This window comes from Microcaecilia unicolor, chromosome 14 (genome assembly GCF_901765095.1).
Source record: "Microcaecilia unicolor chromosome 14, aMicUni1.1, whole genome shotgun sequence".
Taxonomy (NCBI): Eukaryota; Metazoa; Chordata; class Amphibia; order Gymnophiona; family Siphonopidae; genus Microcaecilia; species Microcaecilia unicolor.
This window is the reverse complement of record NC_044044.1, coordinates 25,363,859-25,435,947: the sequence shown is the minus strand read 5'-3', so window position 1 is coordinate 25,435,947 and position 72,089 is coordinate 25,363,859. Positions and strand designations below refer to the sequence as shown.

Below are 72,089 nucleotides of genomic sequence, written 5' to 3'. Positions count from 1 at the left end.
ATGCAGTGCTTTAACCAGTTTCCGCTATTTCCATCTAAAGTTTATGGACTTGAGTTTTTTAGAGGGTAAGTCTGTGTAGTTATCGGTAGAATTAATAATAAATGTTCTGAAAGGGTTTTTTATGGCTGATGATAGATTGAGGTCTAGTGGAAATAGTGTTACATGAGCTCTAACAGAGTATCAACAGAGCGTTCTGCAGACTGGTCCGCTAGGGTGCAGTATTACTGCGGACTTATGAGGCCTTTTCCTTTTCTTTTTCATGAAACTGTTTAATACAGATGTTAGGTATCAGTCACTTTATCCACACTGCATATATACTCATATGAGATACTTTTTTTTTTTTGCAGAGTTTACGATCTAATCAAGATACAAATACACAATAAGTAATACACTTCAGGAAATAAGGGGGTTTACTAGTTGTAATGATATTGTACATAAGTACATAAGTGTTGCCATACTGGGACAGACTGAAGGTCCATCAAGCCCAGCATCCTGTTTCCAACAGTGGCCAATCCAAGTCACAAGTACCTGGCAAGATCCCCAAAAAGTACAAAACATTTTATACTGCTTATCCCAGAAATAGTGGATTATCCCCAAATCCATTTAATAACGGTCTATGGACTTTTCCTTTAGGAAGCCGTCCAAACCTTTTTTAAACTCTGCTAAGGTAACTGCCTGTACCACTGAATTTTGAATACACCGTATGTAGGAGGGTTAGATGGTTCAGCAGGAGAACTGTGAGTAGAATGTTACAGTAGTTTAGGTGAGTGGTGTCATGTTTTTAGTTTCATCACCTCTGTTCCCACCACCCTTTAATTAAAATAGTATTTTCCAGCCTCTCTTCCTCCAAAATCATATGATGATGATGGGTAGAAAAAAAAACAATGGCAAAAAGCCAGAAGGATGCTTGGATGCATAGAGAGGAATGACCAGCAGGATATTGGTACATTTTTTTTTAGAATAACTATTATTATTATTTAGAAAGGCTATAACCCTTAATACTCAGCCTCAACAGTTATTAAAAATCGGTGTCCAAACGTGTGATTCTATGTAGTTAAAAATAAATACATCTTTATTCAACAAAAGTGGAGATAACAGTGACATCAGTCAGTGAATGAAGCTTATAACATCTGGAATGTAGAGAACACTGCCCAGATTTGTTTTTAATTTTTTAAAATGAGTGTTCGCTTTATCATTTAAGTTCATGTCCATTACCACCCCAGAGTTAAATGTTTAAAAGTGTAGTGTAGCAAGGACTGACATTTTTTTAGGAGGAGGTAATTATTTTAAAACTTTTTTATATTCTGCCTATCAGCAAGGTCCTAAGGTTAAGGATAGAGGTCACTAGGATGTATGAATGTTGACACTGCCTTCAGTTCTCCTTTAATTGGCCTATGACCCTGCCCAGGCCCACCTGTGGCTACACTCCTGGATTTGGGGATATCAATATATATAAATGGCGAGTGTCGTACTCACTCGCAATGCGCAGTAGAGACCCTCTCTGCCCCGCCCCCACGTCAATACGTGATGAGGGCGGAACAGAGAGGGTCTCTACTTCGCATTTGCGAGGGACACCGCCGTCGCTAACGCTCCCCCCACCCGGAGTCGCTGCCGCCACCCACCTTCCACCCGGTCGGGCCCTCGCTCCGGTATTGAAACAGCGAGGGCACGCAGCACACAGCTCTGCTGATGAGCTGCCGTCGGCCTTCCTTCTTCTTCTCTGCCTGTGTCCCGCCCTCAACAACGTTATGTCACACGAGGGCGGGACACAGACAGAGAAGAAGGAAGGCCACGGCAGCTCAGCAGTAGAGCTGTGTGCTGCATGCCCTCGCTGTTTTAATAGCGGAGCGAGAGCCCGACCGGGTGGAAGGTGGTTGGTGATGGCTCCGGGGGGGGGGGGGGGACACGAACTCGGAGGGGGAGCGGCAGCGGTGAACTCAGCGGCGGGGTGGGGGGGCCTTTCAACCCCCCCTCCTATACTAGCCCGTTTTTATGGGCTGAACGGCTAGTAATAAAATAAAGTCTAAAGCCCCGTTACGGATGCTTTGCATGGACTGAAGAACTTACAATTTTCATGATTGCTTTTCCTAAAGACCTTTTCACTTCTTTGTTTCTCAGGCTGTAGATGAGAGGGTTGAACATTGGGGTCACAATGCTGTACAGCAGAGAGACCACCATATCCCGTTCTAGGTCATAACTGGAGCTTGGTCGTACGTACATAAATATAGTAGTCCCATAGAACAGAGTTACTACAGTAAGGTGGGACACACAGGTAGAGAAAGCTTTGTGTCTCCCTTCTGCTGAGTTCATTTTCAGGATGGTGGTAATGATATAGAAATAAGAGAGGAGAATAGAAAGGAAGGGACCTAAGCCAACAAAAACTCCCCCTACAGTGAAGATAAGTACCTCATTAATGTAGGTGTCCACACAAGAAAGCTGTAGCAATGGAGGTATATCACAAAAGAAATGATGGATGTCATTGGATCTACAGAAGGGAAGTCGAGCTATAAGGATTGTGTGAACCAAGGAATTCAGAAACCCACTAAGCCATGAACATATTGCCATCAGACTGCAGAGTCTCTTACTCATGATCACTGAGTACCTCAGAGGATTACAAATAGCAACATAGCGATCATAAGCCATGGCTGTCAAGAGGAAGGCTTCGATGCCCTCCATGGATATAAAGAAATACAACTGTGTGATGCACCCCAGGAAAGAAATGGCTTTTCTTGTAGACAGGAGGTTTCTCAAAACTTTCGGGATAGTGACAGAGGGGTAACATATATCTAAGAAAGAGAGATTCCAGACGAAGAAATACATGGGAGTGTGGAAACGAATATCAAACCAAGTTACTAGTATGATGGTGGTGTTTCCCATCAAGGTCACTGTGTATGTTAGCAGCAACATCACAAAAACAAAACTTTGTACGTTCTGAAGATTTGAATATCCCAAGAAGACAAATTCTAATGGTGAGGTAAGGTTGTTACCTTCTGTTCGATCCATAAGATCATTCTGCAGGGCAAAAACAAATGAAACAAAGTTACGGGGGCTATGTAAAATATAAAATATATTTCATAAAACAGCATATAAGAGTAAGCCTTTGGGGAAAGTGCCACAGTTAGGGACAGATTCTATATATGGCACCTAAAACATCCGTGCAGTAACGATTTTTGGCTAAGCATATTCTAGAAGAGGTGTCTAGATTTAGGCGCGGTATATAGAATACTCTTAGGTAGAAACCCAAGCACCCAAATTACTTGCATCCGTTTACGCCAACGAAAACATGGCCTAAATCCCTGCACTTAGGTTTACAAGAACTGGGGCATATTCTATAACTGTGTAATGGACATTTTGGAATGCCCACAAAATGTCCACTTCCCCACCCATAGCCCCCACCCTCTTTTTGAACTGTACGCATTAGAATTTAGGCACAGTTTATTACAGAATACCCTTAGGTTAATATGTCAAAAAGCAGAACTAATCCCCTTGTTTACTAGCTGCCACACAGCAATGCCGACGCAGCCCATTCAAAGTGAATGGTCTGTGTTAGCAGCCACTAGCACGGCTTAGTAAAGGGGGGTAAATGAGGAATTTCAATTTTACTATGAACCAATTTCGAAAATAGCACTCAGGAAGAGTTAACAGTACGCAAGAGGAAAGCATGAAAATTGAAGGGAATAATACAAGAATGATGATAGCTTACAGGGTATATGGTTGGGTTTTTTTCTGGTTTTAAAAGTAGAAATAATGTTAAGAACTAAGACTACATTCACATCTGGTAATTAATTTTGTTGATGGTATGATCTAGACGTCAGTAGAAGACCGAATGACATTTCACCAGTTGTGATTTCCAGGTAAGAATAAAGGACGGACCCCTCCTGTGTATAATAGCTGTCAGTGAACACAGGCTTACCTATCGCTATACGGGAAGTACCATCGGGCTACCGCAGCAGCCTGGCGGTACTTCCCACCCCTAGTGTACCGTCATTTATTTATTTTTTTAGCACTGGAGTATACCCGGCTGTAATCGGGCAGTGCCACTTCAATGAGGGGTGGTAAGGGCTCGCCCTCGAAATGACCACACAAGTACTGCTTTACTTGCCGCCCGGCCATTTTCAGTAGGAAAGCAAGACTTCCCTTTTACCAGCTGCAGTAAAAGGGGGCTTCAACGCACGTGGAAAACATGCACTGACACCAGTGTTGGCCCCCTTTTGTTGCAGCTTGGTAAAAGGGGCCCATGCTGACCCAGAGAAGGCCACCAGAAATGAAGGACGAAAAGCACAGCATCCCAAAATGGTTCTAGCCACACTCAATACTCCCATTAAAGTCCAGAGACACATCCAACTTCATTTTGCAAATGAATGCCTAGAAGGTTCAGTCGTAGATGGCTGAACATTCCAGTAAACGACCATTCTTGGAGTAAAAATCTAGAACTCTATAAATTGTAACATTATACCTTCTGTTAGAGTGGTTATCCACCAGTTCTGTGGTTCTGGAGGAGAAATTATGAGTGAACTGTTCACAATTCTATCAAACGCTTTTTTGTGTGTCAACGTTAGTTTAACCTATATGCTCTCAACTGGTCACCTCTCCATTTTATGAATGCCTGATGGACTTCTTAAATACAGCTAATAAAACATGAATTTGCCCCTGAAGAGGATAAAATAAAAAGAAAAACCTCTTTGGTACATCTTTTGATTATCAAGCAGCCAAGAACTGGAAAAGTTGACCAATCTGTATCCGCCGTATTATAAATGATTGCTTATTTAGAAGAACTCTGAAGACCTTACTGTATCAAAAGAGTATCTTAGGTAACTAACGATGTAGGAATATAGGAATGATTCTTTAGATACATTTTTAATTAGTGATTTTTCAGTATTTGTGATTCATGGTAATTGTGACCATTTTTTATTGTTTTGTAGGTCGCAGTGAACCACTCACAGAGGTATTTACAGCATATTAGACCTAGAGTATTCTATGTTATGACAATTATTACTATTAAGCAGCAGACCTGTATACAAGGTTACTCTTTAGCTCGAGTTCACCCAAGACTAGTTCAAAGACATCTACCCTTTTCACAAAATTCCAGATTCTTCTTTAATACAGGATCAAGGTAACGTTCGAAGTCTCAATTTCGATTGGAATCTGAAGAACATCAACAAGTCGACTGCTGTATCCTCTCCTCCTTGACTCTATAATGATCTGCTCTATGAGTGAAATGGTTTGGCTAAGGAGTCTTTATCTGCTTCTTTTGATACCTTTGTGACTGTAGCCTCCAGGGTCTGTAAACAAAAGGGACATTTATTTGGGGAATTGAACTGTAGTTCATATGTGTAAAGTCAATAATGATTAGTATTTATAGAGAGAAATTGATGCACCCAGCATTATACAGCTGATACAGAGAGTTAAATATCCCCGAGGAGTTACGATCTGTGGTTACGTGTGATGATCTTGTGAATAATGGAATCAAAATCTTTAGGTTACCTTCCTAATTCTGTACGTTCTACTTTCAGTGTGTTCACTAACCCCTTTATTGGAGATGTCTTATTTAGATAAATATTTTGCCATTGTCTCACTTCAGAGAAGTCCCCATTGTTTTCTTTTGCTCTTTGTTCTTTCCAGATCTTACTACCAGGATCTTAGCTTTCAAACACTGGGTGGATGCCGGCAAACTTCAGCTATCCAGGGTCAAGTCAGAGGTGCCATGACAACTCATTGCTGAAAACTGCTGGCATTTTAAAAGGCTGCCACCATTTACATGGAGGTTCATTGGGGCCGATATTCAGACCACGGGAGGGAGCCCGGCTAACTCCTTCGGTTGGTGGTCAGCCCGGGCTGTTTCCGGTGACCAGCATTGAATATCTGGTTTATTTTTACCTGGAGTTAAACAGCTATGTCCATATTCAAAGATAGCCGGGCAACTTTAAACCTGGCTAAAGATATACCGGCTACTTCAGTGGCCCAATGTGGACACTTACAATAGCTGTATATGAGTTGAATGTTCGGTGATATCATGGGATATAGCTGGTTATTTCCTAGATGCTAACCAACATTAATGTAAATTCACTCGTACTATTTTAGAAGCTGGGATCAGCGTGTAAATTTTACATGCATATCATAAAGGGGGGCATGGCCACGGGAGGGGTGTGGGGCATTCCTGGAATTTGGACGCAGTGTAACAGAATAAGGGAGATCCGTGTCTACTTTAGGTGGGAGAATTTACACCCGGTGTCAGTTGGTATAAATGCTTGCACCCAAAATTGGGAGTAGATCCTGGCACCAAATGGCATCCAACTCTAAGTGCCGTTCATAGAATAGCGCTTAGCGCTAATTTTTATCCGTGCCCAAATTTGGGCACTATTTATAGAATTGAGTTCTAACTGCCCCATATTCAAAGTGATTTGAGTGGACGGGGGGGGGGGGGGGGGCTCCTGCCCACCCAACCACAAACATTCAGCAGCACTGTTGCTCAACATTGGCTCTGACTGGCCACATTTAAAGTTAGCAGATCAGGGGCGGAGTTGGGGAGGGACCTGCAGTTATGCGATTGCCGGTAATATTCAATGCCAGCACCTATATAGTTAACAGTGAAAATTTAGAACAGCTTCAAATCAGTCCTAAATTCACCAGGTTAGCCATTTGGGCCCAAGCTAAATATCAGCCAGGATCTGCATAAGTTTCTATATGGTCCAGGACGTCTGATTTCTCCATGGAAATACCCCCCCCCCTCACCCACCTGAAACAGTCTCCTCCTTTTGATTCCCCTCCCCCTGATCACCTTCTCCTGGCAGAGATCAAAACCCCTCTCCCATCCCTGTTACTTGCTCCTTCTTCTACCATAGCAAAATGGCTGCCATGACCTCTAGCAGCACCCTTGCGATGGTTGTTGCTGCAGTCACTAGGAATAGGGGTGATTGGGTTTTGATCCTGCCAGGGGGGGTTTGGACAGGTTCCTGAGGGAAAAGTCCATTGAACATTATTACATTTTTTTTGGGGGGGGGGGGGTGCCGGGTTCTTGAAGCCTGGATTGGCCACTGTCGGAGACAGGATGCTGGGCTTGATGGACCCTTGGTCTTTTCCCAGTATGGCAGTGCTTATGCTTATGCTTACCATCCCCACTGGACCACCAGGTATACCCTGGGAGATGACAAGGGGGATCAATCAAAGCCAAGGAAGGGGGATTGGGGGAAATTGGAAGGAGGTACTACTACTAATCATTTCTACAGTGCTACTAGACATACACATTATATGCAGGTACTTTCTCTGCCTCTAGAGGGCTCACAATCTAAGTTTTGGCACCTGGGGCAAAGGAGGGTTAAGTGACTTGCCCAAGGTCACAAGGAGCTGCAGTGGGAATTGAACCCAGCTCCTTAGAATCCTCCCTCCCAAAATTTGTATTCGTGAACTGAAAAATCAGCATCATATATGCGAGGAAAATGTCTTCCCGGCAAATAACCTTTTCAATGCTTTTTTCACTTCATTATTTTTCAGTGTATAGATAACAGGATTCAACATGGGATTTATGAAAGTATACACAAGAGAAAGCAAGCGATCTCTGTCTAGTGAATAGCTTGATGTTGGACGCATGTAGGTAAAGATAGCACTGGCATAGAAAAAAACAACCACCGTCAGGTGGGAGCTGCATGTGGAGAATGCCTTTTGTCTCCCTTTGCTTGAACTAATTCTAAAAATGGCTTTTATGATATTAAAATAAGATATGATAATGCAAACACAGGGGGTGCAGCCAATGAGCATGCTTGTGACTAGCAGCATGATTTGATTGACAGAGGTGTCAGCACAGGAGAGAGTTAGCAGGGGAGGGACATCACAAAAGAAGTAGTTGAGTTTATTGGAAGAGCAGAAGGGTAGTTTGAAGGTGAAGAATGCATGTATTGCTGCATTCAGAAAACTAGGGATCCAAATGCCTGTTGCTAGATTCCAACAAACCAGTTTATTCATGATAATTGTGTAGCGTAGAGGGTTGCAAATAGCTACATAACGATCATAGGCCATCACAGTAAGAAGAAGACTTTCTGTACCCAAGAACCAAAGGTAGAAGTACAGCTGTATTACACAGCCCGTGTACGAGATGGCTTTCCTTTCTTGCATGAGATGTTCCAGTATTTGAGGCAAGGTGGTTGACGTATAACAAATGTCTATGAAGGACAATTTCCCCAAGAATAAATACATTGGCTTATGAAGATGAAAATCCAGTCTGGTTATTGTAATGATCACAGTATTTCCCAGTAAAGTCATTATGTAGATTACGAGTAAGATGCCAAAGAGCCAAGTCTGTAATGCAAGAAGACTGGAGAATCCCATAATAATGAATTCTGAAGGTGTGGTGTGGTTTTTGGTTTCCATTTATCCTTTGCGTCTTCACCTATGGGATGTGAGGAAGGCAAATCACTTCATAAATACGATAAAACATATTGCTGAGAAATATCTGCTTCTTGAAATATTGTGTTGGGTTACGTGACACACATCATATAGACTTCTTAAATGGTAGATGTTGAAGTAGATTTGAATACAGAAAATAAATTCAGAAATCAAATGCTTGGTCATCTCTTTATAAATTATCATCACTGAAGGCAGGTAATTTCAAGAGCATTTGTTCGAAAAAATATATTACAAGACAAGCATAGATTAAAGTGTTGGATTCCTACACAAGGTTTTGGCTAGAGACCAAATTACCAGCAACCTAAGGGACCCTTGTGTGGGGGTCTTTCCCATGTGCTAAGGCCACTTTTGCTGTGGCTGGAAAATGACAGATATTCCATTTTCCGAACTAATGGCCATACATTGAGGTTAATCACAAAAAGAATATTTTGCTTTAACAGGTAGAAAACAAGAGAATGCTATACCATGAAAATGAAAGACTTCGCCCGAGAAAAAAAAAACGAAACCTCAAATCCAACCACAGGTTGTATTGAGGCTATAATTTTCACTGGTTTTTCGGAGCAGTAGGGTTTTTTTCCCAGTGATTATAGAAACCGGTGATTATATTAGACTCCTTTTAGGTTTGTATTCAAATGCGTTAGGGCTTCCTGTGGAGATTTGAGGTTTCTTTTTCTTTTTTCTATTTAAGCTGTTCGCTTTCATGGTATAGCACTCTTTCGTTTGCTGCTTGTTAAGCAAAATATTGCTTTTCTGATTAATACTAGATTTTTGCTTTCCCATTTTTCTGTGCTTTCCATATATACTAACGTTGCCAATAGCATGGCCATTAACAAAAATTTGCATGCGAGCCCTTACCGCTAGCTATTTTGGAGGCAGTAAGGGATTATGCACTAATCCTGTGCTAATCTGTTAGCGAGTGATAAAAGGCTACGGAGTCCTTTTACCAAGCTGTGGGGAAAAGGGCCCTGCAAAAAAGTGAGGGCTGTTTTTCCCAAGCGCCAGAGTCCTTTTTACCGCAGTGGGTAAAAAGCTCCCAGACACACATCGCCATGTGGTAAGAGAACTCTTACTGCATGACCATTGGGCTCATTTTCGAAAGAGAAGGACGTCCATCTTTCGACATAAATCAGAAGACGGACGTCCTTCTCACAGAGACGTCCAAATCGGTATAATGGAAACCCGATTTTGGACGTCTCCAACTGCAGTCCATCGCAAGGACGTCCAAATTTCAAGGGGGCTTGTTGGAGGCGTAGCGAAGGTGGGACTTGGGCATGCCTAACACTTGGACGTCTTTGACCCATAATTGAAAAAAGCAAGGACGTCCCTGACGGACACTTGGACGTTTTCACCCGCATCTGTTTTTATTACGACTAAGGCATAAAAAGGTGCCGGAAATGACCAGATGACCACCAGAGAGAATTGGGGATAACCTCCCTTTTCTCCCCCAGTGGTCACTAACCCCCTCCAACCTTTAAAAATATGTCGTGCAAGCCTCAGATGTAAAAATCAGGTCCATGACAGCACATGAAGGTCCCAGGAGCAGTTTTAGTGGGTACTGCAGTGCACTTCAGACAGGCAGACCGAGGCCCATACCCCCTTTACCTGTTACATTTGTGGAGGAAACAGCGAGCTCTCCAAAACCCACCATAAACCCACTGTACCCATAAATAGGTGCCCCCTTCACCCGTAAGGGTTATGGTAGTGATGTAAAGTTGTGGGCAGTTGGTTTTGGGGGGCTCCGCTCACAAGGTAAGGGAGCTATGTTCCTGGGAGTATTTTATGAAGTCCACTGCAGTGCCCCCTAGGGTGCCCGGTTGGTGTCCTGGCATGTCAGAGGGACCAGTGCACTACAAATGCTGGCTCCTCCCATGTCCAAATGGCTTGCATTAGGATGTTTTTGTAAAAGGAGCCCTAACTAACTAAATAGCATACCTTTAATCGCACAATTAATTGTACAATTAATCGTGATTAAAACTTTTAGTTGAAATGCAGCCCTAAACAAATGTTTTATTTATTTATTTGTTACATTTATTTCACACATTTTCCCACCTATTTGTAGGCACAATGTGGCTTACATAGTACCGGAGAGGCCTTTGCAGACTCCGGTGTAAACAAATACAAAGTGATGTTGTGGTAAGATAAAGTTCATGTGGCACAGCCACACTAGGGAATTGTACAGCGGAAGAGTTGTGTTATGTCCATTACGTTCTTTAGTTTTGTTGTGTTGCAAAGATCAGGCATTTATGTTGGATCTGTAGGGTATGCCTTTTTAAACAGGTTAGTTTTTAGTGTTTTCCGGAAGTTTAGGTGGTCGTTCGTAGTTTTCAAGGCTTTTGGTAATGCATTCCACAGTTGTGTGCTTATGTAGGAAAAACTGGACGCGTAAGTTGATTTGTAGTTGAGTCCTTTGCATTTTGTGTAGTGCAGATTTAGGTACGTTCGTGTTGATTCGGATGTGTTTCTAGTTGGTAGGTCGATCAAGTCTGTAATGTATCCCGGAGCTTCACCGTAGATAATGTTGTGAACCAGAGTGCAGATTTTAAAGCAATGCGTCCTTTTAACAAGCTGCAGTAAAAAGGGCCCTGCAATACCAGTGGGGGGGGGGCATTTTTCCCATGTGCCAGGGGACCTTTTTTCTCACAATGGGTAAAAAGCCCCTAAAAAATGGCCATGCAGTGAGATTACTCTTACCACATGTCAGTAAGGGAAGGGCTCCCACGGTAACCCAGCAGTAACTGGGTAGCATGTAGCACTGCCTGATTACCGCCTTCTTTTATTGATACTACAAAATAAATAAATGAAACATCACTTACCTTAATTGCTAAGAATTTGGAGCCTACCTCCCTATGGTATAACAAGGTAAACAAAAGAGATGACACCTGCCCAATAAAATATCAGTCTATCAAGACATATTTCTCATTTCCTGGTCCGCACAGAACTGAAATTGTTCCTGTCCAAAATTATTTATATTTCTTTCAGAGGGACCTGAGGGAAACACCCAGAAATCCTAAATTGCAGTTGTTATTCATGCCGTATCCATAATTGGTTATTCCCAAGTACAGACTCCACCCAGAGACACTTGTGTTAAAAGACTAAAGCAAATACCATCTCTAAACCTAAGCAAATTAAAATATATATCTCATGATATCTCATTATGTTTATAGAGAACTAGAAGACATGAAGCTGCAAGGAGGGGAATGCAAAAACAACATCTGGACACAGCTTTTACATTACATTACAAATATTATTAGTCCGCTAACGACTCTCGGTACTATGTAAGCCACACTGAGCCTACAAACAGGTGGGAAAATGTGGGATACAAATGTAATACAACAATAGTCATTAAGCGAATTTATTCTAACAGAATGTAGGATATCAAAAAATGAATGGAAGGGGGGGAAAGACCTCAGACAGTTGACAATCAGCCAAATTGCTGAAATTACTCGTAGAGAATCACCAAACTTCAATCATCGGTCATAACCCATCCGCCTCCCTTGGTGTGGAAAAATATTTTTTAAGGAAATCTTTTAACGAAAATGCTACATCCACTGTGTCAATCAAAACTTTCAAGTCATCAAATGCACAAAAACTTAGCTTGAAGCAGCGTCGGTAATGGGCCTCCCCGCCCAATGGACCCGTTTTGCCGGTGGGGCTTCTTCAGGGGAAAGGACGCCCAATTGAGGATCACTGCTCAAAGAGCAAATAGTGATGTCTGACGGCCTGGCTCACAGCTCAAAATTTTGAGTAATTTCAGCAATTTGGCTGATTGTCATCTGTCTGAGGTCTTTCCCCCCCTTCCATTCATTTTTTGAATGTAGGATACTACATTCTGTTAGAATAAATTCGCTTATTGACTATTGTTGTATTCCATTAACCAAAGCGGAGATTTCCCCTTTTGTGCTTGTTATCTGGATACAAATGTAACAAATAAAATAAATAAATATTCCATAAACACCTTATACGTTCTATGCAGATTGCATTTAAAGAAACCAGTCACTGGGAATAACAAATCAATGAGGTCCTTTTACAAAGCCTCAGTAAAAAGTGGCCTGCGATAGTGTGGGCCATTTTTTTACTGCGGCTGGGAAAAATGATATATTTTAATGGGCCGGGAAATGGGTTTGCGCTAATATTAAAACTAGCATGTGCCTGTTTACGGCATGAGCCCTTACCCCCTCCCAGATTGGGTGGCAGAGCCGGTGGGGGGAGGCGGGGCTGGTAGTTGGGAGGCGGGGCTAGTGCTAGGCAAGACTTCTACGGTCTATGCCCTGAAAATGGAAGATACAAATCAAGGTAAGGTATACACAAAAAGTAGCACATATGAGTTTATCTTGTTGGGCAGACTGGACGGACCATGCAGGTCTTTTTCTGCCATCATCTACTATGTTACTATGTACCTTGTGGTAAGGGTTCACGTGCTACCCATGCGGTAACCATGCAGCACACGTCAACATGGGCGCACAGTCAAAATCAACAAAGGGAACACAGAGATCGACTTCTGATTGAGCTAAGTTTGTTTAATTACTGTTCAGCCAAGATAAAAGATTACATATAGGTTTTTTTGGCCGATGATGAGGAAGTCCAGTCCCCTGATTGACTTTTCTATGTGTCAAGGGGTTTCTCGAGGCTTTTTCCTCTTGAAGTCATTAAAAGTCTCTAAGAGTACTTGCTTGAAGTAATTTCTTTGAGGACCTAAATAATAAATTTTTTACTTTCATCTGACTGATCTAGGTATCTCAACCCTATACTCATATCACCCCTCTCCTCAAATCACTTCACTGGCTTCCGATCAGTTATCGCATACAATTCAAGCTCCTCCTCCTTACCTACAAATGCACTCAGTCTGCGGCTCCTCACTACCTCTCCACCCTCATCTCCCCCTATGTTCCCGCCCGTAACCTCCGCTCACAGGACAAAGCCCTTCTCTCAGTACCCTTCTCCACCACTGCCAACTCCAGACTCCGCCCATTCTGCCTTGCCTCACCCCATGCCTGGAACAATCTTCCTTTACCCATACGCCATGCCCCCTCCCTACCCATCTTCAAATCTCTGCTTAAAACTCACCTCTTCAATGCTGCCTTCGGCGCCTAACCACTCGAGATATATAAAATACCCCAATCTATCCACCCTATCAGACTAACTGTTCACTCGTCCTCTAGATTGTTCACTTGTCTTTAGATTGTTTTCTTGTCTTTTAGATTGTAAGCTCTTTGAGCAGGGACTGTCCTTCTATGTTTAAATTGTACAGCGCTGCGTAACCCTAGTAGCGCTTTAGAAATGCTAGTTAGTAGTAGTAGTAGTAGTATTTTCATTGTTTAGTTCAGCAAGTATTTTTTCACAGAAAGGGTGGTGGATACATGGAAGGCCCTCCCACAGGAGGTGGTAGAGATGAAAACGGTAATGGAATTCAAACATGCGTGGGATAAACACAAAGGAATCCTGTTTAGAAGGAATGGATCCATGGAATCTTAGCGAAGATTGGGTGGCAACACCGGTAATTGGGAAGCAAAACCAGTGCTGGGCAGACTTCTATGGTCTACGCCCTGATCATGACTAAATAGATATGGAGGGGTTGGAGTGTAAATTTGAAGGGGCTTCGACGTTAGCTTTAGAACTTTTAGTACAGGAACGTTACGGTCTGTGCCCTGACAAAGGCAAGGACAAATCAAGCTCGGGTATAAAGTATCACATACCATGTAAAATGAGTTTACCTTGTTGGGCAGACTGGATAGACCGTTCAGGTCTTTATCTGCCGTCATTTACTATGTTACCACGTTACTAAAGCTGTGCATGCGATTTAATTGGTTAGCAAGCCAATCCGTGCTGATAATCGGCCACTAACAAGCAATTATTAGTACTAAGTGGCATTAATTAGAATTTATGTGCACAACTTGCTAAGCATATTTTATAAAGTGGTCAGCGTAAATTCTACTGCATGGATCTCGAATGAGCGCATGGCCATGGGAAGGGCATTGGCGGCTCATGGTTGTTCCTAAAAGCTACACACACACTGTTATAGAATACGCCTGATTTACGCCTAAGTTAGGCGTAGGCATTTACACCAGTAAATGGTCATGCCTAAATTTTAGTCAATCGGACAGGCCCTACAGGTGTTCAATAAACCACACCTAACTTTAGGCAAGGTTTGTAGAATAGGGCCAAGTGCGAGTTTCTTGGTGTCTTATTTTTAGACGTCAATTATTGACTTTTCCCCTATGTGGATAACTTTTGGGCCCAGTCTCACTCTTTTTACAGATAGTATTGGGGTATTTAGTAATTTAAATGACCCAAAACTATCCATGTATGATTTTAAAATATATGGATAGTGATGTTATTTATTTATTTACTTGCAGCATTTGTATCCCACATTTTCCCACACACAAGCAGGCTCAATGTGGCTTACAAGACAATAAGAAATAGGGTCATGTAAGGAAGAGGTACATGTGTAAAATAAGGTACAAAATAAGAAGGATTGAATTGTCCTTTGAGGCAATATAATGTAGGGTCTATTGTCTAGCACCAGTAGGGTAGGTCTTACAAAACAGAAAGGTCTTTAAAGATCGCCAAAAGTCTTGATGATCATACAGCGTTTTCACATAGTTCGGTAATGCATTCTACATCTGCGTTCCCAAGTACGAGAACTTAGACGTGTAGGCAGTTTTGTATTTAAGACCAATGCAACTGGGATAATGAAGATTCATATAATTATGAGACGATCTGATTCTATTCCTCGCCGGAAGATCAAGTAAATCAATCATATAACCCGGGGCTTCACCATAGATTATTTTGTGGCCCAGAGTACAAAGTTATGCATTCATTGCCTATTTTGAATATCAGGCTCATTGTCTTTTTCAAACTTACTATGGTTTACAAGTGCTTAGATAGTATTGGGGGGGGGGGGGGATCTATAATCAGTGCCCAAAATTAGGTGCTCGGACGATCCACACTAAGGGATCCTGCGTCACCAGTGGCAGCCATTTTTGCCTCACACCTGGACCCCTTTTACCACAGTGGGTAAAAAGCCAGAAAAAAAGAAATGCCCATGTAGTAACTTTGCAGTTAGAAACGATGCAAAAACAGAAGAAACAAAACTTCGCAGGGATATAGACAGTAGAACAAACGAAGTGGACTAAAAAAAATGGATGACGCTCCAGGCCAAAAAACTTTATTGATTGATGAACACGACTCGTCACAGCTGTGTTTCGGCCTAAGGAGCCTGCGTCAGGAGTTCGTCATTCAGTGGATGGTGTTGAAATGGAGGTGTAGCATCTTGTGCCTCAATTTGCCGCATGGCCATTTCCTGCCGTAAAAGGAGGCCTCGGCACATGTGAAAAACACACACCAACACCAGCACAGGCCTCCTTTTTCTGCAGCTTGATAAAAGGGGCTCTTAGTAATTGAACTGAGTAAAACCTTTTCTTTTTCTCTTTTGAGTGGCTTTTTGCACACACAATTTTAAGTGTTGTATATACAATCTGGCCCAAAGTGTCAATCATTTAGGTTTGGGTTACCATATGTCCGGATTTACCCGGACATGTCCTCTTTTTGAGGACATGTCCGAGCATCCGGACGGGTTTTGCCAGTCCGCCCGTTTGGATTTCTGGACAAACGGGCGGGCGGCGGCGGGCCTATCCTAGCCTCCCCTTCCCTTACTTACTATCTACTGCCCTGGTGGTCCAGTGACCTCTTCGAGGCAGGAAAGAGGGGAGGTGACCCGGGGGAAGGGAGGTGACGGGGGGCAGGGGAGGGGAATATGTGACCTGGGGGGAGGGGAATATGTGACAGGGGGTGGGGCGAGGATGCAAAAGGATCGGGGTGGGACATGTGTCCTCTTTTTGACAGGACAAAATATGGTAACCCTAATTCAGGTGAAGTGTGAGAGAGAGTTCAAAAATGCTGCTTTTTCACACTAAAGAAAAGGATTTAGGGTCATTTCTGTATGCTTGTTGATCATTTATTTAATATGTGTGTACAAGGGAGGTACAGAGGTACAGTTATGGCGTAATACACCAGCCTCTCTTACACCTCCAAGATTTCAGACAGGGACTGAGGGATTCAAGCTATAGCTACTTTGTGAAGCACATCATGAAGGGATACCCATGAGATGAGGAATGTGTTCTTGATTGGCAGTATTCTGTGACTCACACAATATTTGCTACAGTAGACCTTAATGAAATTTTGACATTCTTTCTGACAATGGTGCTCTTCTGAATCCTGCACCAACTTAAGGGCCGAGGTGCTTTTGTCCGAAACAACTTCCCTGACTTATCATGGCTGGGCAAAGTTCAGTAACGAATGGGCAAGCTCATTCACAAAAGAAATGCAAAGTGATGCACTTAGGGAGTAGAAATCCAAGGGAGGCGTATATGTTAGGTGGGGAGAGCCTGATAGACACGGACGGGGAGAGGGATCTTGGGGTGATAGTATCTGAGGACCTGAAGGCGATGAAACAGTGCGACAAGGCGGTAGCCGTAGCGAGAAGGTTGCTAGGCTGTATAGAGAGAGGTGTGACCAGCAGAAGAAAGGAGGTTTTAATGCCCCTGTATAAGACGTTGGTGAGGCCCCACCTGGAGTATTGTGTTCAGTTTTGGAGGCCGTGCCTTGCGAAGGATGTTAAAAAAATGGAAGCGGTGCAAAGAAAAGCTACGAGGATGGTATGGGAGTTGCGTTCCAAGACGTATGAAGAGAGACTTGCTGACCTGAACATGTATACTCTGGAGGAAAGGAGGAACAGGGGTGATATGATACAGACATTCAAATATTTGAATATTAATCCGCAAACGAATCTTTTCCGGAGATGGGAAGGCGGTAGAACGAGAGGACATGAAATGAGATTGAAGGGGGGCAGACTCAGGAAAGATGTCAGGAAGTATTTCTTCACGGAGAGGGTGGTGAACGCTTGGAATGCCCTCCCGCGGGAGGTGGTGGAGATGAAAACGGTAACGGAATTCAAACATGCGTGGGACAGGCATAAAGGAATCCTGTGCAGAAGGAATGGATCCATAGAAGCTTAACTGAAATTGGGTGGCGGGGGGGAAGAGGGGTTGGTGGTTGAGAGGCTAGGATGGGGGAGGACAGACTTATACGGGGTCTGTGCCGGAGTCGGTGATGGGAGGCGGGACTGGTGGTTGGGAGGCGGGAAATACTGCTGGACAGACTTATACGGTCTGTGCCCTGAAAAAGACAGGTACAAATCAAGGTAAGATACAAATATGAGTTTATCGTGGGCAGACTAGATGGACCGTGCAGGTCTTTTTCTGCCGTCATCTACTATGTTACTATGTTACTTGAACTTTGCATCATCATATTTCTGCCTCGCATTCCCTGTTTCATTATAACAGGAAGACAAACATGCCAAAGTGAAATTGTGAGCCACTGATGCAATAAAGTTGCTCTGGGCATTATTACAACTACTGTTTTAAAGATTTACAATTATCTAACTCTCAGATATGTTTCAGAGGGCATTATTAAAAGATAAATAACTTCACTGTGTTTCTAAGATGCACACACAAAAAAAAATTAGCCAGCTCTGTAGAGCTCCCTAGAGCAGCCATTCCCAACCAGACCTTGAGGCACACCCAATCCCATTGGGTTTTCAGGATATCCACAATAAATATTCACGCAATTGAGGCAGTGCATGCAGATGTACCTCATTGTAGATATCCTGAAAGCCCAGTGGGATTGTCTGCCCCCAAGAACTGGATTGGGAATGGCTGCAAAGTAGATTAACATACGCCTTAAATCGTGAATGTGATATGGATTAAGCATCTATAACGGTTAGAATGTGATACAAATAAAATCACTGAAACTGAATAGATAATGTTGCATTTTCTATCACTGTATTTTCTTGCAATTTAAAAATATATGGGGGAATACTTGATCCAGATATGAAGCAAATTTTCTCTTGCTCTATTTATCATTTGCTAATTTCCATAGGATAATGCCAACTCATTCCATAACATTTCTCCAGCTCCACTCTGGCGCTCAACAGCTCATGCCTGGATAAATTAGTTAGGTATCAACTGCTTTTGCCAGTTGTGCTACAGTGGATTAACATGGCTACCCTGTTAAAAGTAACTTAATAATAGCTTCAAAAGCTAGGAGAAACTATATTTAGTCCAATAAAAAGGTACCCCACTCCTTGTCAGTTTTTAAGAATGCCTATTTAGGGGGGGGAGGGGGTCTTTTGCAAACTGGCAGTAAGCCCAACGCGGGCTAAATGGAAGTATCTCTGGGGTACCGCGGAAGCCCAGTGATATTTCCAGGGGTGTGCTGGTAAATATTTAACAATGGGTTCTCTCACCGGGCATAGCCAGCCCTGCAATTTAGGGGGGGGCAGGGCTGGCTATATAAATGGCAATATATGCCCCTCTTCCCTCCCCCCCCCCTCTCCCCGTGCGAGCACACTAGGCATAGGCGTACCCTTGCTGGCTGAGCCCCACCAGCCAATAACATGGACTACCATCACTCTCTACTGCTTGTTTCTGGCTCTGAGCAGCAAGCTGGGACTTCTCAGGCATGCACAAGATATCACAGAGCTGGAAACAAGGAGCGGGGAGCAGCAGCAGTCTATTTACTTGGCTGGCAGGGCTCAGCATCCCTGCCAGCAAAGTAGAAGAGAATTCAGGAGGGGGCCGAGTCCACATTTTGGGAGCCAGCTGTTAAAGTAGTCATGGGGGGGGGGTGTCCTGAAATTCTTAAACACTTAACAACAGGCTCTCAGGAGCCTGTGAGAGCCCGCTCCAGCACGCCACTGGATATTTCCCACCCCCCGCGCATGCCATTCCCAGCATTACAAAAATATTGTTATTTTTGTAGCATCACTGTGTACCCAGCAGTAATCAGGCCCTTACCACCACCTCAATGGGTGGCATTAAGTGTGCCCCCCAAATGGGCACACGACAAGTGCTTCACTTGCCGCATGGCCATTTCTTAAAAAAAAAAAAAAAGACCTGCCTTTTATCCACTGCAGTAACAGGGGGCTGCGACACGCATCGAAAATGTGTGTTGATGCCAGCGCAGGCTTTGTTGCTGCAGCTTTGTAAAAGGACCCTTGGGTGCCTAAAACTCAAACTTACGCACCCGAAGCCTTTGAAAGTTGAACTCTTACATGGATCTCTATGTTTACCCCTACTGGCAGGCCTTTTTCTTCGAGAATCATCTCGTTAGAAGTTTGAGTTCAGAGCTCTTCCAATTACCCTAATTTGGATGATTACTTATTTACGTTGATCCTGAGTAAGAAATCCCTAGATCTCCATAAAGAAGTAATTGTTCTGCTGAGTCATGATCATCCAAAAAAGCTAAGCCTAATAACTCTTTGGTGTAAGCCAAGTGCTCTGTTTGTGCCTTCCGTTTCAGCTACTGTTGACTTCAGGGATAATTGCTTCCCCAGTGTCCCCCTATAACATGTTTAAAAAGTCTACTGCCAGCTCTTTATGTCAGAGACAGACCAGGCGAGTCCAAGATTTCTGCCAGGATGAGACACACTTTGTCAGCTGATTTCCTTATTAGATATTAACAGAAGAGTTGATAATGCTCATAAGGGGACTTTGTGCTCGATGAACATGGTGAAGAAACAACCATTTCTCCACAGACAAAGCCAAGGAGTCAAGATTTGAGGACAGATGTGGTAAGGCTTAACGGTGGCACTGGCAAGCAGTTCATGTAGGAATGTGCATTAGTCAGCGTCAATTTCATTTGATAATACAACATATGTTATCAATAGAAATCAAACAAAATAAAACATGGATAAGATGATACCTTTTTTATTGGACATAACTTAATACATTTCTTGATTAGCTTTCGAAGGTTGCCCTTCTTCGTCAGATCGGAAATAAGCAAATGTGCTAGCTGACAGTGTATATAAGTGAAAACATTCAAGCATTACTATGACAGTCTGACAGGGTGGGAGGATGGGGGTGGGTCGGAGGTATGCATGGGGACATCAAAGCATATCATTGATATTCTAACAGGATGGGTGTGGGTAGGTGAGGGATGGGGTGATCAACAGAGACATACAGCTTTATGGTTTATAATGGGCTAGGAACCCCAGGTCCTTGTTAAGTCTTTTCTGTTGGGTGTTAAAATATTCAATCGTTCTGACTTCAAAGGTCTTACGTTCTTGTATGGTTTTAAAGTTACCTTTCAGTATTCTCACTGTGAAATCACTGGTACAGTGTCCTGGTTCTGTGAAGTGCTGTCCCACCGGGGTGGGGGCCCTACTGGCTGTATTGTTCATATGATGTCTATGTAAATTGAATCTTGTCTTAAGCATCTGGCCTGTTTCTCCAACATAGAAATTCTACTGTATGCAAAATCCAATTAATATGTGTTAACCTACCATGTGCAGAATGTGGGGGGGGGGGGGGGGAATTCAATGTATGACGACAAAAGTTGTATGCGCTAATCGACATTGAAAATTGGCCAATCAATTATCAGCACTAATTGGTGTACTAATTTGAATTCATGAACATAACTTTCTAAGTATATTCTGTAAAGTGGTGTAAATGGGGGGGGAGGGGGGGGGGGCATAATGCCTTAATCCTTCCAGTGGTCATTTAGGGCACCTTTTAGTAACTTATTTGTGATTGAAACAGAACTAGACCAAATGATCTTTTAGACATGGAAATAATGAGTGGGGTAGAGTGGACAGATGTGAAACGTTTGTTTACGCTTTCTAACAATAATAGAACCAGGGGACACAAGATGAAATTAGAATGTGGTAGGTTTAAAACAAATCGGAGAAAGTTTTCCTTTACTCAGCGCGTAGTTAGACTCTGGAACTCATTGCCGGAGAAGGTAGTGACGGCAGCTGGCCTTGCTGAGTTTAAAGGGGGTCTTGGCAGATTCCTGAAGGAAAAGTCCATTGATCGTTATTAAATTTTGGGGTTTTGCCAGGTTCTTGGGGCCTGGATTGGCCGCTGTCGGAGACAGAGTGCTGGGCTTGACCTTTGGTCTTTTCTCAGCGTGGCAGTGCTTATGCTTGTTCCATTATGGCAGAAAAATATCCAAGTTTAGAGAACACCCAAATCCCATCCCCAACATGCCTTCTTGTGATGTCAATGCACTGCAGAGAAAAACATCTCAAATCTGAGTTTCAAAAATCGTGATTTGAATGTTTTTTTAGAGAAAAATATACAAATGCCACTTTATGCTATTTTTGAGACATTTTTCGCTTTTGAAAATGAGCCCCTTAACCTACCACTGCCAGAGACTCAGATCTAGTCATTTGGGAAGACACTGTGGTGAAAGAGGTAGACCAAGTGACAACTAATCAGAAAATCATTTATTTCAAATTTCGGGCATAGTACATAGGTAGACATCAAAGTAAGCTCATACGTTAAAAACAAAACTAGAGTAAAATGATCTGGTAGCCATATTACTACTACTGCTACTACTTATCATTTCTATAGCGCTACTAGACGTACGCAGCGCTGTACACTTGAACATGAAGAGACAGTCCCTGCTCCACAGAGCTTACAATCTAATTATGATAGAGGTATATAATATAATGAGTGGAGTGGAACAGGTGGATGTGAAGCGTCTGTTCACGCTTTCCAAAAATACTAGGACTAGGGGGCATGCGATGAAACTACAGTGTAGCAAATTTTAAACAAATCGGAGAACCTTTTCTTCACCCAACGCATAATTAAACTCTGGAATTCGTTGCCGGAGAATGTGGTGAAGGCGGTTGGCTTTGCAGAGTTAAAAAAGGGGTTAGACGGTTTCCTAAAGGACAAGTCCATAAACCGCTACTAAATGGACTTGGGAAAAATCCACAATTCCAGGAATAACATGTATAGAATGTTTGTATGTTTGGGAAGCTTGCCAGGTGCCCTTGGCCTGGATTGGCCGCTGTTGTGGACAGGATGCTGGGCTCGATGGACCCTTGGTCTTTTCTCAGTGTGGCATTACTTATATACTTATGCAATTAGTCTGTTATAAAAAGTAGACCGATACACAAAGATCTGGGTTTTCGATCCCACTGTAAACCATAAAATGCTACGGCTTTGTCACCCTCTTATCACCCGCCCTGTCCCTCACCTAACCTACCCCACCCTCTTCCTGTGAGACAATGTTTTTGTGTTTCACTTCTATATTCTGATATTTGGCAACATTTGCTTATTTCTGATCTGAAGAAGAAGGGTTACCTTCAAAAGCTATTCAAAACATGTATTATGTTAGTCCAATAAAAAAGTATCACCTTATTTTCTTTTCTATGTTTTGTTTTATTTCTATTTATTACCACACAAGAACACAAATCTGCATTCCTGGCTCATGCCAAAGGTCCATTTAGTCCAGTATCCTATTTCTAACATTGGTCACAAGTACCTGGCAGAATCCCCAAAAAGTAGAAAGATGTCCTCAGAGGTGATCAGTACTTTCTCCAGGTCTACCTGAATAATGGTTTACGATCTTTATCTCCAGGAACTTTTCCAAACCTTTTTTTAAACACAACTAGATTACTCGCTTTGATCACATCTTCTGACAATGACTTCCAGAGCTTATTTATGCATTGAGTGCAAAATATTTCTATTTATTTTAAATATATTTCTATGCAATTTCATGATGTGTCCCTAATCTTTGTACTTTATGAAAGAGATCTCCACTCATGATTTGGTAGACCTCAATCATAGACCTCAGTCATATCTCACCTCAGCCATCTTTCCTCCAAGCTTAAGAGCCCTAACCTTTTGAGCCTTTCTCATATGAAAATTATTCCATCCCCTTAATCATTTTGTTCATCCTTCTCTGTCTGTGTTCTAATTTCGCTGTAGCTTTTTTCACACACAAAAAAAACCCGGGGTAATATGCAAGAGAGTTAAAAATGATGTATGGAGCACGTTAGTGTTAGTGTAACCCATTACAAAAATATTTAGTATCATTGAGTTTTTTTTAAGAAACCGTGTCTTGTATGCCCTTACAAACCTGTCTATGACATAGAGGTGGTGGTAAGGGCTCCCACGCTAACCCAGCAGTAACCGGGCAGCCGATGGCATTACCGCCGGGTAAACAATGCTGCTATGAAAATAAAAATATATTTTTGTAATGCCAGAAATGGCACACACTGGGGGGTGGGAAATACCGCCAGGCTGCTTCGGTAGCCCAGCAGTACTTCCAGTTTAGTGAATTGTAAGCCCGCGTTGGGCTTACCATCGCTTGGTAAAAGACCCCCCCCCCCCCCTCTGTACTGAACTTTAGCACGAAGCTCTGGTGCACGCGTTCTGCATCAGCTCCAGGGTTAACCGCAGCATTAGAAACAAGAGCATGGCAGTGATTAGTGAATGGGAATGGTTAGGGAAGGGGCAGCAGTGCTGTTAATATAAGTACATACAGTGGGGGAAATAAGTATTTGATCCCTTGCTGATTTTGTAAGTTTGCCCACTGACAAAGACATGAGCAGCCCATAATTGAAGGGTAGGTTATTGGTAACAGTGAGAGATAGCACATCACAAATTAAATCCGGAAAATCACATTGTGGAAAGTATATGAATATATTTGCATTCTGCAGAGGGAAATAAGTATTTAATCCCTCTGGCAAACAAGACCTAATACTTGGTGGCAAAACCCTTGTTGGCAAGCACAGCGGTCAGACGTCTTCTGTAGTTGATGATGAGGTTTGCACACATGTCAGGAGGAATTTTGGTCCACTCCTCTTTGCAGATCATCTCTAAATCATTAAGAGTTCTGGGCTGTCGCTTGGCAACTCGCAGCTTCAGCTCCCTCCATAAGTTTTCAATGGGATTAAGGTCTGGTGACTGGCTAGGCCACTCCATGACCCTAATGTGCTTCTTCCTGAGCCACTCCTTTGTTGCCTTGGCTGTATGTTTTGGGTCATTGTCGTGCTGGAAGACCCAGCCACGACCCATTTTTAAGGCCCTGGCGGAGGGAAGGAGGTTGTCACTCAGAATTGTACGGTACATGGCCCCATCCATTCTCCCATTGATGCGGTGAAGTAGTCCTGTGCCCTTAGCAGAGAAACACCCCCAAAACATAACATTTCCACCTCCATGCTTGACAGTGGGGACGGTGTTCTTTGGGTCATAGGCAGCATTTCTCTTCCTCCAAACACGGCGAGTTGAGTTCATGCCAAAGAGCTCAATTTTTGTCTCATCTGACCACAGCACCTTCTCCCAATCACTCTCGGCATCATCCAGGTGTTCACTGGCAAACTTCAGACGGGCCGTCACATGTGCCTTCCGGAGCAGGGGGACCTTGCGGGCACTGCAGGATTGCAATCCGTTATGTCGTAATGTGTTACCAATGGTTTTCGTGGTGACAGTGGTCCCAGCTGCCTTGAGATCATTGACAAGTTCCCCCCTTGTAGTTGTAGGCTGATTTCTAACCTTCCTCATGATCAAGGATACCCCACGAGGTGAGATTTTGCTTGGAGCCCCAGATCTTTGTCGATTGACAGTCATTTTGTACTTCTTCCATTTTCTTACTATGGCACCAACAGTTGTCTCCTTCTCGCCCAGCGTCTTACTGATGGTTTTGTAGCCCATTCCAGCCTTGTGCAGGTGTATGATCTTGTCCCTGACATCCTTAGACAGCTCCTTGCTCTTGGCCATTTTGTAGAGGTTAGAGTCTGACTGATTCACTGAGTCTGTGGACAGGTGTCTTTCATACAGGTGACCATTGCCGACAGCTGTCTGTCATGCAGGTAACGAGTTGATTTGGAGCATCTACCTGGTCTGTAGGGGCCAGATCTCTTACTGGTTGGTGGGGGATCAAATACTTATTTCCCTCTGCAGAATGCAAATAAATTCATATACTTTCCACAATGTGATTTTCCGGATTTAATTTGTGATGTGCTATCTCTCACTGTTACCAATAACCTACCCTTCAATTATGGGCTGCTCATGTCTTTGTCAGTGGGCAAACTTACAAAATCAGCAAGGGATCAAATACTTATTTCCCCCACTGTAAGCATCGCCATGCTGGGACAAACCAAGGGTCCATCAAGCCCAGCACCCTGTCATCGACAGCGGCCAAAAGAACAAACAATTTGTCCCTCCCATCCTAGAAATACTGTATTATTCCCTCGTCCATTCAATAACATTCTATGGCTTTTTCCTCCAGGAAGCCGTCCAACCCTTTTTTGAAGTCCGCTAAGTTAACCGCCTTAACCACCTTTTCCGGCAGCGAATTCCACAGTTTAACTACGCGTTGAGTGAAGGAAAATTTCCTCCGATTCGTTTTAAATTTACCACACTGCAGCTTCATCGCATGCCCCCTTGGCCTAGTATTTTTGGAAAGCGTAAACAGACGCTCCACATCGACCCGTTCCATTCCACCCATTATCTTATTGACCTCTATCATATCTCCCTTCAGCCGCCTTTTCTCCAAGCTGAAGAGCCCCAGCCTCTTCAGCCTATCCTGATAGGGAAGCTGTCCCATCCCCTGTATCATCTTTGTCGCCCTTCTCTATACAGTATGAGATAGCAACCGTTGTCTTATGCTAATGGGAGAGTTTCATTACCTTCACTGTCTGGAAATGTACATTTACTGTGGTAACCTTTCCACTTCATACATCACAGTTTTGGGTGTTGACAGTGTTAAGTGATTGGGGGGTGGGGGGAAGAATGCGCAGACTATGCAAATACACATATAAATTATAAAAAGGGGAAAAGGGATGGGACTTGATATACTGCCTTTCTGTAATTACAATCAAAGCAGTTTACGTATTATCTACAAGTACGCATTTTGTTCCTGGGACAATGGAGGGTTGAATGAGAGTGAGTTGCCCAGGAGCTGTAGTAGGAATTGAACCCAGCTCTCTAGGGGGGGTCATTTTACTAAGGTGCGCCGAAAAATGGGCTGCGCTAGTGTAGGCACGTGTTTTGGGTGCGCGCAGATCCATTTTTCAGCGCGTCTGTAAAAAAAAGGCCCTTTTAAAATTTTTGCCGAAATTGGACGTGCGGCAAAATCAGAATTAACACCCGGCCATTTTGGGTCTGAGACCTTACCGCCAGCCACTCACTTAGAGGCAAGGTCTCACGCGTTAACCGGGCAGTAATCATTACGTGCTTAGAGTGAGGATTACCGTCCGGTTTTTGCCATGCGCCAGAATATAAAAATTATTTCGCCAGAAAATAAAAATTATTTTCTGGTGTGCGTAGTGGATGCACCACAAAGGAGAGTCCAAAAATCTCCCGCAGAAAAACAAAAGTGTAACAAAGATGGACGGAAGCTATCCAGAAGGACCAGACTAAAGCCTCAATTGTAAAAGCCAAAAAAAGTCAAAAAAAGTAATAAACTTTTTTTGGCTTTTACAATTGAGGCTTTAGTCTGGTCCTTCTGGATAGCTTCCGTGCGTAGTGGATGCACATTAAAAATGAAATTACTGCAAGGACCATGCGGTAGCCGGGTGGTGACTCCAAATTCACACGCATTGGGTGTGCAGAGGTGTCTACGCTGCTTAGTAAAAGGGTCCCTAGGTTCTTAAGCTGCTGCACTAATCATTAGGCTACTCCTTCATGCCACTAATGCAAATTGGTAAATTGTCCTCTAAGAGGGGCATAATCGAACGGGGCGCTCAAGTTTTCATGAGGGCGTCCTTGCAGGATGGCCCCGTAAAGGGGCGGGGCAACCCGTATTATCGAAACAAGATGGGCGTCCATCTTTCGTTTTGATAATACAGTCGGGGACGCCCAAATCATGAAATTTAGGTCGTCCTTAGGTCATTTTTGAGATGGTCGTCCCCAGTTTTCGGTGATTATGCAGATTTGAGTGACCTTGCAAGAAGGACACCCATCTCCCGATTTGTGTCGGAAGATAGGCGCCCTTCTCTTTCACAAATTCACCTGTAAGTCTCCCCCCAACCCTGGAAAAACATCCAGGCCCATCTTTTTGCATAACTAAATCCAATCTTCAATTGAATCTAGGTGGCTAAATGTAGCTTTTCTGAAAGGGTGACATTTTCTTCAGTTCATCTAACTGATTTGACAACTCTTTATTTTGCAGAGCAATTTATTTTTAATTGATTGTCTAATGTTCTTTCCATATATTGGTGATAAAGTTCAAGGAAAGCTAAGATGCATCTGTTTCTTTAAACATGTCTTTTTTTTTTATATTCCTCTCATTCTATCCGCTTTAGACTAAGTTGCATATCAATGGAGAAGGCTAATCTAACCAGTGTCACCAGTTTCATTATCCTAGGGCTCTCCAGTCGTCCTGACCTTGAGGTCATGCTCTTCATTTTCTTCACCATTGTTTACTCCATATCTTTGGTGGGGAATCTCATCATCTTGATCCTAGCAAGTGTGGATCCTGGGTTGAACACTCCCATGTATTTTTTCCTTGGACTCTTATCTTTCCTTGATATATGCTGCACATCCGCCACGGTTCCCAAAATGCTGATCAACTTTCTGTCAGAGGACAAAAGCATCTCTTACCGTGCTTGTGTCGCCCAACTCTTTTTCTTCACCTGGGCTATGGGCATCGAACTCCTGCTGCTCACAGTGATGGCCTTTGATCGATACATTGCAATAGGCAATCCTCTACGATACTGTACAATAATGAACCGGAAGATCTGTATACAAATTACTGTCGTCATCTGGATCATTGGCTCCTTGAATTCAACAGCTCACACTTACTTTACTTTCCAGTTGCCCTATTGCAATGACAACAGAATCAATCACTTCTTCTGTGAGATCATGCCGCTTCTGATGATAGCATGCGGAGACACCTACGTCAACGAAATTGTGGTGTTTACGGCTGATGTCATCCTGGGGATGGTGTGCTTCCTTCTGACCTGCATCTCCTACATCTTCATCATCTCCACCATCCTGAAAATGCGCACGGCAGAAGGGAAACGCAAGGCCTTCTCCACCTGTGCCGCACATATTTTCATTGTTTCCATGTACTACGGTGCTGTAATCTTCACCTACATTCGGCCCCGGTCCAGTCTGAATCTTGATAAGGACAAGATTGTCTCAGCCCTCTATGCTGTGATAACACCATCCCTGAACCCCATTATCTACAGCTTGAGAAATAAGGAGGTAAAAGAAGCCGTCAAGAGGATTCTTAAGAAACTGGTGCCACAGAGGGTACAACAGACTCTGTAACATGAATTTTGGAAAACCAATAAAAGATAATACAGAAATGTACATAGTTTAAATTAACAGAGTGGGTAGATGCTGAAACTTTCCGATAATCTTGCTTAACTTTTGAATCGATCAGGTGTTAATATGTTTAAAGCTAATGTCTCTACTAGGAATGATCAGTTGATGGCTGGTATGACCAAACACAAATGGACAAGTTCTCCATGGACACAACTCTGTTTCTACCTTTCACAATCCTGACTTATTCTATGGCCTGTACCGACTTTCAAATTATTCTTTTCATACAATGGATGAATTATTATGAATGCAGAATTCCATCTATCAGTTATTGAATGTTATGTTAACTATTAAGTGTGGGCCTTGCCAGGCAGCAAAAGTGTTACATATGAAAACAAGCAAGTATTAGGTATTGTGATTATTATTAAAATCCCTTTGGGGCCTTATGTACTAAAGTGCAAAATGATTTCACAAAAGTGCAGTCACAATGCAAAAGTATGCATTGCAGCCATAAACTGTCATGCAAACCACACTTCGCACACATGTTTACATAAATTTTGCATTAATGAACTGCTGTAACACAAAAATTATGGAAGGCAGTTCATTAGTACAAAAAATGAGCATGAACAAACGACTTTGCAGGCCTGTATTCCTTCTTGAAACCTCTCCCATTCCAAAGGCCCAATACACCTCCTTCACCACCACTCTCCTGACACCCCCTAACATGCCACCTCACCCCAAGAGGTCCATGGAATATTATGGTCAGGAACAATCTTCATGTGTCCTTATTTAGCAATCTGACCCTTACTGGTAGTACTGTACTGGGGCAGCAGTGGGTGGAAATAGTTTCTGCCCCCATTAACTCCCAGACTTCTTGGGACGAGAAGGAATATCGGAAAGTGTCAGAAGAATGGGAGTGTGCAGGTACAGGATAGGCCTTTACTTCAGGAAGGGATGGGGTCCAGGAAGGAGCGTAGCTTTGGTTCGAGGACTTTTAATACTTTTTAGACCCACATTGGGGCTGAGGGGAATATTGGACCCACTGAGCCACCAGAGATCCAGCTGGAGAAGGGAACCAGGGAGCCTCCCATTCTGGCTGGTGGGCCCTTTACATTTGGCAGGTTGCTTTCATGCAAATAAAGCTATTTTTTTCCATGCATTGCCATAGTCTGGAACATACAAAGTGCCAGGTTGTGACAATGCATGAAAATGTTCTCATGAAATGTGGCTAGTGATATAAATGAGTCAAGGGCTTTTTTGCATCTCCTATCAGAAACGGATACTCACCCACAAACATTTTCACAGACTAATACATAGACACCTTTATTAAGTAAAAAAAAAACAAACTACAAATACAATCTAACTAAATAAATGATAAAGAAAATAATACCACAGAGCATTTTCAAGAAACTGCTCTACCAAGGGTTGAAACTCAGTACTACATGTGTAATCACTTATGAGATGAGTGATATTTTAAACAGATCTACCAGTAATTGCTGCTTTAAGCCCAGAAACAGATTAAATAGGTAACTGTATAACAGAGTACACCCCCCTTTTATATACCCCAGTGCTGCACAGTGAAAGCCTGTTCTATAACGGCATCCGGGCACCCAAATTGCATTATAAAACAAATCAAGTATGCACTTGTTATATCACTTTCATACCTTATGCCATGAGTTTATCTTGTTGGGCAGACTGGATGGACCGTGCGGTCTTTACCTGCTGTCATCTACTATGTTACTATCAGCGGCATAATCGAACGAGAAGAACGCCCATCTTCTGACACAAATCGGGAGATGGGTGTCCTTCTCTCAGGGTCGCCCAAATCGGCATAATCGAAAGCCGATTTTGGGCGTCCTCAACTGCTTTCCATCGCGGGGATGACCAAAGTTCACTGGGGCGTGTAGGCAGTGTACCGAAGGCGGGACGGGGCATGGTTACGAGATGGGCGTCCTTGACCGATAATGGAAAAAAGAAGGGCGTCCCTGACGAGCATTTGGCTGACTTTACTTGGTCCAAATTCTTTCATCACCAAGCCTCGAAAAGGTGCCTGAACTGACCAGATGACCACCGGATGGAATCGGGGATGACCTCCCCTTACTTCCCTGGTGGTCACCAACCCCCTCCCACCCCCTAAAAAAAATTAAAAATCATTTTTTCCAGGATCTATGCCAGCCTCAAATGTCATACCCAGCTCCATCACAGCAGTATGCAGGTCTCTGGAGCAGTTTTTAGTGGGTGCAGTGCACTTCAGGCAGGCGGACCCAGGCCCACCCCCCCTGCCTGTTACACTTGTGATGGTAAATGTGAGCCCTCCAAAACCCACCCGAAACCCACTGTACCCACATCTAGGTGCCCCCCTTCACCCCTTAGGGCTATGGTAGTGGTGTACAGTTGTGGGGAGTGGGGTTGGGGGGGTTGGGGGGCTCAACATCAAAGGTAAGGGAGCTATGCACCTGGTGTCCTGGCATGTGAGGGGGGCTAGTGCTCTATGAATGCTGGCTCATCCCACGACCAAAGGGCTTGCATTTGGTCATTTTTGAGATGGGCGTCCTCGGTTTCCATTATCGGCGAAAACCGAGGTCGTACATCTCTAAGGTCGACCATCTCAACATTTAGGTCGGCCGTCTCTTAGGTCGACCTAAATGTTGAGATTTGGGCGTCCCTGACCGTATTATCGAAACGAAAGATGGATGCCCATCTTGTTTCGATAATACAGGGTGCCCCACCCCTTCGTGGGGACGTCCTCAGAGATGGGCGCCCTCAGAGATGGGCGTCCCTGTTCGAAAATGCCCCTCCATGTTATATTGCTATATATATGAATACTGTCATAAACCAGCATCAGCATGCCTAAAATTTATCTACAACAGCGAAAGTTAGTGTGTGATATGCTACTAGACGCTAACTGCAAGGCATAATCCATGTTCGTTGGCCACGTCATAAGCCACCCATTCGCAACCTATAGTATGGTACGCAGTTACTTCTTAGTAAGGGTTACCTTAGTGGTATACTAACAGATACGGGGGTCCTTTTACTAAGGTGCACTGAAAAATGGGCTGCGCTAGTGTAGGGACATGTTTTGGGTGCGCGCAGATCCATTTTTCAGCGTGTCTGTAAAAAAAAGCCTTTTCAAAATTTTTGCCAAAAATGGGTGTGTGGAAAAATCAAAATTGGTGTGCGTCCATTTTGGGAGAAAAAAAAAAAACATAGTAACACAGTAAATGATGGCAAATATTATCACATTGAAACCATCAATGAATGTTTTATAAAATACTCGATTATTGTCTTTCTTTGGCATTTTTAGGACATAGATCATAGAAGTTAACCCAGCACTGTCCTTACGTTCCAAATACTGGAGTTGCTGTTGAAGTCCACTTCAGCAGTCCCGGTCCGAATTTTGCAGCTACTTGGTTAAATTCTGGGCATGGTCAGAGCCCAGTCAGATCCTGGGTATTCTGTGCTAGTATCGAGATAGATGCCCGTGGCAGTCAAGATATAGAGACTGTCACTCATGTCATTGACTGCCATCAGATGAATATTGACTGGTAAAATATTTGGAAACTCCTATTTTATCTTTGAAAATTTAAGAGATCATGTGACCAACCTGCTGTGCTGACTCCATGGCCAATCAGAATATCGGGATATACAAACGGATATGAATATGCAAGCGACACATGTGAATGTTGGATCTGCCAAGTGAATAAATTCATTCTGGATATCTTGTTAATCCAACTGGCTTTGGAGGGCCAACAGAACACCTTTGCGTGTCTCAGCCAAAATGAACAGACTCAATTTAAACATTCAAGCCAAACTGAAATCTGCTCAGCTCAAGGTTGAAGACAAAACCATTTTCAAATTCCTTAAACCTGGAGTCTGATTCTTGAACCATATTTACTGTGCAGGCAAGCGACTTCATATTCATTCATCCGAGCTGGATTTCACAGCTTTTTCACGCTTCGCTCAAGAAACGAACACACAACCACCTCTGCAAAATGGGATGTTCGGTTATAAATATTTATATCTAATCATTTTGAGATTATGCACAAAATATAAGGAACAGTGTAATCTTTAGCAGTCATGGCACAATAGAAATAGTAATAGTATTTAACTATAGTTAAGGGTCTGTGTCCGACATAGGATTGAGCATGAGGCACTTACCGAAGGCAACAGAGAGCCAGAGGTAGAAAATACCTGGAATTTGATGAAATTAATGTGTAGAGAGCATAACAAAATGACTCGCTTTGTTTTCATTTTTATGCTACTTGTTTAAGGAGGTCTTTTAACAAACCATGCTACCTGTTGCCGCACGGCTGTGTGGCATTACCGCACCGGCAGCCGCCAGCATGGCTTGAGATAAGGGGGCCTAAGTTAGACATGCAGATGCATTAGAAAACCTTTCTTGCCAGAAAAGGCAATCTCCTAAAATTCCCAAAGAAATGGAGCTAAAGCAATCATTGTCAGAACTGAGAAACATATTTATTTTCAAAGATTTTACTATTGGCAGGTCACAAGTAAAAGTTATTATTCTGCGATTCTACCATCTACTTGCTACAAACTTTTGAATAAAATTCTGCTAAAGAATCCATTGCCCTAGCTCGGTAATCTAACGAATGTCAACAAACAGGAATATAATCTATTTTGAATGATTTTCTTCAGCGCATCTTTTACTTCCTTGTTTCTCATGCTATAAATGATGGGGTTGAGCATGGGAATGAATACGGTATACAATGCAGACATCACTTTCCTTTGTTCAGGTGAGGAGCTGGACTTGGGTTGTACGTAAGTTAGAAAAAGTGTGCCGTAATATAGAATGACCACAGTTAGATGAGAAGCACAAGTAGCGAATGCCTTCTGCTTCCCTGTGGTAGAACGGATTTTTAGGATGGCCAGTACAATGAAAACGTAGGAGATGATGATAAAGAGAAAGCACAGCAGGCCTAGAATGATATCAGTAGTGATCAACATCACTTCGTTTAAAGTTGTGTCTGAACAAGAGAGCATTAATACAGGAGGAATTTCGCAGAAGAAATGGCTGATCCGATTGGGGCCACAGAAGGACAACCTAAAGGTTGCAATAGTGTGGGCCATGGCACTGACAGCCCCCACTGCCCACATCACACTGGCTCCTTGAACACACACTCTCCAGTTGAGGACTGTCCTGTAAGTCAATGGACTACAAATGGCTGCATAGCGATCGTAAGCCATTATGGTGAGAAGCATCATTTCGGTAATGCATAGCCACGTAAACATGTACAGCTGAACAACACAACCCAAATACGAGATTACTTTTTTCTCCAGTAAGATGTTGACCAGCATATTGGGGATTGTCGTGGAGGTAGAACCAATATCTAGGAAGGAGAGGTTACCCAGGAAAAAGTACATAGGGGTGTGAAGGTTATGAGAGAAATAGATGACTAGGATAATAAGCAAGTTCCCTAAAACTGCTATCATGTAAGCTAGGAAAAATATTATGAACAACAGAACTTCCAAATCTGGATCATCGGAGAATCCAAGCAGAATGAATTCAAGAACTATAGACTGGTTTGCTCGTTCCATTCAGCCGAGGAGAGTCCAAGGTACCTACAGCAAAAAGAAATTATAGGCAAGTGAAAGTTCAAAATTATGTACATATATGAAAGAGAGAACTAAAACAGTGTGACAGAAGATGATCCAAGCCCCAAATTAAAAGTACATCTATCTCTTCCCTTTAACATTATTTCTTTTCCAAAATGTATGGGGACAACATGGCAGGAGAGAAAAGAAGGTCCTCTGTTTCCATTCTGTGCAAAGACATGCCTGATTAAGAACAGCACAAGAAGCCCGAGATAATAACAGACCCAAAATCTCAGTGGTGTGGACCCATCTAAAACTCCCTAGTTCAATTTCAATAGAAAAAATCGAAAAAAAAGGGAAGAGGAGAGAAGTAGAAAACATAAGAGACCCTAAAGGACTGCTTTATGAATGTATTTTCCCATAGATACATAAATATTGTAATAACAGTCAACTACTAAGAGATAGGTAACTACTAAGAGGTAGATAATATTGTATCTATGACTAGGTCTTCAGATCGATTATCTGTTTAAACAAGGCATTATGGGGTATAACCCGCATGGATCAGCAGATACAACGCTGGTTGCCTTGTTAGGTAGGTTGGAAAGACCATAAATGTCTTTTATCTTGTCTTCCTCTCTTCAATAGTCCCTTTTCCCTGTGTATCCTCTCTGTCTGTCCTACACTTATCCCTTATTTGTCCTGTCTGTCTGTCCTGAATTAGATTGTAAGCTCTCTTGAGCAGGGACTGTCTCTTCTTCATGTTCAATTGTGAAGCGCTGCGTACGACTGGTAGCGCTATAGAAATGATTTGTAGTAGTAGTAGTTATTCATTTGATGAAGAAAGCATAGCTCTCCAAATCTAGCTACAGGTGTATTATTTTTTATTAAAATAAATTCATTTTTTATTATTTTTATAAAATAATAAAAATATAATACATCTGTGGCTAGATTTGGAGAGTTATGCTCTTCATCAAATGAATGAAGATACCTGTGGTCCATCCAGTCTACCCAACAAGGCAACCAGTGTTGTATCTGTTGATCCATTGCAGGTTATACCCCATTACGCCCTATTAAAAAAGATAATCGCTCTGAAGAGCTAGTCCTAGATACAATAACTAGCCCCCCTGTTTACTAAACCGTGTCGGAATTAGAGCATGACAGCTCCTAGCAGAGCTTCCTAAACAGGGGGTTAAGTTAGTCCAATAAAAACGTGTTTGTTGGCCATCCTTTTACAAATAGATGTGGACCAACACAAGAAACTGCAGATAGAAAGGGGGAAAAAAAAAAAAACAGTCCCTAAAAGAGAATAAAAATTCCTAATAAGATAAGAAAGAAGGAAGTTCAGAAGATGAAAAACATGGTGACTTTTTTTTTTTTTTAAGATCATGTAATTCTAACTTACCTCTATTACAGCCTCTCTCTTTCTTTCTTTCTTTCTTTGTAGGATTCTTGTCTGGGGGAAGTCTCTGTTTATAAAAGGTACCAGAGGAGCTCTGGGGAGCTGACTCTGATGGTTGCCTTCTAAGTAACTTTCAAAACAATCAATTAATCCATGACTGTAAAACAGGGATATTTAGGGCATTCTTTTTTTTTTTTCATGCATTCATTGCATGTGGACAGGACAAGGAGGCAGTAGTGACGTTTGAAATGAATTAGCTGGTCTCCTCAAAGTCTACTCTTTTCCTAAACTGGACACATACCTGCTGCAGTATCATCAATATATATAAATGGCGAGTGTTGTACTCACTCGCAAATGCGCAGTAGAGACCCTCTCTGCCCCGCCCCCGCGGCAATACGTGATGACGAGGGCGGAACAGAGAGGGTCTCTACTGCACATTTGCGAGGGACACCGCCATCGCTAACGCTCCCGTCGCCGCCGCCACCCACCTTCCACCCGGTCGGGCCCTCGCTCCGCTATTGAAACAGCGAGGGCACGCAGCACACAGCTCTACTGCTGAGCTGTCGTGGCCTTCCTTCTTCTCTGCCTGTGTCCCGCTCTCGTGTGACGTAATGTCGCCGAGGGCGGGACACAGGCAGAGAAGAAGAAGGAAGGCCGACGGCAGCTCAGCAGAGCTGTGTGCTGCGTGCCCTCGCTGTTTCAATAGCGGAGCGAGGGCCCGACCGGGTGGAAGGTAGGTGGCGACGGCTCCAGGGGGGGATGAACTCGGAGGGGGAGCGGCAGCGGCAAACTCGGCGGCGGGGTGGGGGGGCCTTTCTTTTTAACCCCCCCTCTTATACTAGCCCGTTTTTACGGGCTGAACGGCTAGTCTGATATATATCCTACTGTGTTTTTCTCTCTGGGGGGGTAAGTTTCAGGATGTTTGACTGAGACTCCTGGAACTTTTCTCCTCTGGGGGAAGATAAAAGTGAATTGTATTAATGCAGCCTTGGAATGATAGAAGTACCTTTAACCATCAAGTTTACAACAGTAATCAAAGCAAAACTATTGTCCAAAATACAATTATGCACTGAATTGGCATCAGCTTTCTCGGCGTGCTCTTTTTGGGTTTGTTGGTCTTTGGCTTTTTTTGTGTCTGTGTGTGATTTTTGGATATCTTTTTAGTCTGTTCCCCCATTTGATTTAACTTTCAAAAAAAAAAATTCTAATGCATGGTAAAACTTTTTAACGCTTTTTAAGAGGCCCCTTTAACTAACCAGCACACACAAAAAAGAGGCCTACGTTAGCCTCAGCGTGGGTATTTCCTGGCCACTTCAGCACTGTCAGTAAATGGATCATTTTTTTTTATTTTTGTAATAATGGCCATGTACAATTTTCCCATGAATATGGGGGAACTTACAGACACTTACTTTGGTAAGGGCTCCTGCGCTAATCCTGCGCTAATCAGTTAGCACACGGCAATGCCTACGTACTAACCAATTAACATAACCATGCACACTCTCTGCCCCCAAACATGCCCTTAACAATTAATAACAAAATTGATTTTTTAGTGCGTGGGTAGCGTGCAGACAGGGCAAAATTACGACTGGAAGCTTGACCCAACCCCATGGTAATGCATTTTAATCTGCGGAAAGCACATTTATGTCCCACTAATTCCACTGCAAAGAAAATAGTTTTTTTTCATTGTGGAAACTCAAGCGGATAAAATCTTTCTTCCCTAGAGAAATATTTCAATATCTAGTCCAATCAATGGTATTAAGTCACCTAGACTACTGCAATGGAATATACGCAAGATGCAAAGAACAACTTGTAAAGAAACTTCAGACTGCCCAAAACACAGCAGCAAGACTAATCTTTGGTAAATCCAAATTTGAAAGTTTCAAGTCCCAAAATACAGCCAGAGTTTAAAGGTGGAAAAATATCTATATTTCCGGACATATCTAAATGGTCGCAAATTAGAAGGAAAAAGTTCTTGGAAACGAAGGAAGAATCCATGGGGAAAAAAGCAATTTTTTCAGTTGAGATTTCCATGCAAATCTTTGCTCCTCTTTCAAGAGAAGAAATACATTTTCTATGAGCCTGAACAGTTGCGAGAATTTCTTAATGCGCAAAGTATTATAGAACAGTCATAGGATAAGAGGTGGAGATGAAAACGGTAACGGAATTCAAACATGCGTGGGATATGCATAAAGGAATCCTGTGCAGTAGGAATGGATCCTCAGAAGCTTAGCCAAAATTGGGTGGCGGAGCAGGTGGGGGAAGAGAGGTTGGTAGTTGGGAGGCGAGGATAGTGGAGGGCAGACTTATACGGTCTGCCAGAGCCGGAGATGGGAGGCGGGACTGGTGCTTGGGAGGCGGGAAATACTGCTGGGCAGACTTGTATGGTCTGTGCCCTGAAAAAGGCAGGTACAAATCAAGGTAAGGTATACACATATGAGTTTATCTTGTTGGGCAGACTGGATGGACCGTGCAGGTCTTTTTCTGCCATCATCTACTATGTTACTAAGTTATTTTGTAAAATAGGGGTTAATCCCTACTCATTTATTCTTATTTGACCTTTCTTATATATAAGCCATCTTCCAATGGCATTTATAATTTTGCTTCCTTCCTCCATATTGTGGACTATAATCCAGTGCAAAGATACTATCTTTGGTGGACAATGTTTATTTTGTCTATTTGAAATATATTTGTGGAATATTGGTACTGATATGTTGGTATATCTGTTCAAAGTTTACTCTTTGTAAAATTTAAAATTCAATAAAGAAAAGAATAAAAAAAATAAAAAGTTCCAAGTCCTCCCGAGAGAAATTGCTCTGGCTCCCAATAAAGGAGCGAATTAACTTCAAAATCTGCACCCTAGTGCACAAAATTCTTTATGGAGAAGCCCCAGGATACATGAACACCCTAAGCAATCTTCCAGCCAGGAATACATCAAGCACGTCTCGTTCATTCCTAAATCTCCATTATCCTACCTGCAACGGCCTCAAATATAAACCCACTTACGCTTCATCCTTTTCCTTTATCAGCACCCAATTACGGAATGCACTGCCAAAAGCTGTCAAAACTACTCAAAACCATCTCAACTTTAGGAAATTACTCAAGACCAGCCTATTTCGGAAGGCTTACTCCCAGGCTCCAACCTAAAACCCAAAGTCCTTCAAAGCAGCATATAAATGGACTATTTTGGATTCTTTTACCTTTGCCCTTTTTCCCTTTATACTCTGTTTCTTCTGTCCTCTCAGACTACCACAATTTATTGCATTTGTATAACTACTGGACTGGCGATAGCCTTTTCGGTATATTGTAAGCCACATTGAGCCTGCAAACGTGGGAAAATGCGGGGTATAAATGTGATAAATATTAAGAAAACTTTTTATGCCATGTGTGCTGAGGACTTTTTTACCCACTGCAGTAAAAAGGGCCCTGGTGCGCAGGAAACACAGTCCCCACCACCAGCACAGGGTGCCGCTTGGTAAAAGAGCCCCTGAATCTGTTATAGAGTGCCAGCGGATGGTGACGCCTGCCCTATGGCAGGTTTAAATATTCATGCCTAAAGTCAGTACCTTGTGTGCAGAACTGACTGCATCCCATAAGGTGCTCTAGAATGATTGGACCACCCATGACCTGCCCATGCCTCTCTCGCATGAACAATCCCCCCCCCCCTTTCCAGTTTCATGATTGAGCACATAGGCGTCATGGCTCTTATGCAATGTTTCAGCATGGTTTTGGCATGTAACTGCCAACTGCGGTTCATAACTGTCTTTGTAGCATGGAAGTTTCGTGCCAGATTAGTGCTGAATATCCAGATAGAACAGAGACTGGTAACATTATCTGGAGAGTGATAATATTTAGTGCCCCCTGACTAGACACCTGAATATCAACAGATAGATTGGAGATTTAACCCTATTCAAGTGTGTAATTGAAGGAGTAGCCTAATTGTAAGAGCAATGGCCCATGGCTGTCTTAATGGTCATTGGTCAAATTAATACAATTAATGAGACATTTTTTTTAGGTTATAATAAGGGAACCATTGTACAGCATTGGCTAAATATGCTGTATTGTCTTTTGCTTCCATCTGCTGGTTATTTAGAAGTTTGCAACCATGCAAGCATAATGAAATCTAAAGTTTGTTACCTTTCTAAGGCCCCGTTTTATTTATTTATTTATTGCATTTGTATCCCACATTTTCCCACCTATTTGCAGGCTCAAATGTGGCTTACATAGTACCGTGTTGGCGATCGCCAATTCCGGTTTGAGAAATACAGAGTGGTATTGCATTAAAGTTACATAAGTGACAGAGTGAATTAGATGGTCAAGGAGGGAGAATTAAGTTTTGTCCAGATCTGGTAAAAGTTTCATTGTGCTGTAGGGTTCAGGTGATTGGGTTGGATTGTTATGGTATGTCTTTTCGAACAAATTGGTTTTTAATGGTTTTAGAAAGCTGTGCTAGAATCTATCATAATCTATACATGGAAGGGAGCATATTAGAGAAGACCTAGTTAATAGGAGTGGCCTAGTGGTTAGGGTGGTGGACTTTGGTCCTGGGGAACTGAGGAACTGAGTTCAATTCCCAGCACAGGCAGCTCCTTGTGACTCTGGGCAAGTCACTTAACCCTCCATTGCCCCATGTAAGCCGCATTGAGCCTGCCATGAGTGGGAAAGCGCGGGGTACAAATGTAACAAAAAAAAACATGCAAAAATCCAGAAATCAAGAAATAAGAAAGATTGGGAGTAACAACATGTGAGATTTATAAGTTAAAGCCATGGATGGGCTTAAGAAAAAACAAGCAGCGATTGAGCTTTTGAAAAACTTGGGATGGCAAAGCTAAGTGCACGTATAGAACTGTTCAACCTGGCTGACTTTTTTGTATTTGATGTAGAAATACATTTTGGTCTTCTTTATTAAGACCTAGTTTAGAGTTTCATAGGTCTGTTTAAGGATTTGATGAGCATTTGAACTGTGAATTTATAAAATTATTTGTCTTCATGAGCCTGGACACTGCAGACTTTTTTCTCATGGTTAAATATAGATAGGAGAGTTTTTCTCTGCGGTGTCGGGTAGGTGGGGTAGCCGATGATGAAAGTCAGTCAGTGGTGTCCTAACTAGAAAGGTACCCTGGGCTTATGAGGCTACATGTTAATAAAGGTTATTTTATTGGTTCAAAGACTCATTAAAACCTATGTTATTAGGAGCAATTGGATAGGATTTAAGTTTCTACTATCACCCGCCTAATCACTTCCTCTTTCTTCCCTACTTAATCTCTACACACTACTAACTGTATCTGATTTTCTGTAATGACAATGTCATAACAAAACTATGTAAGCCACATTGAGCCTGCAAATAGGTGGGATAATGTGGGATACAAATGCAATAAAGAAAAAGTTGCTTTTGCTCTCACATCTGGTATTCATATTTTCCTATAATGGATACAAAAGACCACCAATAAGATATGAGGATCATGGTTGAATCTTTCCAATGTTCAAAGACAATTTTTACCACAATTGACTTTATTAGAATATCATTACTGATATCTCTTCTACTGGTCTATGGATGTGCTCATAATAAATTTAAAGGAGAGTGGAACTCTGTATGAGATGATTTGTGTTATAATGTCCCAAATTTCTGTCCTGTAGGTAAAAAGTAATTGACACTCATATAGCATGTCAGAAACTCAATAAAAATGTTTGTAATGCAATTGGCAACACACTGAATGAGAAAAATCCTCAATTCAACCCATATATTATGTGACATACATTACCTGTATGTATTTGACTAGACCAACAAAGAGTAGAAGTCATCTTCTGGATCTTATATTGCTTAATTGAAGTCAAAATAGATGTATACATCATAAAATATAAAGATTGCAGCATGGGAGTTGAAGCTAATAGTTGTATTGCTTTGGTATTGCAGCCAGCTCACTTGATCACCACAGACTGTTCACAGAATAAAAAACTACAGATTCTTTTGGATTCGTATTGGGTAAATGAAACTCTTTATTAATACTTCAAATGGAGAGTGTATAAGTCATTATTGCTTCAATCTGATTAAGAGCTATACATACTGACTGAGTCTAATTAGGAGATATGCACACTGATTAAACCATCTAACTAAAAGAAAGCTATATATATAGGCAGCTCCTTGTGACTCTGGGCAAGTCACTTAACCCTTCATTGCCCCAGGTACAAATAAGTACCTGTATACAATATGTAAGCCGCATTGAGCCTGCCATGAGTGGGAAAGCGGGGTACAAATGTAACAAAAAAAAAAAATATATATATATACAACATCACTGGTTCAGGAATCTCAGGCCCTTATCTCATCAGCTGGGAGGTCCGTTACAGCAAAGGGTCAAAGCCTCCTTACAACCAGAAACAAATCCTCTGCACAGCACGTCTGCTCACAGATGAATCCCGAAGCCTCACTGCAAGAAGCCCCCCCTTTTTTTTATTAAGCTAAAGCTTACTTTCAGAGCCAAGGAAATTTACAGGAACGTACTTGAGGGTGCAGTCACACGCTCTTGGTTCGGGTAAACAAATCACTGGCCAGGTGGCTTATCTCCTGAACTTCGAGGGTACCCTGCACAGACTGGCTCCCAAGACATTCCAATCTGTTTTTGAGATGTGCCTTATCTGAGACATTCCAACCTGTTTTTGTATGTACAGGAGAAAGTTACTTTCGGTCAAAGACAGAAGATTTTAAAGGGGTATTATCAATCAAAGGTAAAACTGAAAAGCAATTCTTCAACCATCCATCACAATAGCCAATTGACCTTCAAACATAATCAACCTCATTGTTCTGCTGATCAAATTCAGCTTCCCAAATAGCTTGAATAATTAAGGGTGATCATTGATAGTATAAGGGATGCTTCTTATACGTCTTGGATGCTATTTGTGATAGCTTTGCACCTTCTATTAATGGCCTAATCACATCAGGTACATCAATAGATAAAGATGCCAGGATAATCCCATAGATAACAACTATACAATATAATGTACCTATTTACCCATTAGATATTAGTTATAAAATAATATAGTTATATCTATTTATAAGCCTACATACTGAGCCAAATGTATAAAGGGGAGAACACCTAACTGGACTTATCCCCTGATAGTCAGTGCTATTTAATCGGTCAGAATGGCTGCTGACCTGTTAAATAGCGCTTAACTGACTATCTGCCAATACTCAGCAGGGGATACTCGGTTATCTTCCGCTGAATATCCCTGGTTAGTGGCTAGCCGGTTATATTGGCCAGTATAACCCAGCTATCCATTAATTTTTTAACCAGATTTCGCGGCCATATTTGGCTAGTTTAAGGATAAGCGGCTAAATTATTATTTATTATTATTATTAGCAGTTGTATAGCGCTACCAGACGCACGCAGCGCTGAACAACTGATACAAAGAGACAGTCCCTGCCCAAAAGAGCTTACAATCTAAATAATGCAGACAGACAAGACAGTTACAGGTGAGGGAAGTAATGGGTGAGAAGGGAGGAAGGGGCAAGGGGAGGGCAATTGTGGCTAGGAGCCAAAAGCAGTAGTGAAAAGGTGGGTTTTCAGCATAGATTTGAAAACAGGTAGAGATGGAGCTAGACGTATAGGTCCAGGAAGTCTATTCCAGGCATAAGGTGCCGCGGGAGAAAAGGAGCGAAGCCTGGGGTTAGCAGTGGAGGAGAAGGAGGACGACAAGAGAGATTTGGCCAAGTTATCTTTAAACCAGCCAAAAATAAACCGAATATTTGATGACGGTCACCGGAAACGGGCCGACATTGAATAACCGGGCTTAGTGCCAATTGTGGGAGCTGGTCAGTCTAACTCCCATGATCTGAATATCGGCCCCTTAGCCTATAATGGGAACTAGGCACCTACTGTCCTTTATAGACTTCCAGTGTAGCTAGGTAGCTAGGCAGAGTCAGGATGGGTTCAGGAGTTACCTGGTCTCAGTGGAAAGTCAGCAGTGGTGTCCAGATAACTATCCAGTTCATAAGGGACAGCAAAAAGACTGTCCTAAATTAACTGTGTAGCTATCTGAGTACCACCGCTGAATATCCTCAGTGCCTGGGTAACTCCAGGCAATTGTCTTCTGCCCAGATATTTAAAGGCGGTGATTGAATAATGATTGGTACTGAATATCTGAGTCTAATTTAGATAGCAGAAGTCAGCATTTAAAGAACTGGTGACTGCTGGCAGCTAAATATTGCTTCAAAATACTGTAGATTCCTTAAGTTTCATTAACTTTGATTCCTTCTAGACCAGGGGTCACAAGGATTCTCAAAGGCCACAACCCAGTTGGGTTTTCAAGATTTCCACAGTGAATCTAGATGAGATTGCTTTGCACGTACTACTTCCATTGTATGAAAATAGGCAAATCTTGAAAACCGGACTAGGTTGTGGCTCTTCAGGACTATGGTGGCCTACCCTTGTTCTAGACTATAACGATAGTAACATAATAGATGACGGCAGAGAAAGACCTGTACGGTCCATCCAGTCTGCCCAACAAGATTGTGTTCACCTGATTGATTTCCTACTAGTTATTGATTCTAGAAAGGCCTCTTTGACCTTTTCATTTCGTAGGCTGTAAATGAAGGGGTTCAGCAAAGGGGTGATAATAGTTGTCAACACTGCAGTTATTTTGTTGAGGTTTACTGAAGACTTTGATGAAGGCTGAAAGCAACTAAACAAAGAGCTTCCGTAGATGATCATTACCACAGTAATGTGGGAAGTACAGGTGTTAAAGGCTTTCCACCGCCCCTGGCTAGACCGGATCCGTAAGATTGTAGATGTAATATAAATATAGGACAAAGTTGTTAGAACTAAAGAACTTAAAACCACTGTAAGAGCCATAATCAGGTCAATGAGCTGAATGAGTTCTGTTTTTTTACAGGCTAGTTTCAACAGTGGGCCTATATCACAAAAGAAATGGTCAATAATATTGGGGCCACAAAAAGGTAACCGGGAAACCAATATAGTCTGTAGGATAGTATCAAGGAACCCACCTACCCAAGAACCAATGGCAAGGAAAAGGCAAAATCGATGGTTCATAATGGTAGTATAACGCAATGGGTAACAGATGGCTGTGTATCTATCAATAGACATAACCATTAAAAGAAGAAGCTCAGTAGATCCCAAGAAGAAATAAAAATAACACTGGGCAATGCACATAGAAAAAGAAATGATTTTATTGCCAGTCACTAGGTTCTGCAATGCGTTTGGCACAGTGACAGTTGTAAAAGCGATCTCCAGGAAGGACAAGTTAATGAGGAAGAAGTACATAGGGGTTTGGAGTCGATGATCTTTCAATATCAACAGAATGATTATTATGTTACCCATTAATGTTATCGAGTACAGAATTAACAGGAGCAGGAAAAGTAGAATATGGGTCTGCCAAACAGTTGAAAATCCCAGCAGGATGAAATTGTTCACTTTGGTCTGGTTCCCTTTGTCCAGTGTTGGCTCCAAGATGTAGTGTGATACCTGTAGAATCAATGAGGACTGGAATTAACGTATGTCATACTATGATCTTTCCTATTGATAGAATATTGTCCAAATTGTATGGCAATTAACTTGCATTTAAGAATCCTCTAACATCTAATCAAGCAAGTTTATTCAATCAATTTTAATCCATTCTACTTTTCAATCAACAAGGAGGGAAAGGCTTCAGATGCTCTGCTATTCCATATGAATTTTTCAGTTTGCCGTGCGAACTTCCTCGTTAACCAAAAACCTCCCATCTTACACCTTTTTCTCTTTCTTAATGTTTTTTTTTTTTTTAGTTTTTTTCTATTTTACTCCTATTTGCAGTCCATTCATATATGTTCTTTCTTATCAGACCGCTACTACATATCATAAGGACACCAAAGTCACTTATCTCAATTTAAGTGCTCATAGCGTTGGCTTGCTCAACAGAGCATCTCCGTTTCACTGCTGCTTCTTCAGGTCCCCTATGTGTTTTGCATCACAGGACTCCTGATGAAGGCTTGTAAGCCAAAACACAGCCCTTGTTGGGTCCTTCTACACTGCATTTCCACTGGAACTTTGGAACTGTATATTTGTTAATAAATTGGTTTACGTCATTCTTCATGGAACAGTCTCTGTTTGGTCACTTCCACTCTTTTTTTTGTTGTCTAGACGTTGAGGCATAACTGTGGGCTTACGCTACTGTTCTATAATGTAATCTGGACAGGCAGCTGCCGTTATGGTATATTTCACTTAGAGTCCCTCAGTTTGCCTCCATTATGGTGGCTAAATTTTGATGACCTATGCAGAATTGCCCCATAATGCAGAATCCTTTGCGAAGAGTGCACTATTGGTGACATTTACATAGTAACATAGGAGATGATGGCAGAAAAAAGACCTGCACGGTCCATCCAGTCTGCCCAAGAAATGTGCCACTTTTTTGTGTATACCTTACCTTGATTTCTACCTGTCTTTTTCAGGGCCCAGACCATATAAGTCTGCCCAGCGCTATCCCCGCCTCCCAACCACCAGCCCCGCCTCCCACTACCGGCTCTGTTATCCAATCTCGGCTAAGCTCCTGAGGATCCATTTCTTCTGAACAGGATTAAATGGGTCTGAGACATTTGTTCTAGAATGAAAAAATAAAACAGAAGAAAAAATACCCCAAAATGTATCGGTTGCCCATCCCTAGCTCCTATGTAACATTTACGATAAATATATACTTTGAAAAAATCTGGACATCTCCACTTGCACCTGCTCTGAAGTAGACATAAGTTACAGCTAACTGTTGGTTTGCACGTCAGGTTTGAACCACTGGTTGAAAAGACAATTGTGCTTAGTTGAAAACCACCTCGAAATTAGGAGAAAAAAAAATAAAGTTATTTTTCTTGGCCCCTTAATTGACTCTTGCTTAATACCCAGTTTTGTAAACTCCTGTCCTAACATACGTGCTGGCAAATCAGTAGCTATAAGAGCAAATGGAACTCCTTTCGTGCTCAAAATTCTGAACGATGACACTCATATTATTTTAATGAGTTTTACAGAAATGGTGTTTCTTGCAGAACATATCAGCACTTGCAAGTGCATTTCTAGGTGTTCATACGTATCGTTTACAAAAGGCTCCATGTAGAGGTCACTAAAACGTTACATTAAAATATTGAGGGAAGACTCACTGGTGGTGGTGGTGGGGGGGGGTGGGGTGGGGGGGGAAGGTGATGCCTGCTATTATAAAAAAAATAAAAAAAAAAACAAAACTAAATTGTTAATCTTGTCATTCAAATAAAGAAAATGTGAACATTCCATGTAGAATATGTGAATTGTTAACAATATTCAGGGTTTTTTTTTTTTAACAAGGGCACACTCACATTTTTATCACGCGCTAAAAATGGACGCCTGCTAAATATTAGAGATGGCCATAGGAATGCATTGGCGTCTCTAACGTTTAGCGTGCACTAAAAACGTGAGTGTGCCTTAGTAAAAAGACCCCCCCTCAATTCTTTTACAGCGCTGCGTCCGTCTAGTAGCGCTTTAGAAATGATAAGTAGTAGTAGTAGTAGCAATTCTGGTAGCAGAGCAGTGCGGTTACCTCAATGCAATGACCTTTATCTGTGAACAAGGTGTTGTATCTCATCAGCTGTAGATTTTGTTTTCTGATTGGTCCTAATCTCAGAGATTTTTTCTTGGAGCGCAAGCTGCTTCGGGGATGTTTTTCATTGGGTCTGTAAGGATCTGGATCCTTGCTTGCTTTCTCCACTTGAGTAGACAGGTGTGGTAGCTGTGTTAGTCCACTTTTAAAGGTAATCAATAGAAATAAAACAAAACATGGAAAAGAAAATAAGAAGATACCTTTTTTATTGGACATAACTTAATACATTTCTTGATTAGCTTTTGAAGGTTGCCCTTCTTCCTCAGATCGGAAATAAATGCCTTTTACGCTAGTCGAATTTTCACGGTTGTAATATGCACTGCTGTATCCTATCTCACGATTCGTGACAGAAATCTTAGAGAAATTTATTTCACTGTATCTGACTCCCGATTATAGGAAAGACAACTATTTTGACTTGGAATACAACTTTCCTCGAGAAGGGGGTAACATGAACAATCTTAGAAGCTTGGAAGTTTTCAAAGTTCTTCTACCTTACGTTTCTCGCAGTTGAAAGATTTTTCCGATACTCTGCATAAATAATTTTGCTCTGACCGATGGCTCCCCTGGCTTTGGAGGAAAGGAAAGAGATGGATTTGGGCTGCACAAGGAAGCAGGCTATAGATGGGTTTCGCTTCTTAAAATCTTTATCTGCTTTGAATTTCTTTGCTTTCATGTTATGCTTCAAACGTTAACCTTAAGTACTGAAGTTCATTACAGATCTGCTGGGATCTGCACATGGAGGAACTGCTTTCTCTCTCCTGAGAGCTGGTCTCCACCCATCCTCGGCAGCGGCACAGTTCAAAGTAGCCCTGTATACTAAAAGGGTGATTTTCTAAATCATTTTCTATATATATAATTTACATGATGCTTTTATAAAATTGTATGTATGTACATACATGCCAAAGTTTCTGCACTGACAATATGCATGATTGCTTTTATGCGGATCACACATAAGAATTTGAATGGAGCAAGGATGGATTTCTGATGTATAAATGAATGTTATGAAATATGCACATAGGAGTGAATTCTATAAATTGCACCTAAAACATTGGTGCTGAACTCCCTCCCCTGACTTAAGCGCTATTCTATAAGCCATGCCCACAGTTAGGCGCGTTTTATAGAATAGCACTTTAGTCTCGGAGGGGGGGGGGGGGATGCATGTAAATTTATGCATGTCCAGTGGAGCAAATGCCCCGCCTAAATTTACTTGCGGAACCCACTTATTCTGTAATTGTGCGTGAAACCCCAAATCCGTGCCCATGATCTGCCCCGAACTACCCATGACCCTGTCTAAGGGGCCTTTTTACTAAGGCATGGGAGTACCAACGCGCAGGAAGTGTGGGCCAAATCGAGACCTGCGCCCAGCAGTAATTCTCAGTTTGGCACACGCCAAATCCCACGGTAGAAAATCATTTCTATTTTCTACCGTGGGGGGGGCGTTCCCTGCAGTATTCAGCGGTTGGTGCATGCTGCAGGGTTACCGTGCGGGTAGCTTTAATAAGTATTAAAATTGTTTTATTAAAATGCATTATGCATAAAAAGTGAGGGCAACAGGACAAGATGTAGAATGGGGGAAAGAAGTTAGAAGCTTAGCACTGAGTTTCAGCACCTGCTAGTGGTCCCCGGTGAAGTAATGCTGACAAACTCCATTCACTTAGAATGGGCTTCGCCGGCATTGCCACATGGGAACCGCTAGCATGTGTTTTTTTATTTATTTATTATTTGTTGCATTTGTACCCCACATTTTCCCACATATTTGCAGGCTCAATGTGGCTTACGTAGTACCGTAAAGGCGTTTGCCCAGTCGGTGGTTAACAAATACAAAGTTGTATAGTGATCGTATGAGGTGTAAGTGGAGGGTCAGAATGGATGAAGATTGCGTGTTGTCCTGTTCGATCATAGTCATGCTGTGTTGGTAGGTGAAGAGGGTTACGTGGGGTCGTTGGGGTAGGCCTTTTTGAAGAGGTTGGTTTTTAGTGATTTCCTGAAGTTCAAGTGGTCGTGGATTGTTTTCACAGCTTTTGAGAGCCCATTCCATAGTTGTGTGCTTATGTAGGAGATAAAAGAGGCCCATAAAAAGACCTTACAGTCCATCTAGTCTACCCAACAAGGTGTCCAGAGTTGTATTTTGGCACTCTCCGGAAGTTCTACTGATTAAATGCTGGCATCATAAACAGGGATGTTGGTAACTTGCCTTGCCAGTCTCATATAGATAATTATAAGATGCAACCTTGAAATATAATATCATCATACCTTTGCCTCCAACATTAAGAATGTCTTCCCCTCCCCTACCACTGACTAGCATCATTTAAGGTGGGGAGGGGGGGAATTCATGCTGTGGCAATGGGTCTTAGCGTGTGTTATTTGGCCTTTAAATGACCTAAAGGCCCTAATACTGCTTGACTAAAAATACCACGGCAATATTTAAGTCACTGCAGGTTATTTAGTAATGAGACGCAAAAATATGCAAATACATGTATATACCCATTTTGACTGTGGTACAGGACTGGCCAGGAGTGACTGCACATCACTCCTGGCTGAACACCCCATGGGCCCTGAGGACCCCCCGGACCACCAATGACATGAGGTAGTCCTTTGGGGTGGATGGGGGTGTTTCTTCTTGTAAGAGTGGGTGGGCATTGTACTAAGGGGTAAGGTGGGGGGGGGGGGTGGATGCCTGGGAGGGCCTTGCATTGGTCACCCTTTGTGGCCCGATGCTCCTGGGCTGCAAAGGGGCCACAACTTGGCGAATCCTCCCATATTTACTAATAACAACTTGATGATTCTACCCCTCCCCCCATGGAGATACCCAGCACCTACGATAATTGTATATGCTTTGAATGTGATATAATATGTGCATATTTAGCTCCTGCTCTTCCTGCCAAATTTGAGGCACGGACTGTAAAAGTACTGGCAGAATGGTATCAGTTTTGGCTTTGTGTCATGTAGAGATTGCATCAGCTTCTGTTCAGTTAGGGATTCATTGACATGTACAACATGACCAAGGATGCCTAAACTTTAGCAAACAGCTTGCAGAGATGCAGTTCTAAACTTGACGGCCTGTTGCTCTCCGCTGGGCAAAGACAAAACAAATGGGCTTCACAGTGCAGCAACGGCATTCTGATTAGGAAGAGCTACTTTGGAATGTAGGTAGGACCTCTGTCGGTGGAAGTGTTTATGATAGGTTTAAGCACTGGCTCCCACTCAAGGAACGTATCACCTTTAAATTATGCACGTTAGTTCACAAAATCATTCACGGTGAAGCCCCTGCATACATGTCCGACTTAATAGACCTGCCACCCAGAAACGCCAAAAAATCATCCAGAACTTTCCTCAACCTTCACTTCCCTAAGTGCAAAGGCATAAAGTATAAAGTACTACATGCATCAACCTTCTCCTACATGAGCACGCAACTCTGGAATGCACTACCACGCAACCTGAAAACGATCTATGAATTAACCGACTTCCGCAAACGATTGAAGACCTATCTCTTTGAAAAAACATACTGCAAGGATCAAAACACATAAATCCCATATACACCATAACAATGCCTCAAGACATTACCTCACGTACTCCATTTCCCCGTACTCTCTCCCATTCAATAATCTACCCACAGATAAAAACTGTTATACCCCATCGCTCTCTTGCTATTATTTGATCACCCTAGTAATCCCCCAACGTCATATCCTATAGTTTCTACGCCCCAAAGATGATTGACCTGACTCTGTCTTCCTTAACTATTCACAATGTAACCCATAATCGTAATGTAACAAACTGTATTTCCATCATTTACAATGTATTGTAAGCCACACTGAGCCCGCAAATAGGTGGGAAAATGTGGGATACAAATGCAACTAACTAACTAACTAAATAAATAAATTTATAAACTGTGGATCTTGACAATGTAGGGACATGCACTGTGTGGCCTGTTGAGGTTTCTTTCAGCCCCATATACGTATCTATTTTCTTGTATGATCTCTTACATTTCCTTCCAACCCCATCTTTCTACTGCCCTTAGTCAATAATATTTTTCATAGGCATGTAACAAGATGGAATCCTGCTTTTGAGTGAAATTCCTTTAGGTTGGTCAGAATATGTCACTTTTAAGCTGGTTTCAGTAAAAGCAATACATAACGAAATGATAATAAGACAAGCATCAGATGAACTTGTTATGGGGAGAAAATAGCTTCACCAATTAAGCCCCCACAGAGACTGTGCCCCTTGGATGAAAGCGTGAACACAAATGGTTGTTTTTAAACCACTAATTTATTTTAAATGAGTAATTTGTGCCTACTTTCACACCTCCAACTGGGAATTTTATTGCAGATAAATCACGTGAATAAAATCACTTCTTGTGCAGTCCTTCACAGTTCCGACATTATTGGACCCAAATGAGATGACAAACTGCTGCAGTTCAAGTCATTCTTTTTAAATATTGTCTCTGCTGTATCATTTAGTACCTGGTTTTGAATAGGTTTTGGTTCCGGATCAGAAGAAGCAGTGCTTCTGTGTAAAAGAATTACCCTGTACAAGGCATATGGAAAAGCAGGGCAGTCAGCACAGACTAGAAAGGGTCACCGGCACCATGATAGCGTCAACTCATCAGTGTCCCATCATGGTATGATTAAGTGACCACGTGACTTTGCAGTCTCTTGACTTTGATCAGATTCGTAACAGTTCCGGCGTAGACATCTCATTGTTCTCAAGTGAAACTGCATTTACGATATGCAGTAAGCCTTCAGTCACTGTTTCCACCTTGCAAAAAAAACAACCGGGGAAGATGGAAAAGTCTCCGCGTCTTCCTACAAAGAAATCTCTGTAAGAACAGGTGAGCTTTTCAAATTCAACATTTTTTGAATATCAAATTCACTTAAATTTGCTTGTGTTGTTCTTTTTTTTTATTAAAGGGCGTCTATTACTAAGGTGCGCTGACGTTTTTAGCGCACGCTGAAATTGTGGGTGCGCTAAACATGAGAGATGCCAATAGGAAATGCATTGGCGTCTCTAACATTTATCGCGCACACCTTAGTAAAAGACCCTCTAAGTTTGGCGTGTCTGTTGCTAATTTGGATGAGGGTGAAGTGGTGTTTCCTTGCTTTCGTAAAGAAGGTGAAATGATAAGGGGAAGGAACTGAGAAAATGGGCAAAAGCAGAAAATGATTTATTACAAGTTGAGATGGGGCAAGGGAGAGTGTTGTGGTGAAATTAAGACCCTCAAGATCAAGTGTTTATGTGTAAACGTTGGGAGTTAAATCCAAAATTGCGCACATACATTTCTGTGCATGTCCAATTTGTGCATGCAATTTAATTGATAGCAATCTAATTAGCGTCAATCATTGGGTGGTAATAATTATCAGCACTATTTGACATTAATTGAAATTTATGCGTGCATTTTTAGTGGTAGGGATCCACACATGAAATTTATGTGTGGGGGCATGGGAGGGTGAGAGGCAAATCAGGGGCATTCCTGTGCTATAGAATAATGGGGGATCCGTGCCTAATTTAGGGGTGCTTTTACTAAGGCGCACTGGAAAATGGCCTGCACCAGTGTAGGCATTTGTTTTGGATGCATGCCGATCCATTTTTTAGCGTGCCTGTAACAAATGCCTTTTTTCCCCCAAAAAATGGACGTGTAGCAAACTAAAAATTGGTGAGTGTCCATTTTGGGTCTGAGACCTTACCTTCACCGATTCACTTAGCGGTAAGGTCTCATGCATTAACTGGGCGGTAATTGTCAATGCACGTACACTGTCAATTACTGCCCGGTTAGCGCTGCACATCCAAAGATTTTTTTAAAAGAATTATATTTTTGGTCGCGCGTGGTGGATGTGCATAAAAAATGTAATTACTGCCCGGGCCATGTGGTAGCTCTGCGGTAGTTCCAAATTGAGATGCGTTATGCATCATTGGCACCAACGTGGCTTAGTAAAAGGGCCCCTTAGATTTGAGGATTTATACCGGGGTTTACTTAATGTAAATCCTTGCGTCTAAAGTTAGACCGCAATTCCAGCAGCAAGCGCATTCTATAAACGGCACCTAACTTTCAACACCGTTTATAGAATAGCACTTAGAGTGCTTTCTTTTCAGCACTGATTTTTGACATACACTTAGGACGGCTTTCTATAAATAATAAGTCATTTGATTTGAAAATTTGGGGTCAGGAAACAGATAGCTCTTGATTGGGCATCTCAATACCTGCTCAGTTATTACCTGCAAAAGTAAGAGAAAGAGAAGGAAGGTCTTTGGTAACAGAGGGAGGGGGGTAAAGGCACCAGAACTTATTTGGATTGCAGTTATGTTCATCTACTATCCAATTACTTTTATACTATTATCTTGACCACATATATAACCTGGAGCAGATCTATGATATCTACATAACTTATTCAGATGAATTTGACCAGCCACATTTTTTAAATTGACTATCCAGTCAAAGATAACTGGATATCTCACCCTGATAAGTCGATAGACCCCCTCTCCCAATGGAATATTGCTTTCCTTTTTTTTTTATAGTGGACGTGGTGAGATCCTTGGTCTGGACAGAAGGATTTGCCAACAAATAGGAACTATTAGGTAAGATTAAGAAGAGCTGTTTATGAAGAAAGACTAAGGAGGCTAGGGCTATTCAGCTTGGAGAAGAGACGGCTGAGGGGAGACATGATAGAGGTATATAAAATAATGAGTGGAGTGGAACAGGTGGATGTGAAGCGTCTGTTCACACTTTCCAAAAATACTAGGACTAGGGGGCATGCGATGAAACTACAGTGTAGTAAATTTAAAACAAATCAGAGAAAAGTTTTCTTCACCCAACGTGTAATTAAACTCTGGAATTCGTTGCCGGAGAACGTGGTGAAGGCGGTTAGCTTGGCAGAGTTTAAAAAGGGGTTAGACGGTTTCCTAAAGGACAAGTCCGTAAACCACTACTAAATGGACTTGGGAAAAATCCACAATTCCGGGAATAACATGTATAGAATGTTTGTACGTTTGGGAAGCTTGCCAGGTGCCCTTGGCCTGGATTGGCCGCTGTCGTGGACAAGATGCTGGGCTCGATGGACCCTTGCTCTTTTCCCCAGTATGGCATTACTTATGTATTTATGTACTTATGTTCTTTGTTGGGGGTCTTAAAGTCAGTATTACAAGATAAGAATGTAAAGATATTACCAGTAACCAGGACAGTCCTTATAACAATAATATCTCTGCGTTTCCAAAGCATCATTTAGGCTTACTTTGTATTCCTGAAATGTATAATTAATGCATAAAAATTAAAAGCTTTCCAGTGGAAAAGAAACTGTAGAAGAAGAGACCTTGTTGGAAAGCAGAAAGATGTAGTATGAAGGAGAAACATTAAACATTATTTCTTCATAGAGAGGGTGGTCAATTCATGAAAAAGTCTCCCAGCGGAGGTGGTGGTGGGCATATAGTCCTGATAGAAATCAAGAAAACTTAGGTCATGAAGAAAAAAAGTCAAAGATTGATTAGGTACTTTGTCACTGTAACAAAAAGTAAATTTAACAGACATAAGTACATAAGTAATGCCATACTGGGAAAAGACCAAGGGTCCATCGAGCCCAGCATCTTGTCCACAACAGCGGCCAATCCAGGCCAAGGGCACCTGGCAAGCTTCCCAACGTACAAACATTCTATACATGTTATTCCTGGGATTTTGGATTTTTCCAAGTCCGTTTAGTAGCGGTTTATGGACTTGTCCTTTAGGAAACCGTCCAACCCCTTTTTAAACTCTGCTAAGCTAACCACCTTCACCACATTTTCCGGCAATGAATTCCAGAGTTTAATTACACGTTGGGTGAAGAAAACTTTTCTCCGATTTGTTTTAAATTTACTACACTGTAGTTTCATGGCATGCCCCCTAGTCCTAGTATTTTTGGAAAGCGTGAACAGACGCTTCACATCCACCTGTTCCACTCCTCTCATTATTTTATATACCTCTATCATGTCTCCCCTCAGCCGTCTCTTCTCCAAGCTGTATAGCCCTAGCCTCCTTAGTCTTTCTTCATAGGGAAGTCGTCCCATCCCCGCTATCATTTTAGTCGCCCTTCGCTGCACCTTTTCCAATTCTGCTATATCTTTCTTGAGATGCGGCGACCAGAATTGAACACAATACTCAAGGTGCGGTCGCACCATGGAGACTTGATGGACCCTATGGTCTTAATTCACACTCAAGTTCTACTTTTCTATGTTTGTAGAGGGGTCTTTTTTTTTTCATTTACTTCTAAAACTTTCCACCGTCTCATTTCATAAGTAACAAAAGCCTTCCTCTCTCCCTGAATTATTTGCAGCATCAACAGGGCTTTTTTGAGGGGGTACTGCACCTTTTCCACTGTCTGCTAAACTTGACCCATGGTTCTCATATTTTAATGAAAGAGCTCGGGTTCTACATACAAATTCTGCCTTGTCATAGATTCTATGACTGGTTGCAGGGGTCCTGGCTATTGTGGGGTGAATCCCTCAATGATCACTCCACCCCTGAAGGGTGGCCTGGCATTTGAGTACTGGCACCTTTTTTGCTAGACAAAATGCACTGAGTATCAGCAGCATGCCATGACCTTCACTGCTTCTCCAGAGTTGTGTGAATGTATCAGATAATGTTTGTGCACTAGACGCTAGTGTTTTTAGCGCACGCTAAAAATTAGCACACACTGATACTAGAGACAGCCATAGGACAGAGACACCCATAGGAATATATGGGTGTCTCTAGCATTAGTACGCACTCATTTTTAGCATGGGCTAAAAATGCCAGTGTGCCTACAGCGCAGCTTAGTAAACAAGGCCCTTGGTTTGCTCAATAACAGCTTTTTATTTATTTATTTTCTTATTCAGATTTATTTACCGCCATTTTGAAGAAATTCACCCAAGGCAGTGTATTGCAACAGCAATCTGGACATAGGCAACAGACAATTTCAGCAGAGAAAAATATTCAAATAACAGTATATATGATAGCATAGTAGGCTACTTATAATGTCAACTCAATACACAATAAAACATCTTAATAGACAGCATAGGTTGTAAAAAGAGGTGGAACATAATAGATAAGATAGAATAGCAGTAATTAAATAGAAAATAAGGGACCTAAGAGGTCCTTCTACTAAGCTGCAGGAAAACTAGGCCTAAGCGTACCCGTACAACGGTTCTTTCCAACATGCTAAGGCCATTTTTACCACCATTCTCTATTTTTTTACATTAAAAGTCCTGCACTAATGTCTTTAGTAGGCGGCCATTTTTAAAAATTAACATGGGAGCGCTTACCGCCTCCCATTTTCTAGGTGGTAATGGGCATCTGCATTATCTGTTAGTGAATGGGAATGTAGATATGCTGATTTATTTGTAACATTTGTATCTCACATTTCCCCACCCATTAGCAGGCTCAATGTGGCTTACAAAATACCGTAAAGGCGAACGCCAAGTCTGGTAGGGGTAAACAAATATAGATTAAAATAGGGGTTCCTTTTTATCGTTGACCCTAAGGTACAATAAGGGTCAATGATAATAAGGAATATATAATGTCCAATAAGATCTAAGGTTATGTTGTGTTGCAGAGTTGAAGCATTTTTAAGTAGGATAGGCCTTGCAAAACAAGGTAAGTCTTTAATGATCTCCTGAAGTTAAGATGGTCGTAAATCATTTTCACAGTCTTTGGTAGTGCATTCCAAGCACATTCTATAACAACACGCATAACTTAATTGTCTTAACAAGCTAATCAGCATTGACAACAGCTCTTAACAAGCAATAATGAGCACTGATTGGCAATAATTAGACTTTACATGCACAACTCACTTAGTGCATTCTCTAATTCCGAATTTGGCGCTTTCCGAATCTCACTCTAGAAAATAATTTTCTGTTTTCTACCACGGGCCACCTACCTGGCAGTAAACAGCAGTTGGCACGCGCTGCATGCTTACCATGTGGATAGCACATGAATCCTTACCGCTAAGTCCAAAAATAGACACACACTGGTTTCAATTTTAGCTCACGTCCATTTTTTGGCCCCTTAAAAAAAAGGCCCCTTTTTCCTAGACACGTAAAAAAAATGGCCTGGTGTGCCGCCAAAAGATGCACCATACTACCACAGGCCACTTTTTTACCACAGCTTAGAAAAAGGGCCCTTAGTTGTGTGTGTAAATTCTAATTAATGCCAATTAGTATCAATAATTGCTTGTTAATTGGCAATTATTGGTGCCGATAGGCTTGTTAACTAATTAAGTTGTACACACAAATCCAGAATATGACCGGATTTGCATGCACAACTTAAGTTGCGCTATTTATTTATTTGTTACATTTGTATCCCACTTTTTCCCACCTTTTGCAGGCTCAATGTGGCTTACACATTACCATTAACGGCGTTAGCCGATTCCGGTCTGAACAAATACATGGTATGAATGAATACAAAGTGATATTGTGGTAGAATGAGGTACATGTATGGTAGGTACAATTGGGGGGGAACTTAGAGAGGGAAAGGGGGATGAAGAGTCAGGTAATGTCCATTACGGTCTTTGGTTATTGACTCCACACTTGTACTGAAGAAGACCATTTTATAACAGGGCATCTAGGCTAATAATTGTTATATCCTGTCTTATTTCTGCAGATGTTAAAGAAAGAAGAGATGAGAAATCTGACTGTGACCGAATTTGCCCTCCTAGGCTTCCCGAGTGCTCCAGAGCATCAATTTTGCCTCTTCATGGTGTTCTTAGTGTTATATGTCCTAACTCTCATGGCAAACCTGACCATCATCTTAATTGTGCGAATGGAGCACAGTCTGTCTCAGATTCCCATGTACTTCCTACTCAGTCACTTCTCCTTCCTGGAGATCTGGTACACCACAGTCATCATCCCCAAAATGCTGTCAGATTTCTTTTCACAGAACAAAACTATTTCCTACCCTGGTTGTGTCAGTCAAATGTATTTCTTCTTCTCCTTGGGGCTGACCGAGTTTTTTCTTCTGGCTGTCATGGCTATTGACAGGTATTCAGCAATCTGTCATCCTCTGCGCTATGCAACAATAATGACCAGTAGGGTTTGCGTTCATCTAGCTCTTTGGTCTTGGGTCAGTGGCTTCCTCATTGGTCTCTTACTGGTCACATCAGCCTCCAGACTACTATTCTGTGGGCCCAATCAAATTAACCATTTCTTCTGTGATTTCATCCCACTCTTACAACTTTCTTGCACAGAAACACACATTGTTGATTCCCTGTCTTTCATCGTTGCTTGGGCTGTGATACTCGTCTCTTTTTTCTTGACTGCTGTGTCTTACTTCTTTATTGTCCTAACCATCTATAGAATCCCTTCCACCACAGGTCAACATAAGGCCTTCTCCACCTGTGCCTCACACCTCACTGTTGTCCTGACCTTCTACGGAACTGTCATTTTTATATACATGAGGCCTATGACCTATTATGACTTTGAGATGGAAAAGGTGGTTTCCTTGCTCTACACAGTGATAACTCCTCTCTTAAATCCCCTTATTTATGCCTTACGAAATAGGGACGTGAAAAAGGCTCTGAGAAAAGCCTTAAGAAGGCATAAAGTTTACTTTTAAAATACGTACAGCCCCATTTTAGGTAGAATGTAGAAATCAGAACTGTGATGTTCAAGTCAGGAGGTGTACCATTCCAGTAACATTCTATGAAAGGATCTGCCAATAAAATAAGGCCTTAACTTCCATTTAATTCTTACATTCTCAAATGTATTATTTCTGTATTTTTTACTTTTGTTTCCCTTATTTATAGTCTCTCTCTCATCTTTTGCCAATCACCTAACCCATCCAATCAAAGAATAAATTGGTTGTAATGATTCTTCCACCTCTTTAGTTTCTAAACTCTGGTTGCCGTGTTAATCTACTTGCATGTATGGAAATAAAAAAATCAATAACCCAAAAATATATGGTGACATCATTGATTGAAGTAAGTTAATATATTTCTTGACTTGCTTGCAGGAGTTGGCATGCTCTTTACCATGTCAGAAAAAAAATGAGTTTATGACAAGAAGACGGTGTGACCGCAATCGTATGGTCTGGTGCTATTACATTGAGTATATTATGACATGACAAACACATTAATAATACAAATCTATAACTGCAATCTTGATTACTTTTTTCAAACTCTAGAATGTACTGTCAGAGATTCTGAAACTGTGAATATTACAGTGTTACTGATGGCTCTCCATACCTTCCTGTTTTTCTTAAATATCCCTACACTAATCTTCCAGACTCTTGACCTTCATTTTAAACTGTTCCATCAAATATATCTACTCACTGATGTTAATTCATCCTCTTTGTCCAAAGCGTTCTCATTATATGGGAGAATGCACCCTAGTGGTAGTACCGCAAGACTACCATTAGGGGTCATGGCAGCTATTGTAGATCCTAGTGCAGTCCCAGATGGGAACAGAAAGGGATTGTTCCTGCCTGCAAACACCAATAAAGGCCCCTGGGTAGGTCAGGAAGAGGGGATCAGAGGTGGGAGGTGCTTATAGCTGAGGGCATGGTTTTAGATGGGGGAAGGCTTTCAATCTGGGGAATGAGCTCAAATACTGGGGGAATTGGGGGTATTAGGAGGGATCATAAGGTGGATAGCACCACCACAGAACTCCTTATGAGAGCTGCCATGTGACTGGGCTGCTGATAGTACACTTATAGTGCACGAACATTTTATAGTCGATTATCTAACCTATGTTATAACCTATTCTATCACCCAGGAACCTCTATGTAAGACCATATTGTATTATACTACCATGTATGTACTTTAATGCAACACCATTTGTAATTCTCTACCCGATAATGGTGATTGCCATTATAGCATCATGTAAGCCACATTCAGCCTGCAAATTGGTGGGAAAATGTGGGATACAAATGCTACAAATAAAATATCTTCCCCTCCCACTTAATGCAGAATAATTAGCAGGCAGAGCAGGTCATGTCTCCACACTGACCTGGTCATGTCCATGCACCACCCACTCCCGCGTTAAGCAACTATGATGGATTTTTTTTTTTTACCGTGCTGCCTGTTTTAACTCATATTAGATGTTAATGTGGTTCTGCTCTAACATTTAGGGGTCCTTTTGCGAAGCTGTGGCAAAAGGGGGCCTGTGTTGACATCAGGACATGTTTTTCATGCACGCTGAGGCCCCCTTTTACTGCAGTGGGTAAAAGGCAGGTCTTCCTTTTTTAAGGAAATGGCCGTGTGGCATGTGAAACACTTGCCACATGGTCATTTCGGGGGGGGGAGGGGGAGCAGTTACCACCACCCATTGAGATGGCGGTAAGGGCTCCTACGCTAAACTGGCAGTAACCGGGCAGCCCACGGCACTGCCTGATTACCGCCGTGTACACACCAGCGCTACAAAAATATTAATATTTTTGTTGCAGCAGAAGTGGCTCATGCTGGGGGGTGGGAACTATCGCCGGGCTGCTGTGGTAGACCGACAGTACTTCTGTTTTAGCGGGTGGTAAGCCCGTGTTGTTTACCACTTTGTAAAAGGACCCCATAATGTTTAATAGAGCTTAGTAAAAGGGCCTCTAAATGGCCAATCATTATCCACTCCCTGGATCACAATATCCCAGGCCATTAACTGCCAACTACCAAAATCCAGATAAATAAATATCTCCCCTTGAAGGGCTTTTCTTGTAAGTGGAGGAGCAGCCTAATGGTTAGTGCAGAAGCAGGCTTTGATCCTGGGTCCTTAGTAGGCTGATGATGTCACAAGTAGGAAAAGAAGCAGAAGCAGGGAGACCAAGTGGAGGAGTGGCCTAGTGGTTAGAGCACTGGTCTTGCAATGCAGAGGTGGCCGGTTGAAACCCCACTGCTGCTCCTTGGGCAAGTCACTTAACCCTCCATTGCCTCAGGTATAAACTTAGATTGTGAGCCCTCCTGGGACAAAGAAATATCCAGAGTACCTGAATGTAACTCACCTTGAGCTACTACTGAAAAAAGTGTGAGCAAAATCTAAATTAAATAAGACCAGCTCTGGTTAGCAGAGACTGAAACTCTTCATACTAAGGAGGGAAGTTCATTGCTCTATGTAATAAAAGTGAGCCATGTATAGGACAATGAAACCATTGTGACATCACTGATGAGGTTGCCTCTTATTGGTGGAATGAGGCATTATGACATCACAACATAGATGAGTGGCCTAGTGGTTAGAGCACCAGAGATGGCCAGTTCAAATCCCACTGCTGCTCCTTGTGATCTTGGGCAAGTCACTTAACCCTCCGTTACCTCAGGTACAAACTTAGATTGTGAGCCCTCCTGGGACAGAGAAATATCCAGAGCATCTGAATGTAACTCACCTTGAGCTACTACTGAAAAAAGTGTGAGCAAAATCTAAATTAAATAAGACCAGCTCTGGTTAGCAGAGACTGAAACTCTTCATACTAAGGAGGGAAGTTCATTGCTCTATGTAATAAAAGTGAGCCATGTATAGGACAATGAAACCATTGTGACATCACTGATGAGGTTGGCTCTTACTGGTGGAATGAGGCATTATGACATCACAACATAGATGAGTGGCCTAGTGGTTAGAGCACCAGAGGTGGCCAGTTCAAATCCCACCGCTGCTCCTTGTGATCTTGGGCAAGTCACTTAACCCTCCATTGCCTCAGATATAAACATAGATTGTGAGCCCTCCTGGGACAGAGAAATATCCAGAGTACCTGAATGTAACTCACCTTGAGCTACTACTGAAAAAGGTGTCAGCAAAATCTAAATAATTAAACTCAATGGGGTCTGCAAGATACCAGTGCAGGAGGTCTCTGAGAATGTCTTCAGGAGTCTCCTTTGAGAAGTTTTTTTATGGCTTCTGTCAGGGAAGCTTTGCTATTGTAATGGTAGAGTGTGGTTGCAAATAAAGCCAGACGATGCAAAAAAGCATGATGAGCCTTCAAGGATAGCTTGGCATCTAAAGTTTATTGAAGGACCCGACACAGACCACGTTTCATCAGAATGCCTGTGTCAGGGTCAAATATATTATATCCTATAAACTGATTATGAATTCTACCAAGAGAGTCTGTAAAAGCAAACACTGAGTCTTTATTCAGTCATACTCGGTAGCCAAAAAAAATAAATATGGCTAGCCAACCCGTCAGCTCTCAAGCTTGTTCATTTGAACACAGTAGGAGATTTACAGCATTTCACAAAGAAAGACTAATTTAAATTTTGTGACTTATGGTTCCATCTGTTAGTTAATGGCACAAAACATATTCCAGCTGTCTAAGGGGGTCTTTTACAAAAGTGCACTAGCATTTTTAGCTTGTGGCAAAAATTAACATGCACTAAACGCTAAGATGCTCATGTAAAAGACCCTCTAAATATGGAAGATCATATAAGATCGATGCACTATTTATATTGTTCTGTGAGGTGATTGTATATGATTATATAATTGTTTTATGACTGTTCTATAATTTTATTATGTATGTTGTTATGTATGTTATTTCGTAACCCATCTCGATTAATGCAGACTATCCTATATAATAATTCTCACCTCCAGCGTTCTGACTTGCCTGGGACCGTGGCTCATTCCGAGTTGGTCTGTTAGGCTCCATAGATCAGGCTGACATCACCATAGCCATTATGATGTCAACTTCAGAACCCGGAGGGGGGGGGGGGGAAATCATGCCTCACAGCTGATCCATGTCCAGAGGAGGGTCGCTGTACATGGGTGGCTGGAGGGGGGCAGGGGGTGGGGGGGGGGTCGCTGGATATGGGTGGCTGCAGTGGGCGCGTGGGGAGAGGAGGGTCACTGGACATGGGTGGCTGCAGGGGAGCCGAGGAAAACCTTGCTAGCGCCCGTTTCATTTGTGTCAGAAATGGGCCTTTTTTTACTAGTAATTGAATAAACCTCAACATAAACAATAAAATTATATGTTTAAATTTTCGTTATCCAAACAGGATATGATGAGATAGCAGTAAGCAATTTAAAGTTCACCAGCTAATCTTGTTCCAGGCTTTCTTTAGAGCTTTAATCACATCCCTGTTTCTTAAACTATAGATCAAAGGATTTAGGAGTGGAGTAAGAATGGAGTAAAATAAAGACACTATTTTATCTGTGTCAAAGGCGAACTTAAGAGTGGACCTCAGGTACATAAAACCAACTGTGACATAGAAGATCATAACCACAGTGAGGTGGGAGGCACAGGTTAAGAACGCCTTCTGTCGCCCTGTGGTAGACGGGATTCTGAGGATGGTCAGAAGAATGTAACAGTAGGAGACCATATTGAGGATTAGGGTAGTCACCACCACAATCCAAGCAAGGGAAAAGAAAGCAGCTTCGCTAGCCGTTGTGTCTGAACAGGCCAGCTTAAGAAGCGGCAAGTAATCACAAAAGAAATGGTTGATCAGATTCATCCTGCAGAACGATACCTGGGTTATCGGGATGGTGAGTGTCCCACCTGTCAGAAAGCCGCTTGCCCAGGATCCAACTGCCAACAATTTACAAAGTCTACTGTTCATGATAGTGCTGTACTGCAGGGGATAACATATAGCGATATATCGATCGTACGCCATTGACACAAGTAAGAACACCTCAGTTGGTCCAAAAGTAAAAAAGAAACAGAGTTGCAGAACACAGTTTCTGAAGGAAATTGTATTCGTCTCTGTTAGGAAGCCAGACAGCATTTTTGGGACAGTGGTCGTGATGTAACAGATTTCCAAAAAAGCAAAGTTGCTGAGAAAGAAGTACATGGGACTGTGAAGCTTTGAGTCGACCCTTACTATAATTATGATGATACCATTTGTTACTAAGGTCAAGATGTAGATAGCCAGAAGAACGATGAAACATAGTATCTGGATCTCCTGTGAGCTGGGAAACCCAAGGAGAATGAATTCATTCACAGAGGTTTGATTGCTAGCTTTCATTGTCTTCAATGTGGATGATCTGTAGAGATAATAATATAACAGAAAAGAGTAAACTTTGAAGAAAAAGTAAATCTATAAAGGATGGAATAAGATGAAAGATACTGTTGTGCCAAGCACATATTAAACCTGTGGAACCAGGTTCAATTCCCACTGCAGCTCTTTGAGACCCTGGGCAAGACGCTTAACCCTCCATTGCCCCAGGTACAAAAACTTTAGGGCCAGAAAAAGTACCTGCAAATAGTATATGTAACCCGCTTTGGTTGTGCCCACAGAAAGGCGGTATATCAAATCCATGACCCTTTACCCTTTAATAGGTAGGTTAATATTTCTGCTTCAGTTTTTTTAAGAAAATGATTTAGGGATTTACTTTAAAGAGGCAATTTTCTAAAGATTTTTCACATGTAAAAAAGCCTCTTCATAAAATTATCCCATGCATGGAGACAAAATGGAAAATATCTAAGGAATACACTGGTGGATTAGTAGAAAAATACAGGAAATATACAAAATCTTATCAAAACTAAGGTGGAAAAGACCTCATAAAGACTGTTGTCAACGATATAGAGGCTCAACATTGCCACTCAACATTGTACTCGGTCAGAACATAATCGTAGGTCTAAAAATCTCCCAAAATTGTTTGATAGCTTCAAAAATATCAAGCTTCGAGTCTACCAAACAAATAATATAACAAAAATGAAAATCACACTTAACTTTGGACGCACAACAGTATGGTTTCAGTGTGTGTGAGGTTAACAACACCATCCAATCTTCAGAGAATAGTATCAATTGTGCTCACTCTGCTGTGCTTTGATTCTTTCATTAGAATTGGCTAAGGTCCCGATGGGGACCCGTTTCTCAGATGGCTTCTTCTGGAGACTTTGCCAACAATTAACCTGTTGAACAAAAACACCGTTAAAAAAACCAACCTTTTCTAAAAAAAACAAATTCTGACTTATGGAATCTTTAAACATACTAGTGATGTCCACCGATTTGATTCTTGGTATCAAGAACAAAAAACAAAATGGCGCCCATTATTTAAATAAAATGCCGTCACAGAGAACCAATCAGATAATGGTATTGATGACATCACATCAGTGATTAAATGAAAACAAAAATGGAAAATAACCAACCAAAATACAGCAGAAAGGAAAACAAATGTTCTGGAATCTCATGTGGTAAAGAAGGCTTCATTAGAATGTCACAATGATTCAAGAGGCAGTCAGATTGACCCAACATGGCAGTGCTTCTGTAAAGTATGGATGCCAGGGGTCTATGTGGTTGCCAAACTATATAACAAAAAATAATTGACATGGAAAATGAAGATGGTCATGGGAGAATCCACTGCTTGATCTGGGATTAGTAGCATTGAACCTTGATACTCTTTGGGACTCCAGAATCGTGTTACTCTTTGAGGTTCTGAAATGTTGTTACTATTTGCACTGTTGCACCATTGATCTGACCCAGTATGGCTATTCCTATGTTCTCAATGAAGCCCTTTTACTAAGCTTCTCTAAGTACTAACACGTGGCATCCAAATTCTGCCCATCTGAACGCTGAACTGGAATTCATTTCCAGAGAAAGTAGTAAAAGCAGTTAACTTACCAGAGTTTGAAAATGGTTTGGACAAGTTCCTATAAGAAAAGTCCATAAGCCTTTATTAAGATGGACTTGGGAAAATCCACTGCTTATTCCTGGGATAAGTAGCATTAAATCTGATTTACTCTTCGGAGATCTTTCCAGGTACTTGTGACCTGGATTGACCACTGTTGGAAACTTGGTACTGGTCTTGATGGATCTTGAGTCTACCCCAATATGGCGATGATAATGTACTTATGACCTACAAAACATGCATCATTGAATATTGGTGTGTAATTACAGAATACTGTAAAGCCAGAAAATGGTAATTTATGTGTCTACATAAGTGTGACTTTGACTAGAATACCATCATTTGCGTGTGTCCTTGCCATTTAAATCTGGTTGGATCTTTACAGAAATAGATCCAATGTGCCCATCATTAGGCATTCTCACATTTCCTACATGCAATAGAAAAAAAATGAGTCAGTAAAATCTCTCTGGTTGTGATGCAGTAGGGAAGTGGGAAGCTGGGATCATCACTGATGAAACTGGACCAAAATCCTTCCTTGATAGAAAACCATCCCAAAAGAAATATTTAGTATTGCTGATGTAGTCATGCCTCAGACTCATTGACCTGACTTACTTCAAACGACTGCTAAAACAGCATTTGTTGTCACAGGTGGACTCTGGATTGTGATTGTAATGATTGTAACATTACTGCTTGATTGATTGATTGACTTTTGTTTTTGTGGTTGTTTTTATTGTTGTTTGCGGGCTGATTTTGTAATGATTGTGTTTTATTATATATGTTTATTTTGTACTCTGCTTTTTACTTATTGTAAATTGTGTTATATTCTGTACATTATTCTTCATTTTATTGTTTGTTTGTAAGACACATTGAACTTAAATAAATACTCTGCTTTGGATAAAAGTGGATTTTAGATTGAAATAAATGAAATGATTCAGAGAATATCTTGTCCTATTCTTCTAAAACAGCGATTGAAAATATTTGTCTTTGAAAAAAGTAAATTTAACCCGAGTTGTGGTTACCACTGAGTTATTTAATACTCCTCAGAATGCTGTCTCTAAATCAAAGACACTGGTGGATTTTCCACCCGCAGTGTGTATATCTAAGATTCACATTCTAGTTTTTCAGGTATAACAAAGGGTCAGCTTGATGTTGGTTTTTTCGTTACTCTCTGTCTCTCTCTCTTTCTCTCTTTTTATTATTATTATTATTATTATTTTGCTGGTGCTTGGAAAATCTTTAATAGACATGACCCATGCACTCTTATGACTCAAATGTGATCTTTAGTTACTGTATTTTATGTCATGTATTTTGCTGTCCTAATTTACCTGGCTAAGTTTTTTTTTTGGGGGGGGGGGGGAGGGGGTTACCAGCACTGAGTATTGGTGGTAGTTAAATAACTTCTGGCTCTGCTTTAGCTCTTCCTCTGGACTGCCCTGGTAGTATCTAGACAGTGGTAAGGTAGATAGACCTGATTTTGAAAGCCATTATGTAAATAATTCTGCTGAAAATCACTGATTGGTCCCGAGTTCTATCAATGTGATTAACAGATGCTGCTGCTCAAATAATTAACATCGAATATTGGGCACATGGATTCCATATGTAGCCATGTTAGGTGAAAAGCAACTATAAGTTGGAGCATCTCTTGTGGATGTCCCAAGTATACCTATGTAGTCAGCTAACGTTGCCTATACTGGTGGTTTTAAAGCTATCCAAATACCATACGCTAGAGAAGTATTAATGACAAACCACAATTATATAACATTCACTTCGCCTTCAATTATAATCACACACAGATGTTTATGTGTATTGCGTGGATCTCTAGGATCCAGGGGACAGTGGGTAGTTTTTAACTAGGCGCCTAGTTGGAAAGTCCAAAAGGATGGCTTTTTCAAACTCATTTTATAAAGGCAGCATAGGTTCCTGTGTGCTTTTATATTGTATAATAGGTCTCGGGGCTCACAATTTGATAAAACCTTTTTTCACATGTAAAATGTCATTTACATGAAGAAAAACTTTAATAAAGTTACACCCACAGATTGCAAAAGAATACGCAGTTATTGCAATGTAAAACTTCTATCAATCTCCCAAATTACTTTACCCTGGGAATCTGACACTGAAACCTGTAATAGCTTTGGAAGTTTAAGATTCCCACTAACCACGTTTCTAAAATATGTGTTTTAAAAGATCCAGAAGAATCAAAAAGTGCCTTTCTTTTAACTTTCTTATCTCTAGACTGTAACTGGCGAATATCCCAAGATCATTCCCTAACCATTATCATATCATTTAGGAATGAGACATCTGCTGCCAACTTATTCCATTCAAATGGACCAGATTTAAAAAAAAAGATGCCTTTTGTATCTCTAGTAAGAGATTTTGTTGAGATGAGGGTTTTTGGAGTCTCCTAGCGTTTTCAGATCACATTGATCTTGGCAGGATATATGACCTTAACAAAGACACAAAATAAATCTTTCACCAGGCAATATTTTAAAAATAAGGCAGAGTATATTATCATTTTTATTTGAACACTTTTTTTATAATGATACAATCAACAAATGTAAATTCAAAAAGACAATTCTAGTAAACAAAATAACAGCAACATAACGAAAGTATCAAATAATAGTAATGTAATAATAACGAGAATATCAACCTACTGGCCAAGATTTAAAGCGATTTAAGAAGGCATCAGAGTCTCTTGCCCTCTTAAATCGCCTAAGGCTAACAGCCCATATTCAATGGCATATAACCAATTAGGACTGCTGAATATTTAACGTTAACATCTGAACTGAAGCCGGCTAACTTGTGAGCGTTCTGATGAACAGTTGGCACTGACGCAGTTGAGCGTCAATAGTCTTAAGTACATAAGTATTGGCACACTGGGACAGGCTGAAGGTCTATCAAGTCCCGCATCCTGTTTCCAACAGTGACCAATCCAGGTCACAAGTACCTGGCAAGATCCCCCCAAAAAGAATTTTCTTCAGCCCTTGTCCGCATAAGATAACCACTTAGATTGATTCGCATAAACATCAGTCCTGTCTTTAAGCAGTTCATCTTATGCGGTCAAGGGTTGAATATTGCACATATCCACATAGGTTTTAGCAGCCAATCTATGACTGGATATTCAATGTCGTGCCCAGACTAGGAGCTCATTAATCTTAAAACAAAACCTTAGAAATGCAACAATAATATATAATAATAATGTTACACATCCATAAGACAAACAAACCCCCAATTCCCTTCCATAAAAAATTTGAAATCATCATTATCGTCAATTTAAATTAAACAACTCCCTCCCCTTATTCCTTATCTGCCCTCCCTTTATCAATAACATCAATAAATGTTCACAGATTCTCTACAAAATTGTAAAAAATAAGGCAGAATATATTAAATTTAACACGTCAGTACACTGGAAGCCAGTGGAAAAAGAAGAGAACAGGACTGATAAGCTTGAAAGAGAAGCACCAGTCAACATTTGAGCAGTTGAGTTCTGACTTGTTTGATGAGCCTAGATCATAGCTGAATGCATATCTAATAATAACGAATTACAACAATCCAATTGAACCAAAGGCAATGTATGAAGAATTATTCTAAAATCAGACTAAAGTAAAATCATGTTCAAACGCTAACACAGCTGCAATCTAAAATTTAAAGTTGACGTCACATTTTTTAAGGGAAAAAAAATTGACAATTGACCCTGTGGATTTTAGGTTGGGCAGATATATTACACTTACCTCTCCAGTTCTACATCCCTCTCTGATATATTTCAAGTCTACACATACACTAATCGGGAAACTTTCAAAACCCATTAAATCAGAAAATGCTTTTGAGAAAGATAATCAAGAGAACTGTGTGTGTTAGAGAGAATGTAGAGCTATTATAAAATCCTCAGTTTCCCTGAGTGCTTCTACACATTTATTTGTCTGGCACAGGTGTAGCAAGTTATCATTTGAACTCTTGACAGCATCCCTAATGAATTCTGCCTTTGGTGAATTCAAGACATTTTCACAGTGATCCTCGTGCCACCATTAATAATTATTTACTGTTTCAGAAGTTTAGGGCTCATTTCTAAGAGATCGTGCCAGAAAAGCAGCACAGGCAGTAGTTCTCCTACTTTTTTTAGATGAAAATTTTTTTTTGTTACATTTGTATCCCGTGCTTTCCCACTCATGGCAGGCTCAATGCGGTGGGCAATGGAGGGTTAAGTGACTTGCCCAGAGTCACAAGGAGCTGCCTTTGTCAGGAATCGAACTCAGTTCCCCAGGACCAAAGTCCACCACCCTAACCACTAGGCCACTCCTTGTTTAATCTTCTGAAAGTACTGAAAGATTTACCACCCTTCAGATAAAGAGATAAAAATAGGAATCAAAATATAAGATGTATACATTTCCTTTATCCAAACAGGATCCATTGAGATGGCAATGTTGAATGTTGTGTTTCAGAAGAGATTAACCCCTCAATTCTATAAAAGTCACTTTAAATTATGTGTGCAAATTTGGGCGTATGCCCAATTTTTGCACCCAATTTAATTACATAATAAACTAATTAGTGTCAATAATTGGCTTTTTAACGAGGAATTAGTGACACTAATTAAATTGAATTGACTGTTAGCGCCTGGATTCTATATATTGTGCCTATATTTCCGTGCAGAAATCCAAGCAAATTCCATAACAATGTGCATACCCTAAATGGTTAATCATCGCTGTTAATTCGATGTTAACAAGCAATTATCAGCACTAATTTGCTTTCATTACAATTTAAATGCAGAACTTGCTAAGCCTATTCTGTAAGGTGGGGCACGTAAATTCAAATGCACGTTGTCCAAAAGGTGCATGGCCATGGGTGTGGAATGGGCAGGTCATGGGCATTACTAGAATCTATGCGCATTGTTATAGAATACACCTGATCCGTGCCTCATTTAAGCATCAGCATTTACACCAAGATGTAATTGCTCATGACTAAATATACTCATAGACTTACCAATAAGAAACAAAGTCAGATCATCAAGATCCTAACCAAATTGCAAAGGACTGAAATACAAAACAACTTACGCAGCCGGCTTCTCCTACATAAGCGCACACTGGCTCCCAATCAAAGAACGCATTGCTTTCAAAATCTGCACCCTGGTTCACAAAATAATCTACGGTGAAGCCCCGGGATACATGACAGATTTGATCGACCTACCAACTAGAAACACATCCGAATCAACAGGAACGTACGTAAACCTGCACTACCTAAGTTGCAAAGGACTCAAATACAAATCAACCTACGCATCCAGCTTTTCCTACATAAGCACACAATTGTGGAACGCATTACCAAAAGCCTTGAGAACCATGTACGACCATCTACACGTCCGGAGAACACTAAAAACTTACCTCTCCAAAAAGGCATACCCTACCAATCCAACATAAATGCCTAATCTCTGCTACTCAACAAAACTAAAATACGTAATGGACATAACACACCCCTTCCATTGTATGATTCCCTTATGTGGCTGTACCACATGAACTTTATTCTTACCACAACATCACTCTGTATTTGTTTACACCGGAGTCTGCAAACGCCTCTCCGGTACTATGTAAGCCGCATTGAGCCTGCAAATAGGTGGGAAAATGTGGAATACAAATGTGACAAATAACAAAATGTAGTATACGCATACTGTATAGAATACACTTAGGCAGAAATGATTCCTGCGCAGATTTTCCAGATGCCATATATAGAATCTATTCCTCTGTTTGTAAATTTAGGTGATGGCTCTGCACCTAAATGTTATGCGTGATTTGAAATGGGAGGGTCAAGGGTGGAATTGGTTGTTCTTAACATTAATGTGTGTTGGGAAGCAACTGATTGCCCTGGAATTGGTAGTATGGAATGTTGCTAATATTTGGGGTTCCAGAATGTTGCTACTCTTTGGGATTCTGCATGGAATCTTGTCACTCTTTAGGATTCCAGAATCTTGATATTCTTTAGGGTTCTACATGGAATGTTGCTACTCTTTGAGATTCTGCATGGAATCTTGTCACTCCTTAGGATTGCACTCTTTAGGATTGCAGAATATTGCTATTCTTTGGGGTTCTTCATTGAATCTTGCTATTAATTATGATTCTGATATCTTGTAACTCTTTGGGGTTCTGGAATATTGCCACGATTTAGGTTTCTGCCAGGTACTTGTGACCTGGCTCCACTGTTTGGAAAACAGGATACTGGGATAGATGGACCATTGGTCTGACCCAGTATGACGACTCTTATGTCCTTATGCTATAGAATCACAGAGATAGGTGTAGGCACATACAGTTTCACCACATTTCAGTTAGAGGCAATTGCCAAGCGTGAATGCTATTATATAAACGCTGCCTAACTTTAAGTGTGGCTTATAGAATAACACTTATTTTTTGGCTCTCTGTATAGAATCTAGCCCTAAAGGGGGAAGTAATCGATGTGTGCTACTGTTAAAATGTGTTATTTTACCACTTAGTTCAGTGGTTTGCAGACCTGAGGAACTGGGTTCGATTCCCACTGTTGCTTGATGGTCAACAGTGGGTTGAGATCCTGGAGAACCTGGTACGATTCCCTCTGCAGCTCTGTGTGATCCTGGACAAGTCACTTGGTGGTGACTG

General features: G+C 41.6%; 6 protein-coding genes and 1 pseudogene across 6 annotated transcripts; 2 read left to right on the top strand and 5 right to left on the bottom strand.

Annotated features, from left to right (window-relative positions):
- Positions 1–2,034: 2,034 nt before the first annotated feature.
- Positions 2,035–3,003, bottom strand: LOC115457171 (olfactory receptor 5V1-like). Its single transcript, XM_030186595.1, has one exon. It carries the CDS (start codon positions 3,001–3,003, stop codon positions 2,035–2,037), a length of 969 nt encoding a protein of 322 aa, XP_030042455.1.
- Positions 3,004–7,419: 4,416 nt separating this feature from the next.
- On the bottom strand, positions 7,420–8,364 carry LOC115457170 (olfactory receptor 5V1-like). Its single transcript, XM_030186594.1, has one exon. It carries the CDS (start codon positions 8,362–8,364, stop codon positions 7,420–7,422), a length of 945 nt encoding a protein of 314 aa, XP_030042454.1.
- Positions 8,365–27,515: 19,151 nt separating this feature from the next.
- On the top strand, positions 27,516–28,469 carry LOC115457169 (olfactory receptor 5V1-like). The gene has a single exon (XM_030186593.1). It carries the CDS (start codon positions 27,516–27,518, stop codon positions 28,467–28,469), a length of 954 nt encoding a protein of 317 aa, XP_030042453.1.
- A 4,584-nt stretch (positions 28,470–33,053) lies between these two features.
- On the bottom strand, positions 33,054–34,019 carry LOC115457168 (olfactory receptor 5V1-like). Its single transcript, XM_030186591.1, has one exon. It carries the CDS (start codon positions 34,017–34,019, stop codon positions 33,054–33,056), a length of 966 nt encoding a protein of 321 aa, XP_030042451.1.
- Positions 34,020–43,922: 9,903 nt separating this feature from the next.
- LOC115457167 (olfactory receptor 6M1-like) lies at positions 43,923–47,689 on the bottom strand. Its single transcript, XM_030186590.1, has 2 exons — positions 47,513–47,689; positions 43,923–44,888 (listed from the first exon to the last, which is right to left on the bottom strand). The coding sequence occupies exons 1-2, from the start codon at positions 47,687–47,689 to the stop codon at positions 43,923–43,925; spliced, it is 1,143 nt and encodes a 380-aa protein (XP_030042450.1).
- Positions 47,690–57,613: 9,924 nt separating this feature from the next.
- Positions 57,614–59,022, top strand: LOC115457166 (annotated as a pseudogene).
- A 3,920-nt stretch (positions 59,023–62,942) lies between these two features.
- On the bottom strand, positions 62,943–63,875 carry LOC115457164 (olfactory receptor 6F1-like). Its single transcript, XM_030186589.1, has one exon. The coding sequence runs from the start codon at positions 63,873–63,875 to the stop codon at positions 62,943–62,945; it is 933 nt and encodes a 310-aa protein (XP_030042449.1).
- Between the last annotated feature and the right edge of the window lie 8,214 nt (positions 63,876–72,089).

Excerpts from the sequence above, each read along its gene's own strand:
- LOC115457171 (XM_030186595.1), bottom strand. The coding sequence starts at position 3,003 with ATGGATCGAACAGAAGGTAACAACCTTACCTCACCATTAGAATTTGTC.
- LOC115457170 (XM_030186594.1), bottom strand. The coding sequence starts at position 8,364 with ATGGAAACCAAAAACCACACCACACCTTCAGAATTCATTATTATGGGA.
- LOC115457169 (XM_030186593.1), top strand. The coding sequence starts at position 27,516 with ATGGAGAAGGCTAATCTAACCAGTGTCACCAGTTTCATTATCCTAGGG.
- LOC115457168 (XM_030186591.1), bottom strand. The coding sequence starts at position 34,019 with ATGGAACGAGCAAACCAGTCTATAGTTCTTGAATTCATTCTGCTTGGA.
- LOC115457167 (XM_030186590.1), bottom strand. The coding sequence starts at position 47,689 with ATGAAAGCAAAGAAATTCAAAGCAGATAAAGATTTTAAGAAGCGAAAC. Across the intron at positions 44,889-47,512 it reads ATCTTTCAACTGCGAGAAAC|GTATCACACTACATCTTGGA; the intron begins GTAAGGTAGAAG and ends TTGATTCTACAG.
- LOC115457164 (XM_030186589.1), bottom strand. The coding sequence starts at position 63,875 with ATGAAAGCTAGCAATCAAACCTCTGTGAATGAATTCATTCTCCTTGGG.